Source organism: Ptychodera flava, chromosome 1 (genome assembly GCF_041260155.1).
Source record: "Ptychodera flava strain L36383 chromosome 1, AS_Pfla_20210202, whole genome shotgun sequence".
In the NCBI taxonomy this organism is placed as follows: domain Eukaryota; kingdom Metazoa; phylum Hemichordata; class Enteropneusta; family Ptychoderidae; genus Ptychodera; species Ptychodera flava.
In genome coordinates, this window is record NC_091928.1 from 7660217 (window position 1) to 7732305 (window position 72089).

A 72089-nucleotide genomic window follows, 5' to 3' on the forward strand; every position below is an offset into this window, starting at 1 on the left:
GCGCGCGTGCATGAAAAAAAAATGTAAAAAATTCGTACTTACCAATTGCAAGTTTGGTATTTACATCCTAAATATTTTTATTCGGTCCGTGTCTCAGGCAAGGGGGAATAACGTTGACAAATTACAAATGGGGTTGCAACACCTGACAAGCAGCCAGCTGCCCAGTTTTTACATCCATGCCCAGACCATGTCGAGTCTCGCCGATAGTGTCGGTCATCCGTAACGGCATGCTGCATTGCTTGCAGCCAGATAAACCATCTGCAAGGATACTAAGATCAACAATTCGCCTACCATCTCTCCTCGTGGCACTGTAGATTGTTGGCCGCCAGGATCGTAGACTTCATCATATTCACATATGACTACTTCATATGGGTTCCGGAACCGAGTTGCACGAGTCAACATAGCAATGGTCGTCAGCCGTTGTGGCGCAGTATCAGATTTTAAATTTTCATGACTAGAGGATTGCCATTTATCCTTGGGGGCCTCAGAAACTCTTCTGGCTCTGTTTTGTGTTGCTTTGGTAGTGAATCTACCTGTGACTTTCAGCCGACTGGCACGACCAAACGACAAAGTTTCACTGACAGCGCGACGTAGTTTGACGGCTAATGGCGGTATGATACGCAGGATCTAGTCCATTTACGGTACCTTCTTAAATCGATCACATCGATGCCAATATCATGAAAATTTACAATATTTTATCGTCACATAATTAATTTGATCATTCATAACAAACCTTCATCAAGTTTATACGTTTACCTTCATTTATGCGTGACACAGCCTAAATTTAAGATGTCGCAAATAATCTCGTTTTGCGATATTTAGCTCACTCTGTTACGACATAAATATTGCGCAACACTTGCGCAGACGTCGATTTTCGTACATAGTCCCCGTCCTTAAGGCCTTTGCCTAGTACTATTTTTCGGAGTTTCATAGTTTGAGCGATGATAGGTTGTTGTTGAATTCATGTTGTTGTCGGCTTTTCTTTGGAAATAGCTGATTTATTTCCACGGCCATTTTTTCTGTCACGTTATTTTTATGTGTACGATTTTTGTTATTCCTTTTAAGTGTTTGTGTGTTCTATGTCATTTTAGTGTTTTTTTTTGGTAGTTCTCTTTTTGGAGTGTTTGGTGGCCCTGAAAAGGGCCGCTTGGTATGGGTTTTGTTAGCGCTTGGCGCGTTTGTTTTGGCGATGAGCCTATAGCTTTTTTATGCTTCTTTTCGCCGATTCGATGTGCTTGGTAAGTAGGTGTTTGCCGCCTTCTTGTCACTGTGTGTGCGTACATGGACAGTCTGCATAGCCCTTGAATGTGGTCTCGATTTTGATCAAACCATGGAGGTACCTCCATGATCAAACTTACAATTTAGGAGTATATATCAAAACTGATAAATGATTTATGTTTTCACATGGGTTCACAAAAAGTTTCGCCCCGGTGTTCATTTTTGGCCCAGGAATTCCATCTACCCACCCTTTACAGAGTAGTAAGCTTATGGGGCAAGTAAATATGGATGCGCCGGTGCGATTCAACGATCAACCTGCATATCGCATCGAAAGTCAACAATTTTACGGCACGGACTATGATTTTATAAGTTTATACACAGTCCCTCGTGGATAGAGAGACTGTGGTTTATATAAAAATTATAAGGCGCGGGGTATTATATATTGACTGATTACTGTAGCTATAGATAGGCTACATTCAGGACGGCAGCGACGGGCAGTAATTAGTAGGCAAAACCACGGTCCCTCCACAGAGGGACCGTGGCAAAACAGGTGGTTTTCACCATGGGCAGAACTCGGTGCAATGATACTGAACATTAATAGTAAGCCTGTCACCTTGAAGGTAATGCTGTAGGTGAAACAAGTAAGCTTACTTCAAACCACCGTCCCTCCAACGCACGATGGTACAAACATTCCTACCTCCATGGTACAAACAACACATAAGTGAAACGTACACATAGAAATACACGCGTTCCTACGTTGTGCCCACCCGGGCCACGCGATTAAAATATGACTGATACTGCTGGATAGTGTTAATTGGGTCGGTAAACAGTCAATTAATAGTTTAATTGACTACCTGGGTGATTGGCAGGTCGTGTCCAACGACGCATATGCAAAGCAGGCCAAAAGACAAAAGCCCCCAAAGATATTGACAGCTGGCCAGAGGTCACCATGAATACGTAATGACGCTTCACTACGCAGAAACTGCGTAGTCAAGCCCTTCTTAACCGGTCAAACTCTCTCGGCATTTTCCCTCATGTCAGTCAAAATATCAGTTGATATTTAAGCAGATTTTGCCACGCTGAAAAACTCTGGCGAGCATTTTTCTTTGTTAACAGAACAATCAGCTGAGTGTTTTAGTTATTATTCGAAAAATCATGCAACTTCATATCTTTTTTTAATAATTTGATATTTTGAAATTTTAAGAAAATTCTATTCGGCTAAAAATTTCAGCCGATTTTCAAAACTTTACCATACTTTTTTGTTCATCCAAAAATCACCTGAATTTTTTAATGAATATGAATGTTAAAATAGCATTTTTGGATGTGAAATATCATACCTGAAAAGTTGTGATACAAATATATTCAGTGTTGTAATAACATTAATGTCTGGGGAGAAAATTTAAAACAAAAACGAAATTCCTGAAAGAAATAATAACACCATAAAATGCATGCAAGCCCGACGCTGCCTGCTCCGTTCTTTGCCGGTCTGCAGTCTCGTCAACTCATATATGCAGAATTAATTGTACGAATTTATAATTCCTTCATTCATTTCTCGATTAAATAAGTTTGGCCATAAAGATGCCGCACAGAAAGCGTTAATTAGGAAAGAAAATCACATCAAAGACTGCGAGTCAGTCCGATTTTAATGTAAGCGATAAATTGAACTCAAAATGCATCATCATGAATCGATGAACTCAATTTGCATACTATCCCACTGCCACTCTTTGATTTTAGTCCGTGGGCTAGAGGGGGTCTACGTGCACCCCTCCCACAGGATAACAAACCTGTATTTTTCAGAACCCTTGGGATCCTAGAATACGAAATGGAATTTTAACAGGAAAAATATAGGGACGCAATAGCTGTTATGGTCATGTTTTGAAGGGTACCGCAAAATCACGATTTTCCAAGCCAAATGCATTTTCGTCAAATCTGTCTTCTTGTAAGTCATGTGCTGAGCTCATTTTTTAACATAACCTCACTTGTTTGGTATCATTAGAAAGGGAATTTATTCTTCTTTAAGATGACATATTGTACTATGCAATATCTTCTACAGTTTTTGTCAAATATAACCAAATCTTACCCCTTACCCCAAAATTTAACATTGCAAATTACAGTAAAACTCAAATTCTACCAATTTTTTAGCAAGGCATAATAAAATATGCATTGCTTTGTCTGAAATCTGTTTTATTTGATACAGGGACATGTCAGAAATATGAAATAGACTTTTAACAGAAAAAATATTGGGAATCTACAGCTGTAACAGTCATATTTTGAAGGGTACCGCAAAATAACAGTGTTGCAGATTTGCATGCATTTTTGTTAAAATTGTGTTTTTATAGTCATCTGTTGAGTTTGTTTTGGATATAACCTGGTTTGTTAGGTATCATTAGAAAGATAATTTACTAATCTTTAGAATGACATATTGTAACATGCAATATCTTGTGTAGTTTTCATGATATATAACCAAAACTTACCCCATACCCCAAAGTTTACATTGAAAATTGCAGTCATAGCTAAAACCAAATTCTACCATTTTTTTAGCTTGACACAAAAAATATGGCCGTTTTTGCTATTAAATCTATTTTATTTGGTACAAGAACATATCAGAAATATGAAATAGACTTTTAACAGAAAAAATATTGGGAATCTACAGCTGTAACAGTCATATTTTGAAGGGTACCGCATAATCATAGTGTAGCAGATTTGCATGCATTTTTGTTAAAATTGTCTTTTTATAAGTCATCTGTTGAGTTTGTTTTTGGATATAACCTGGCTTGTTAGGTATCATTAGAAAGATAATTTACTAATCTTTAGAATGACATATTGTAACATGCAATATGTTGTGTAGTTTTCATGATATATAACCAAAACTTACCCCATACCCCAAAGTTTACATTGAAAATTGCAGTCATAGCTAAAACCAAATTCTACCATTTTTTTAGCTTGACACAAAAAATATGGCCGTTTTTGCTATTAAATCTATTTTATTTGGTACAAGGACATGTCAGAAATATGAAATAGACTTTTAACAGAAAAAATATTGGGAATCTACAGCTGTAACAGTCATATTTTGAAGGGTACCGCATAATCATAGTGTAGCAGATTTGCATGCATTTTTGTTAAAATTGTCTTTTTATAAGTCATCTGTTGAGTTTGTTTTTGGATATAACCTGGCTTGTTAGGTATCATTAGAAAGATAATTTACTAATCTTTAGAATGACATATTGTAACATGCAATATGTTGTGTAGTTTTCATGATATATAACCAAAACTTACCCCATACCCCAAAGTTTACATTGAAAATTGCAGTCATAGCTAAAACCAAATTCTACCATTTTTTTACCTAGACATATAATATCTGGCCATTTTTGCTATTAAATCTATTTTATTTGGTACAGAAACATGTCAGAAATATGAAATAGACTTTTAACAGAAAGAATATTGGTATTCTATGGCTGTAACAGGCATATTCTGTGGAGTACTGCAAAAGCACAGCAGTGCAGACTCATATGTGTTTTTGTTAACTTTGTCCCATTGAAGGTCATCTGCTGCGCTTATTTTATTACATAACCATGTTTATTTGGTATTATTAAAAAGCTAATTTACTACTTTTCTAAATGACACATTGTTATATGCCATATCTGATATAGTTTTCATGGAATATGACGAAAACTTACCCCATACCACAAAGTTTATATCGAAAATTACTTTCGTAGCTATCGTCAAATTCTACCAATTTTCTAGCTGGACATAACAAATAAGGCAATGCTTTATATGAAATCTTTTTATTTGGTACTGGGGAATGTCAGAAATATGAAATAAACTTTTAACAGAAAATATATTGGGACTCTACAGCTGTAACAGTCATATTTTGAAGGGTCTCGCAAAATCACAGTATTGCCAACTCGCTTGCTTTTTTGTTAAATCTGTCTTCTTATAAGTCATCTGCTGAGCTTGATTTTTGACATAACCTGGCTTGTTAGGTATCAATATCAAGGTAATTTACTAGTCTTTAAAATGACATATTGTAATATGCAATGTCTTGTTTAGGTTTCATAAAATAGGACCAAAACTTACCCCATACCCCAAGGTTTACACAGCAAATTACTGCAAATCTGAAACTCTACCTTTTTTTACAATTTATTAACTTTATATACCAAAGGCAATGCTTGTCTGCAATCTATGAAATCTGTGTTTTTGTTAAAAAAAGTATGTCACAAATATGAAATTAACTTTTAACAGGAACATAATATGATTTTGTAGCCTTTTGGATCATATTTGGAAGGGTACCCAGGTATCAGGGCAAATTTGCCGAAACACGTACATTTGCAATATATGGGTTCCCCCTCCAAAAATGATCCAAATGGCTACTAAATTGTATCATCTTCCCGTTAAAAGTTAATTTTATACTTGTGACATACTTTTGTAACAAATAAATCAGATTTTAAACAAGAATTACCTTTTGTATTATGTGCAGCAAAAAATGGTAGAATTTAAGATAAGCCGTAATTTGCGATTTGAACTTTTTGGGTATGGGGTAAAGTTTGACCATATTCCAGGAAAACTATGAATGACATTGTATATTACAATATGTCATCCTAAAGAAGAATAAATTGCCCTACTAATGATACCTCACAAGCCAGGTTGTGTCACAAAATAAGTTCAGCAGATGACTTACAAGAAGAAGAATTTAACAAAAAAGGTGCCAGTTTGCGGTACTTCGATTTTGCATTTCCCTTCAAAATATGGCTGTTACAACTATACAGTCCAAATATTTTTTCTGTAAAAAGTCTATTTCACATTTCTGACATGACCCAGTACCATATACAACAGATTTAATACCGAAACAGAGCTATTTTTATCATGTCTAGCTAAAAATTCACGGAATTTGATCACGTTATCTATGACAGTACTTTCAATATAAACCTTGGGGTATGGGGTACGTTTTGGTCATATTCCATGAAAAATATACAAGATATTGCCTGTTACAATATGTCATTGTAAAGACTATTTAATTAACTTTTCAATGATACTAAACAAACCCAGTTATAATCAATAACCAGCTCAGTAGACGACTTACAAGATGACAGATTTAACAAAAACGCATGCGAATCAGGAATACTGAGATTTTGCTGTACCCTTAAAAATACAGCTGTTACAGCTATAGAATCCCAATATTTTTTCTGTTAAAAGTTCATTTCATATTTCTGATATGGCCAAGTACAAAATAAAACAGATTTCATACAAAAAATTGTCTAATTTTTTATGTCTGCGTAAAAAATTGCTTGAATTTGACATTAGCTATGACAGTAGTTTTCGATGTAAATTTTGGGGTATGGGGTAAGTTTTGGTCATATTTCATAAAAATTTGTACAAAATATTGCATGTTACAATATGTCATTTTAAAGACTAGTAAATAATCTTACTAATGATACCTAACAACTTACATTATATTCTATAAGAAGCTCAGCAGATGACTTAAAAGACGATAGATTCAACAAAAATGCACACAAGTCAGGAATACTGAGATTTTCCTGTACCCTTCAAAATCTGACTGTTACAACTACAGAATTCCAATCTTTTTTCTGTTGAAAGTCTATTTCATATTTCTGACATGTCTTGTACTAAATAAAATAGATTTAATAGCAAAAACGGCCAGATTTTTTGTGTCAAGCTAAAAAAATGGTAGAATTTGGTTTTAGCTATGACTGAAATTTTCAATGTAAACTTTGGGGTATGGGGTAAATTTTGGTTATATATCATGTAAACTACACAACATATTGCATGTTACGATATATCATTTCAAAGACTATTAAATTATCTTTCTAATGATACCTAACAAACCAGGGTCTATTCAAAAACAAGCTCAGCAGATAACTTATAAGAAGACAAATTTAACAAAAATGCATGCAAATCTGCTACACTATGATTTTGCGGTACCCTTCAAAATATGACTTTTACAGCTGTAGATTCCCAATATTTTTCTGTTAAAAGTCTATTTCATATTTCTGATATGTTCTTGTACCAAATAAAATAGATTTAATAGCAAAAATGGCCAGATGTTATATGTTTAGGTAAAAAAATGGTAGAATTTGGTTTTAGCTATGACTGAAATTTTCAATGTAAACTTTGGGGTATGGGGTAAATTTTGGTTATATATCATGAAAACTACACAAGATATTGCATGTTACAATATGTCATTTCAAAGACTAGTGAATTATCTTTCCAATGATACCCAACAAGCCAGGTTATATTCAAAAACAAACTCAGCAGATAACTAATAGGAAGACAATTTTAACAAAAATGCATGCAAATCTGCAACACTGTTATTTTGCGGTACCCTTCAAAATATGACTGTTACAGCTGTAGATTCCCAATATTTTTTCTGTTAAAAGTCTATTTCATATTTCTGACATGTCCCTGTACCAAATAAAATAGATTTAATAGCAAAAACGGCCAGATTTTTTGTGTCAAGCTAAAAAAATGGTAGAATTTGGTTTTAGCTATGACTGAAATTTTCAATGTAAACTTTGGGGTATGGGGTAAGTTTTGGTTATATATCATGAAAACTACACAACATATTGCATGTTACAATATGTCATTCTAAAGATTAGTAAATTATCTTTCTAATGATACCCAACAAGCCAGGTTATATTCAAAAACAAGCTCAGCAGATAACTTATAAGAAGACAGTTTTAACAAAAATGCATGCAAATCTGCAACACTGTTATTTTGCGGTACCCTTCAAAATATGACTGTTACAGCTGTAGATTCCCAATATTTTTTCTGTTAAAAGTCTATTTCATATTTCTGACATGTCCCTGTATCAAATAAAACAGATTTCAGACAAAGCAATGCATATTTTATTATGCCTAGCTAAAAAATTGGTAGAATTTGAGTTTTACTGTAATTTGCAATGTTAAATTTTGGGGTAAGGGGTAAGATTTGGTTACATTTGACAAAAACTGTAGAAGATATTGCATAGTACAATATGTCATCTTAAAGAAGAATAAATTCCCTTTCTAATGATACCAAACAAGTGAGGTTATGTTAAAAAATGAGCTCAGCACATGACTTACAAGAAGACAGATTTGACGAAAATGCATTTGGCTTGGAAAATCGTGATTTTGCGGTACCCTTCAAAACATGACCATAACAGCTATTGCGTCCCTATATTTTTCCTGTTAAAATTCCATTTCGTATTCTAGGGATCCCAAGGGTTCTGAAAAATACAGGTTTGTTATCCTGTGGGAGGGGTGCACGTAGACCCCCTCTAGCCCACGGACTATTTGAAGGTGTTGCACTGGTTAGCCGAATAATGTCACAACGATTCAAGTCAAATGTTGGATGACTGAGTATGTATTTTATATCAAATTAAAATTTGCTTCACGAGATTTTAATTGACTATATGTCGTCATTATTTCATAAACAATAGACCCAAAGACAATTTTTGAATAGTTAATGCATGTTGGGAACTGTGATGTGTGTCGACTATTTGGTGTTAGAAATTAGCCATGGAGAGACGAAACCGGATCGGATATATCTGGGACATAACCCAGTGCACAACATGAATTTACTATACAAAAATAATCACAGAATGAGTACATAGTCAGACCATGCCACAAAATATTAAACAATCTTAATAGCCGATGTGTGAAGCCGCGTTCCCTTATTTAACTAATTCTAATATTAATATCACAACGAATGAGACGAAACAATTTACTGCCATCCAAAAACAATAAAGAGACATTAGTGAAGGTACGACTTTACAAACAAACGAACACCTACGACGCAGTGACAGCATGTTCAACACAAGCCTTAACAAGTTGTAACAGAGACATTCTAACAATACTGTTAAAAGAGCTTAGCGATTAAGCATGAACCAAAAGTCATACAAACTCAAGCGAGTTCCGAAACGAAAGCGTTAAAGGATCACAGTGCCCCTGGCATAACTGATCCAGCTTCGTCTCACCAGGGCTAATTTCTACCACCAAATAGCCAACACACAATACAATGCACAATATCACTGTCCTCCAACACACAGGGGCTGTGATGACATGAACACAAAGAAGCCACTGAAGTGTACTGAATCATACAATATCACAAAACATTCATAGCTCCTAATATTATTTGAGAGCCGATGTGTGTAGCAGCCGCGTTCCCTTATTTTACTTTATCATGAGCCTCCACTTTAAAAGGAACTTGATTTAGCGTCTACAACGAAACTTTGTAGTAGTGTAGCTGATGTTTTTTTGTAGTTTAGAACTTATATCTAGGCAACGGATTGAAACATTAATACATGACCAGTACATAGGCCTACTTAGTAAAGGGAAAGCAACTCCACACATCGTTCATATATTGGTGGTTTGCGTTTAATTTATAGTAGTGTGTATTTTTTGTTTCACTGTGTTGTGTGCCGATTAGGTTTGGCGAGATACAGCGGCTGTAATCTGCGTGCCAGTGCAATCTGTGCTCCAGAGTGGAAAAAAAAAATTGTCTTTGATACTAAGATACTTTGACGGTTTTATTCGAAAGTTTACCAGACGTTCTTCATCAGTCGCCTCAAGTTTACCTTCAGTGGATAAATTGTATGGTATATTGGCAGATTAAATGTATTCCTATGCTGTCCCAATGAAGGTTTGTTCTTTCATTCTCGGAGCTAGGATGCCTGATTTTGTTTAAGAAATGGACTATTCTTTACCGTAAGGCCGGGTTACCCGCGCCGCCCAAGCTTCTTGCGTCACAGCTGGGTGAAAATTAAGTTCGAATTTGTCATCAACTTCTTCAATAATTAAAGCTCCAGCATACATGAATATCACAGTTTTTAGTTCTTTTTTGGTGCATCACAGCTGTATCATTTCCTCTCCTGTATCGTATGTGATAAAAGTTCACCTAGGTACGTACATGTCACCATGGATGTAACATCTTAAATGTCACCTCAATGACGTCACCACGCAGCCAAGATACTCGCCATAACATCTATGCTGTCGAGTCACCTTGACTTACGGCAAGCTGTTGGACGCTGCCAGTACCGTCTGTTTTGCCAATACGAAAATTGTGTCTATGTTTTATTCATTCAATTTAGTAACTAAACTATCATCATCCTGTAGAATTAAAAAGCTGTATTCCCACTCGGTGTTCGCACTGACTGGTAGGCAGATGCTGCGGTGGAAGGGATGTATGATTCTCCTAGGTACTGAATATGATCGTGTTCAGCTGCGGAGACAGCGATTTTGACATTCAGATAGAAGGTAAAAATTAAATACTCCAAATTCCCTGTAGTGTGTAACAGACAGACTGTGTTTATCCCCAGTGTTTACCTCCTGATAAATCATTATTTACATGAAAATTCAAAAAGTGTACGAAAATGGTTGCATCATCAGTTATCCTCCCATGGTCCTGTAACTTCCCGTTTAATATACCTTGTTATCTGTTGTTTCCATTGAAGAAGTAAACACCGTCATTCAAAGCAATGGATCCAATTTTATCTATTTGCTGAATCCACATAAGGAATGTAGTATATTTTTCTCTTATTTTGCCATTGGTTGTTAAGCAACTTCTATATGTGCCGGAGGACCACTTCTTCTGTGTTTTCATGAATGTGTAAATATGTGTTCACACTCAACCATGACTAGGACTCTCGCTGCGAAATGACGGATTCGAATGACATGAGCTTGGATAAAAGAACACACACAAATCCAGGTTGGCAAAGTAAATTATATTTTTTACGGACAGACAGAAAGACTGAGAGAAAGTGAGTGATATAATTTTGATCCGTAAAGTAATCTTGAAAAACCAACTGTTTGGAGGAACGGGAAATAATTGGGATTGAAATTTAGCAAAAATTACAATTTACGGTAAATGGCCGATATAAAGTCTAATCGACGTTCGAATATTAATTTATCCCCATTGAGCTATATATCAATGAAAAGGCCATAATCTGGGCTTTCTAAAAATGTAACGTTTATAGTATCGTATTGTTTCTGTTTCTGTCGAGCGGTAAATATGTGACCTCCTACCCCATTGTTGAAATCCAAGATGGCGGCCAAGATGAACCCCAGTGGACAATATTTGATTTTGGGAACATAAAAAATTCTTATACTATAGACCCTAAGGATTACAAAAATATAAGTTAAAAAATATATCTATGGGGTGTATGGGAACCCTACCTTCTGACTAGACTGCTGGGCTCATAGAAATATAAAAGTACTCAACACAGATTCAAAAACAGCCTATCAGTTCAACAATTATAGGTGGGTTAATGTAAACTATTGATGTTTGTGGATGAAACTGCGCTATTGGTTCCATCGATTTCGGGCGTTGCACAGTGCACCTTGTGCCACTTTGGAGACGCTACGGCCTTAGGCATGACATACATCAACCTTAGAAGTCAGAATGAATTTCAATTTGGCTTTACCCTTGATACGTTTACATCAATGTATTTGAGATGTAGATGCTGTACGTGTGCTCGGGGAATTGTCTCATGCTCAATACAAAGAACTGTATATCGTGCTAAAGGAGAAAGATTTTTGTGCTCATATTTTACGTGATCTTATGAAAATTTCCCGTGTTCATTGGCAAGTTTCCCGTGCTAACCGAAAAATAAAACATTTCTTGTGCTCAGCAGAAAGTGTATCTTGCTCACAAAAAGTACCTCGTACTTGCAAGAATATTGTTCTTGCTCAAGAGAACGTTTTCTCTTTTTACTTTTGGGCTGCTGATGTCTACTTATATTTGATACTTAATACGGCTAGTTTTTAATCGGGTTCGAACCCACAACATACGGCATCAGTTGCCTAGCGGAGAGGCCACAGAGAGAACCGCTCGGCTAAATCTCCACTCCCAAAAAAGAGTGGTTCAATAGCCGGCTAAGTTGTTACATTTTTCTGACTGAGACCGCTCCACACGTTGTAGAGTTCGTGAAGCACTCACACACGCATGCTCACTATCACACATCGCACATAAAACTTTATCGACGCGAAGAAACGAATACATCGCTTTAACTGGGCGCACGATAAATCAGATGAAATAATATACGGTAAGGGCAGGTAAAATAAAAAAAAGTATGAAAATCAGATCTTTTGTCCTGTATGCCATCGCGACCTACACAATCCATTGCGCCTGCTTATGTCTTAGTACGAAGTCTGGTTTCCTTATTTCGTTGTGTACTATTGGCTTCCCACCTCCATCATATATTGCTTGTATTACAGTTATGCTCAACGGAAAGTAGACGATGAGATTAAATGATACCTTACTCAATTACTAATTTACATCAGACACTTTATTTCTAAAACTACACTAGTACCTCACAATATTGATTGCGAGCGGCAAGTTCTCAAAGACAAGATTAACAAATTAATTAATTGAGTAAGGTATTATTTAATCTCATCGTCTACTTTCCGTTGAGCATAACTGTAAACAATGAAATGAACCACGATACAGAAATTGACCAACCAAGCTTCTACCATATCATATATTCTATGCAGTGTCATACTCGAGGAAGCCCACCTCTCTAATGCGATGTCATCAACTTGCCTTATATTTTGGAACCTTATCATGTGAGCTATATGTATTACAATATATTAAACGATTCGTTTCTTAGTATACACGCCTTCATCTTGAAAAAAATGTACTCATTTAACAATACAATTTATCATAACGGATAGAGGACTATCAAAGTTCAGCAGTTCTTCGGTATCGGTAGTACTGATAGCACATTACAGTTATTCTGAACAGACATTTGAACAAAACTTCCCCTATAAAAGCCGAATTATCGTAAATCAATGCAAATGTTAAACCAAGCTACTGATCGGACATGCCGACGTATTTGGTTCAATAATATCATTACTTTGTCATGTTTCAGGCGTTAATTGTCATTGGTTCATGAAGTTGATGTCTGTGAATATACAGCGACTAAACTTGAGATCAAAATAGACTGAAAAACTAGGAACGCAAATGTTTCAAAATGTGTTCCCTGTACAACCATTTACCCCTAATTGCATATGTCACGAAAGTGCTCATGGTGATTATTCATATTTATAATACGGTCACAGCAGTGTTTACCCCAGCTGGTCAAAGTAAATATAGCGGACGAAGGTGTGAGCCTAAAAGGTTCAAACCAAGTTACTCTTCTTCCCGTAGGCTCAATTTTGTTTTGAATTTTCAGTCGCAACAACTGCTTCAGGATCAAAGAATGTGGGGAGTGATCCTATCATCGATTGAGTCTTCGGTACCGGCCGAGAATATCCTATACGAAAATCCAATACGAATGTGTCTATGTCAAATTCTTACTGCACTTTTACCAGCCATTTTGTTTGTCTATCTGTCTGAATCACGTTTACTGTCGAGCAGTCATTTGATTCGTGACAAATATTACAAGCGATTACCGATAAGTGGAGTGCAATGCACATTTGCTCCAAATTTTCGTAATCAGATAAGTAAGGTCAAACCAGCACAAACAGACAAGTGTCTTTTGAAAGTATGGACTATTCTTGACCGTGAGGCCCGGGTTACCCGCGCCGCCACATGTTCTTGCGTCAAAAAGGGGTAAAAAACTAAGTTTGAATTTGTCATCAACTTCTCAAATAATTCAAGCTTCAGCACACATGAATATCACAGTTGTTAGTTCTATTTTTGTTGCATAACAGCTGTATCATTTCCTGTAACATCTTAAATGTCACCTCAATAACGTCACCACGCAGCCAAGATACTCGCCATAAAATCTGCCAGTACCGTCTGTTTTGCCAATACGAAAATTGTGTCTATGTTTTATTCATTCAATTGAGCAACTAAACTATCATCATCCTGTAGAATTAAAATGCTGTATTTCCACTCGTTGTTCGCACTGACTGGTAGACAGATGCTGCGGTGGAAGGGATTTATGATTCTCCTAGGTACGGAATATGATCGTGTTCACCCGCGGAGACAGCGATTTTGACATTCAGATAGAAGGTAATAATTTAATACTCCAAATTCCCTGTAGTGTGTAATAGACAGACTGTGTTTATCTCCAGTGTTTACCTCCTGATAAATCAATATTTACATGAAAATTCAAAACGTGTAGTACGTAAATGATTGCATAATCAGTTATCGTCCCACGGTCCTGTAACTTCCCGTTTAATATACCTTGTTATCTGTTGTTTCCACTGATTCGGAATAAGTAAACACCGTCATTCAAAGCAATGGATCCAATTTTATCTATTTGCTGAATCCACATAAGGAATGAAGTATATTTATCTCTTATTTTGCCATTGGTTGTTAAGCAACTTTTGTGTATGCCGGAGGACCACTTTTTCTGTGTTTTCATGAATGTGAAAATATGTGTTCACACTCAACCATGACTTGGACTCTATCTGCGAAATGACGGATTCGAATGACATGCGCTTGGATCAAAAAACACACACAAATCCAGGTTGGCAAAGTAAATTATATTTTTACGGACAGACAGAAAGACTGAGAGAAAGTGAATGATATAATATTGATCCGTAAAGTAATCGTGAAAAACCAACTGATCAAAATACGATGTAATGACATGTTATTGTAAGCAAAAGTTCTACTTCTCCAATGTTTTGTTTGAATTATGACACCATTAATTAACTGAGAAAATGATGTGATCTCTTTGAACTACTTAATAGAATTCATCATTTCGACATTTGATATATTTGAAGCGGGCTTGATCTAAATCTGGCGGCTCGCAAGATCATTCTCTAACACCACCCAGGTGAGTAGGCACCGCCAAAATTTTTAGGTGATGCCTCTTCTTTCGTCCGCAAAACGAACTCAACCGGGTAGGTAGTTTCTTTCAGTTCTTCAAGCCGTGCCAACATTTCTGCAATTTGTCGGGCATTGCCTCGCTCAGGTCGTTGCGTTCCGTCGGATCATCTTTGCGTAGCAGAAGATATTGACGACACAAAAAGAAAGGTATGTAATGTGAATTATTACACAAGGTTAACTTAACAATTAGTACGGGAATATTCATAACGCAGATCGACTGTTCACACAACAATCGGATACAATAGGCAACATATTAGGAAAAAGCGCTAGGGAATGCTAATCGTGCCTAATCAAATTTGTATACGCCTGCGAGGTGGACCAAAACCAGATGTGAACTGAATGTGCTCACATGTTTACAGCAGGTTCATTAATAGTAGTACGCTTCACAGAACAATCAGATATCTGTTATATCATTATATGCAGCGGGTTTCATCAACTTTCGCACAGTACTCTCAGAATAAAATCACTAATTACAACACTGAATTTAATATGCAAATGAGCTGTTTATTAACCTGATACTGCTCAATGCTTCATGGGACAATTAGATATCTGTAAGACCAACATATATAGCACATTTCATCAAATTTAATGCTGTAATTTTGGAGTAATATCACTAATTACATAGTTCATTAAATATGCAAAGAAACTCTTAATTAACTTGACACTGCTCAATGTTTCGTAGCATAATTATATATTTATCAGATCAATATCTGTAGCAGGTTTCACCAAATATGGTGCCGTAATTTTAGAGTTATATACCTAATTACAAAGTTCATTAACTACGTAAATGAACCCTTAATTAACTTCACACAACTTAATGCTTTATAATACAGTCAGATATCTGTCGGATCATTGTCTGCAGCAGCTTTCATCAAATTAGGGTTTTTTCGGAATTATATGACTAATTACAAAACTTCATAAAATATGCAAGTGAGCTATTTGATTATATGGCACTGCTCTATGCTTCGCGGTATTATTAGATATTTATCAGATCAATATCTGTAGAAGTTATCACCGAATTTGGTGCCGTAATTTCAGAGTTATATACCTAATTACAAAGTTCATTAAATATGCCAATGGATCCTTAATTAACTTCAACCTACTAAATGCTTTTTGCCAAAGTTAGATATTTGTCTGATAAGTATCTGCAGTAGATTTCATCAAATTCGGTGCAATTATTTCGGAGTTCTACGACTAACTACAAAACTTCATAAAATATGCAAATTAGCTATTATCAACTTGACACTGCTCAATGCTTTAAAGTACAATTATATATCATATCAACATTTGTTTTATGTATCATCAAATTTGGTGCAAGAATTTCAGAGGTATTTCACTTATTACAAAGTTCATAGAATATTCAAATGAGCAGATAATTGACATGAAACTCACAGTATCATCATAGCTATCTGAGATTGTCATCTGTGAAAAGTTTCATGAAATTTTATGAAATTATTGCATAACTTCTTTAATATGCAAGCCATATTGAGCAAAATCTTATCAAGTCTTGCAAGTAACATATGGTACCTGTTTATCAAATGTGACTTGAATCTGTTCAGGCGTTTTTGAGTTATCGTGTATACAGACAGACAGACAGACACACACACACTCACATACACATACACGCGGACAGATATATATCCCTATGGCATTAGCTCAAGTGTGTGAACACATGAGCAAACATCCGTACTCGGATACGGAAATGGAACTGAAGCTGACGATGGAAAGTGACATGTACGGTATGGTGATCAGCCACAGTGATTGGTGTTTGCAGTCCTATAAGCTCTGCTTACAGCTCCCTGATAGGCTGGTTCCTTTCTCTTATATCTAATTATCGTGTAGTGGTCACCTCACGGCACTGTGATTGGTTACCTTGTATCCTTGTCTTAGCCTCGTCCTGTAGTGTTCGCTGCCTCGTAATGTAGTGTTCCATGTACTTCCTGGATACCAGTCATTTGAAGTGTTTTCATCTGATATGTCGTTAGATCACAACATACAAAGACAAAGACAGAAGGCCGACTTCGCCAGAGAAACAATCTGTCCACCACTTCAAACAATGCGTGTCTATTAGGCTTCGAATATTGGCTAGTAACGATTCAATTTGACCGGTGCTGGTGTGAACTAAAGTCACTTCTACAGTAAATTTGTTCTTAACACAAAAATTTTGAACAGTATAGAAACCATCGACTGTTAACCTATTTGGTGTGTTATCCATGTAACAATTATGCAATACGAGGGACGTTTACAATTTCTGAGCTCGCACAGCTTACACTTATACTATACCAGCTTGCGTGTACAAATACAGCACTCTGATTGGTCCTGATGCGAAAAGACCTGCTGTATTATTCGTGATGTACACTGGTTGGTACATCACAGTTGGCTTACTGCCAGCTGGCCAAGGAACGATTCCTGAAGTGTTGGGCGGTCGGACAGCCTTTTACCATTCGTTCCCTCTTGGTTCGGAGAGCAACAGTTAATGTAATTATTAGCAGCAAGTACTCAAGATATAATGATTCATTTTCTTATTTTATTACAGTATTTCAACCATTTTTTGGAAAAGCACGCGTTGTGTACTTATAACTATCTCTACGCCCTAATCGCCAACTGATTAAAACAGTATGGCCCTGTACAATTCATCTTTTTTCTTATTTTAAATGCTATTGATATTTCTCAAAACTAAATCGCAGTATCAGTAAATCTACCACATCAACATTTCTCCTCCAAAATATTTATATTTACAACATCACTATTGAACGTCCCTACTTTCTTGATGGTTTAATGGTGACATTACTCCTTACGGAGGCGATATTCAAAATTTAAGCGAATGATGATCATTAGAGTCATGATTCAAGTGCACGTACACTTTAACCATTGTCAATGTTATGTAATCGGTTCGCAAAAGACTTCTTTCCACATTTTACAGGATGTCACAACCATGCCAAACGTTTTCCAAATTTTCAAAAAAAACTCGGATATGCATTAAGTATGTAAGCTACCGACCACATTAAATATTTCAATTAAAAGGTGGAATCGCTGAACACCATGACGTGCAGTGTAAAATTAAACAACCAAATTGAATTGTTTTACGTTTCGTGTGGATTTTGCGCCGTTGTCTTTGTCTTCACGTCGTGGCCGAACCAGTTGGTGACACCAGGAATGACTGGTTACTACAACGGTTTCCAGTAAGTCACTGGACACTCTATTACGAGGCAGCGAACTCTCTACAGAACGAGGCTATGACAAGGACACACGGCACCTAATCACATTGCAGTGAGGTGATCACTACATAATGAGACCTGAGAGAAAGGGTCCAGCCAATCAGTGTGCTTTAACCGGACCATATAAGGCCGGAAACACAAATCACTGTGGCCGGGACATATGTCTCGGACCTTACTTTTATGGAACAGGACGTCTAAAACCAATTTGAAATTTTAACATGCCTTTAAATTAGCTACTGTATTAGTGGATTTGTTCGAATCCATCCTTTTCCTTGTTGACCAAAAGTAGCTTGTTGATGTATCCTTTTTTAGCACTGATATATATTTCAACTGTATTACATCCTCTCGTCTAATCAGAAGTACACGCCAGCTTACTTAAATACCGATGTATTACATAACTAATTCAACTTATGACCCCTACAGATTTATAGTCGAACCACAGAGTAATATCATAGACAGAGTGGCAACACTTGCATGCCTTTTGTTCCATGGTCGTCTCGGTAGACTATTGGCTTTTCATATTAAAATGAGCTTAAAAGGTGTTAAACTTTTTGGAGGCTTGGCTTGTGGTTGATAATTACACGAGATTATGCGAAACATACGATGAGATGGCATCGTACTGCCAGTCGCGTAGCAACCATAGTTACTTTGTGAGCTCTCAGGCCAGAAACACTGCCTCACGCCAATCAAAACATAACACGCCAGCAGTTTCATAAACATGTCCTTTCTTGGCGCACGTGTAAAAGACGGTATGACTGACCGTAACCATTGAGTAAAACCAGACAGTATCGATAAAAGACTTTCAAATTTGGTTCAAACACACTCATTATATATTCATAAAAATATGAGAGGAATTTTTAAAACGGTAAAACCACTTTCCTGAAGCTCAAAAACACTCCCGTTTTCGCCAGCACATCAATTCCGATCAGCACCACACGACAACAACAACACAAGCTTTGTCGAACATACTTTCGCTTAACAATTGGTGAAAATCCGAAAATTACCGAAGGGTGTATGGTCGGCACTCTTCGGAAAAGAGAGCCAAGAGCTTCGTGAGGCGAGGCAAACATGGATTGCTTACGTAACCGCTTCACGCCTTAAACAATAGGTGTTGCCACTCTGTCTATGATATTACTCTGTGGTCGAACGTAACAAGATTGTTCGTCAAGATGTAAACCAAAGAAACTATCACATATGGTTTTGAATGTGAAAAACGCTATTCTGTCCTTATACATAAGTATTCGATCATGAAAGACATCATTTTCAGGTATTAAAATGAGAGAGTAAGCCCAAAGTCTTACCTATTATATTAAACAGCCTGGTGAAGGCTTTATAAATGCGGCCATTTTCTATGCCTCCTAGGCTATCGTCTTCGGGAGGAGGTACCCAATCACCTTAAAATAGAAGTATTTTTGTCAATTAAACAGGTCAACAAAACCATGTATTAATTATCGTTATAATGTCATATCGTAAATGTGATAGTTAAATGACCCCATTATTGGATTTTTAGAATATGTCTTGCATTCAGCTTTGTTAATATTTCAAATTGATGACAGCAATTTACATCAAATAAGCTGAGCATAAGTAAACACTATGGCACGTCATCATTTTATCAGTACAGGTATACATTACATTCTGGGTGGGTATGCACAGTCCTGCATAAGGCACTAAGAGTATCCACTTGCTCAAGGAGAAAGTTGCGCCTCTTTTGCATGGTACAGGATTTCATATATTCGGTTTTGATAGGGGAATAGAGATATCTACAGCGAATTCCTTCGGGATTTACTTAACAGATTGTCTGGAACGCTGTTTGTTTCTGGTCATTGTCCATACTGATTCAACTTTTATGAAACCTTTATTATTTCCACAGCCTTATTGTAGATTTGACAAAAATAAATAGTATACCATTGACAAAGACCAGAGAATACGCCATGAATATGTTTATGATGTGTCTATACACGGAAAAACTCTGAAAGGTGTTTACTGTCAGAAACGAAGCATGTTTCAGTAGGTAGATTAAAAAATAATTTACAAAGACAGCCCTCAAAACAAGTCGGTGACATAGTGTTCGCTCGTTCATAATCGTTTTATTTGGGAATATAGGAAGAGATTAGTATCAAAGAAGCCGTTCAAAAGTATTGGTTTTCTCGCCGCCAGATTTGATCACATACAGTTGTAACAACAAACTATACTAAGTTTGGGTACTGGCCGCTCTGTACGGATTTTTTTTAATTGGCTGCCAGACAGATGAAACCCAAAATACCCGGGTTAAATCAACGGGGACTGACATGGAGTGCATTTTACACCTAAGGGCATGATAAGTTAAGTTTAAACTAATGCTTACAACCTGTCATCAAAATGTTGAACAATCAACGTGGCCTTTAAAAGGATGTGTCAGGAGGTTCCGAAGATTGCCTATGCATAGTCCAGACAACGTAAGTACGAATGTAATAAATTTGTCGTTGCAATCTCTACAATGTATGCATTATTCACAATAATAATGTGGAAAACAACATTAATCTTTACGGCCCTGATACGGGTTTTGCGGACCGAGGTTGTACGGCGGAAGGGCCCGAGCGTGCGAGGGCCCGTACGCCGTACGACCGAGGTCCGCAAAACCCGTATCTGGGCCGTAAAGGTTTTATCATATACCTTATTGAACGGTTGTGATATGTTTCAGTATTTATCAATAAAATTTTGATAAAGTTATGGGCGTAAATTAAAAAAAAACATGAGCCTCGCAACTTTGCGGATTAATATGTGCGATGTTGTCATTTGTTCTGTTGTGGAACGCGTCACGAGCTTGTTCTATGCGAACGCCAATGTCATTACAGAATGAGCACAGATGAGTAGTTGATCCTGCTCGTTAAAATACACTTTCTCAGCAAAACTTTGAGAGGAGACTATCAAGCACTTGTTTTAAACTAATTTTGATCGGAATAAGATTCGAACTGTCTACAATTTGCTTGAAAACTACAAGCGAAGCGCATAGAAACGGGTTCGAATCTCGCGCTGACGTGCTTTCGAATGGAATGTACGTGGATAGCAACGCGCGTAGCAACGACAACGAAAAGTTCGAAAAAGCGCGCACACTACCTTATTAGGGCAAAGTGTACCTGGGCGTGATACGGCAACTTATTACACACCTGTAAGAGCGCCTTTTCCCATAGGTTTACACGGGTACGTGAATCTAGGTATATGATAATGATTAATATATTTATTGCCATGTTAAGTTTTCCCTAAGCCTTTCCAATTTATTGTCTTAATTATTTTCTGATTGCAAAATATGAAAATCATAACATAAATAATGTTTCTACGAAGTTTTGTCACAAAGAGGTTGGGGCAGCTAATACTATGAAAAACTCAACTTATATGTAGTTTGTTAGGAAGCCGTTGTTATTGTACGGCCTGGAGGGGTCGGAGAAACTTCGTCGGAAACTCAAAACTTTCGAGTAACTCCCTGCTAAACATAATGAATTTGAGCAACCCCTCTATGACTCAAAGATTTTGACTTAGAAAATTTAAATACCAAAACACGTTTTTGTAAAATTTACAAAAATACAGCGATAGTAAAGACCTTTCAAGTCCTGATGTACTCTGCTAGATTATCATCGGTTATATGATGACGGTTGAAAAAGGTGAAACTAACAACACAAAGTGACACATAATAGGTATGATGTGAATGCTGATTTTGATATGTGGATTTCAATATTCAATCAGATTTGTGATATGAACAGTCCTTACTTGAGCGTCGCGTCAGACGTTTTAGACAACCAGCTTGGTTGACCTGTGACATCCTGGAAGCTATGAAGACGCGTGACTTGTCTCTTCGATACGCCAAGACGTCATCATCACCAGTTTTGTGGAACGATTACAAACTTAACCGTAACTATGTAGTGCACCTCATTACTAAGGCTAAAAAAGTAACACTTTCATGACATGTTGACCAGTAATGAATCTAAACCTGCTACAATATGGCAGGTCTACAATAGTGTGATAAACTCGAATAACTCGAGAAACTCAGCGTTTACCAATGAAAATAGTTGCTATACAAAACATGATGATATGCCAATTTATTTGTACGCCTTTTCACACGTTCTTCTGATTGTTTTTCACCGTCCAGTCGGACTGATAATTATGATTTACTAGGGCAATTTACAGAGAGTCTCTTGGCAGTTTCCCTTTGTTTGACATACCTCCTATAAGGAAAGAATTTGTATACAATTCATTGTTACAAGCAAAATCTACTGGTGCAGATAATGTGAATATTAAACTTTTAAGAATTGGAGCATCTGTAATTTCTTATATTTTGACTTCCTCATTTTATATGTGCATAACTTATGCTGTCTTTCCTACTGCCTTCAAATGTGCCAGGGTTATTCCACTTTACAAAGGTACGGGTAATATTAATGACATGTCTAATTATCGTCCCATTTCAGTGCTACCGGCACTTTCAAAAATACTGGAAAGACATATGCACAATGCTGTATTTAGTTATTTTTCTGGTATGGGCCTGCTTCTTGACAATCAATCTTGTTTATGAAAATACTTTTCTTGTCAGACTGCCTTGATTATTTTGACTGATGAGATCTTATTCAATATTGATAATGGTTATATAAATAGTGCTCTTGTTCTAGATTTGTCGAAAGCGTTTGATCTCATCAATCTGCCGTTATCTGTCAATATTTCAAGTTTACACATGTATGCAGACGATCAAACACTTCTTGCTAAAGGTCAAAATATTACAGAAGTAAATGATGCAATAGATGTTGAAATTCGTCCAATTTCTAATTGGATAGCCTGTAATTCTATGCGTATTAATGTTTCTAACATATTACAACAACTCCACATAAGTTTGGTCGTATCAGAAATGCCAATTTTTTATCTGTAATGATGGGAGGTTGTGAAATATCTAGTGTACGACATAGTTCTGTATTAGGAGTGGTTCTTGATGAACTTTATCTTGGAGCATTCATGTCGATAATCTATGTAAGAAACTAAGTCAACGGATTGGTCTAATTCGCTGACTTCGCCCATTTATCCCACTTAATAATTGAATTGTGTTATATTATGGTTTAATCCAAAGTTCGATTGATTACTGTATCATAGTTTGGGTAACACTACGGAATATAATTTGGATAACGTTTTCATTTTGCAAAAGAGAGCATTGCGTGTCTTGTTTAATACGGTCAGCGTCACAGTTAATTTTCTACGGTCCATGTTGTATTTCAAATGCTGGCAAAAGAACATTCCATTATAGAGCGACAGAAGCGTGGAATTGCCTACCAGTTGACGTAAAACTCGCATGTAATGAAAATAAGTTTAAAAGTTTATTGAAAGACTTTATTATGACTCGCATTTCGTTGTAAAAGATTTGTTTTGCTTTTTTTATTGTTTTGTTTTTTCTTGTATCCTATCAACTTATGTTTGCTGTATTTATTGGCGTTGGCTGAGAAGAATATTACTCATTAGAGTAAATCGGTCGCTCAGAACAAGTGTAAATAAATAAAATAAATAAATAAATAAATAAATAAATAAATAAATAAATAAATAAATAAATAAATAAATACAGATGTAAAAGCTGACGCTATGACAAATATCCAACCATATAATATTATTCAATTTGGATGGGTATCATGATCATGACAGAGTTTTTTTCTAGGATATCTTACTAGGCAGAATTTGAAAGTACAGGGAGAGAACACAAGAGAGGCTCAGTGGAAATTGTCAGAGGGGCAGTTCCCTATCTTGCATTGACAATTTTGAGCAATTGATGTGTTGAATGGTGTATCTGATAGGTTTTTCAATTTATTTTGCACTCAGTAAAACTGTTTGAACATGAAATTAGACACTGATATTTGTATTACATTTTTGCGTAATCTGTGTTTGAGTCACAATACTCAACAACCAAAAAATGACAATACTTTTTGGAAAAAGCATTTCTTAGTTTGCCAGAGATTGAAGATCAAAGAATATGCAGTAATGGAAAATCTACGAACTTGTGTCATTTCTTCAGCTGCCAGCTTCAAATCAAAAACTTGAATATTGTATGCTTAAATGTCAAAATGATTATTGAACTACATGTAGTCAATAAAAATATATGTATCGTGACAATAGAGGATAAATTCACAACAGTTTAGTTTTGTCCTGGATCCTGTAAAACTTTGACAAATAGATGTGTGCAATGGTGCAGTTTAGTGCAATCTGAAAGGTGTTTTATTTCGCATTAAAATTAAGTAGCCCCTTCTTCCTCTCCAGATTTTGAGCAACCCTCATGATGGTTTCAATTTGAGTGACCTCCTCACATTCCTCCGACCCTACGCGTAATTAATAATAGCTCCAAGATTTTACAAAATTGATGGTTCTGTAATGGTATGTGAAAATATGATGAGATCTTAAGATATTGATGGAAGCAATTTTCCATGATTACAACTTAGTTTGGAGGCAAATTTATGTGAAAACACCAAATAGGGTGTAGGCGTGTGTAAATATCCGATAACGCGAGTAATTCACTTACTTGGGTTACCGGCCTTTCCATGTATTAGTTTGTAGTCACCCACCCTGAAATATGACGGAACAATGAATTTAAGATATTGTAATTTGAACGATCTTAAACATTTAGCTACATCTCAGATTATCGTAGACAAGTTTTCAGAGGAGCCAGCGAATGGAATCCTCTTTGTGAGATCTAGATGACTCGGGACTTTAAAGTAGTCATGTGTATTAAAAAGCGAAATTAAATGGTCAGACGAGGGTGCTCTTTCCTTTGCTGTTTGTTGTCCTTGTGTGGCATTCTTCTTTTTGCATTGAGATAAATTGGCGGCGGATGATTCTGTCAGGCTATGGCAATGTATAGAAGTCAAATTCAGCAAAACAACTCGTAATAATACACAGATATGCTTATTTAAAAAGATGTACCATTCATGTTAAGCTAGTCAAAGAAAGTCTTGTATTTTACCAAAAAGAAGGTAATAAAGCTTAAATAGGCCAGGATGTGTGTAAATCAAAATTGGAGCAGTGGACAGAATGTCTCACTATGTTAAAGGTATACAGTCACCTGTACTCTAAATATGCCCATATATGATCAAAGTGCGTTCCTTGGTATTCAAAATCTAAATATGCCCATATATGGTCAAAGCGCATTCCTTGTTATTCAAAATGCCCATGTGAGGGCGCTGTTTTTAGAAAGCGGCCACCCGCTTAAAATCTGTGATTGGTTAGATTTTCTCTTTCCATGGTAAATGTGGCATAATTGGAACAGGTGACAAGATACCTTTAAATGTATCATTTAGTCAGCAGCACATCTATAGGCGAGCGCGTTTTGAACAAAACTTGCTTATGATATATATAATGAGTCCCGCTTTTCCTTTTTTCCGAAAAAAAATTAGGGGACACTAATGGCTGGGTAGAGTATATATCAGGGACTAACTTTTAAAAATGTAAAATGCTTTTTTATGTAAAATGCACTTGAATGAATAATGGAGTTGTATTAACATCGAAAATGTACTTTCAAAAAAGAATGCAACATTACGCTAATGGCCGAGAAGTGTATTGATTCAAAATTTAATTTCCAAATTGTAGACATATGAAGTTACTTAGCTGATCATAATATTATATCATATGACAAGACATTAGTGGCCGATGTTTAAGTTATTGCTCCTTTTCTTAAATCTGTGATTGGTTAGATTTTCTCTTTCCATGGTAACTGTGGCAAAATTGGAACAGGTGACATTACTATTTAAAGAATAGCAAGAAGGAGACTAATATCGCCTTTTAATATTTTCTTTACGTTACTGAAGTAGTTATGCTCGACAAATGTGTGGAAGAACTTTATAAAACAATGTATGAAAATGATAGACTATTTTGCCGTTAAAGTTTTGTTGTTAGCGTCATTACTTTGAGTCGTTTCTACCGTCCTTCCACGTCCTGCCACGTCAAAAGACTTGTCACTAAAATGTTCCCGCCTTTGTTCTCATTAACTGCTTGAAACGTGGTGTTTACTGGACACGTCTAAATAATAAGAGGCTGAATCTTCGAGACATAGAAAGGCCTTCCGTACATGGGATAACGATATAAGTACGATACGGTGTTAATATTGCTTAATCTGATGTATGTACGAATCATGGTACAAATGGTTGCCGTTTCGCTAAATCTTGAGAACACTGACTATTAATATCGACATTTTATACGGGGAGAGGAATCATCACAACTGAAGGATTAGTGTGTTTATTCTGGCTGTGGCATGATAGTGAAATCTGTTTAGTCAAACTGTTCTGTATAGCCTGGTCGAGTAGGCGCTTTAAAAAATTACTTGTATATTCTCTAATTAAAATAAAGACCTGGAAGTGATTGCAGACAGCGTATGGGAAACAATCGATGTATTCAGATACCAAAGATAGCTTTTCGTAAATTTTGACTTTTATAGTGATAAGTAACATGTAGACTTGTCGAGTTCTACAAAGCAAACCGAACACTCAATGAAACTCCATTGTACAATAAAACGCGTCCGAGGTTAACATTGTACGGAGGTGCATACAACAACACACATTAAGAGAAGCGTATCAACTCTTCCTCTTTGTAGCCCCTCTTGTCTTGCACATTCATATCGCAAATATTATAACTAGATAATTCATCAGTATATAACCCAAACTTCAAGGAGCCAAACGATTTGTCGTTAAATGGTGGCGTACAAGGCAAAATGTGTGGCACTGATACATAATAACATAGTGAGTTTCCACAAGTGGAAACCCACTGTTTGACACACCTCCACTTTTCTGTAAGATGATTTCACAGGTAATAATGTAATTTATATAAGTGTGAAAGAAGATTACAAAATGCAAAAAAATGATGAAAGAAGGTAATTACAGATTGAATGAGATAACACTTGTAGGTAGAGATCTTATTAAAAAGAAACAGGACTGAATTTATCGTTTCAAATCTTCGTTCTTACCTGATTGCTTGATATGGGGGATCTTCTTCGACGTCAATGTTGTAAACAAATTCTGTACGAGGAGATGGGTCGCCTTTGGATACTGTATCCCAAACATTGAGACCGTCCATGTCTTGATCTGAAACGAAGTATTGACATCTAAGTTGAGTAGCTCAACAAATAGCCCGAGTATAGATGAGAATTTCAAAGAGTGGTAATCCAAATATATTCCCAAAACAGATAAACCACGAAAAAACTAATGAGCAAACAAGCAAGCAAAGTGAGGAAAATAACAGAAAACAAAACAAACAACAAAAATAGAGGAACTTTACAATTTCCCATCCCATCGCTCTCAATCAGAAATAAACAACCCCTTGAATTGTGCCACATGCCTAAAAGTAATCGCATTGCAAATGACAACTTTGACAGTGATTACCTGATTCGCCGCCTGCCACGTGCACCAAAGTAGGAAACCAGTCAACGATATGTATCATCCTGCAAGAATAGATGATCGAAAATAAACATCACACTTTCAACTTGGATTTGACCCTAACAATGCATGATCAAAAATATACATCATACTTTGCACTTGAATTCGACCCCAACGATGCACTGACAGAATCATGGAAACTGAAGAAGGTTACATTTCACAAGTATAACTCTACTGTTACAATGCCCTCTATCAGTTTATATCTGCCCACATCTTTGTTATATAGTATACTTTCTGTCGGTCTGTCTGTCTGCTTGTGTTTTGTATGTATGTATGTATGTATGTATGTATGTATGTATGTATGTATGTATGTATGTAATGTATTTGCTTGTATATGTATTTACACATTTACCCATCGTTTACATAGCCAGTCTTCTCTAGCATTGTACCATAAACAAAATTAACAACCCGCGTGCCGCCTTCCCATAAGGTCTTTTTCGAACCACGCAATGGCCAGTTGTTTCCATCTTTTCCTTCGTTTGTCGGTCCGCCGTTCTGAAACAAAACGAAAGCATAAACAGATGACAGTTGCAACCACGTTTTTGGTGTGCCCTATTCTAATGCAGACACGCAGAAGTATATTTCTTGGTCACATAATTATGCATGCCGACTTAAATAGATCACAAACCTTTTTTGGAAAAGGTACCATTATATTGTCACGTTGACAGGAAACATTTGTACAAGTCGTCGAAAGGGTGCTTGGCGCCAACTGAGATTTTAGTCTGACGATCGGCAGTTCAAATTATGCAATCTTTGGTGCGCTTTCGTACTTGATTTGTCAAGTTTGTTTATTCAATAATCAATTCGTCTTCTGACACCTTGATACAGTTTTAGTTAATCTTGATACTAGTAGTTTGGCGGTTATTCTCCAATTCCATTCATCTAAACAGCTATATGTTAATCTATCTCAGCACCTCTTTCCTTCTCATATTGTACGTACATCTGATAGGAATATCAACAAAGTGTTATTCCATAACCCATGTTCCTTGAAGGCCTCGACTACAACAGCTACTGTGTCATCCATGGCTGTCGTCATTCCTTGAAATTAATACAAAAGGAGTATATGTGAGACATTTATTAGTGAACACGGAAATTGTTGGCACGATCCTCTGGAAAAGATTAACAAGCGTCTAAGGATCTGGGCAGATTTAAAAGGAGAGTTTAGAGGACTAATGAAACCTTCTTGTAAAGGGATAGGAATTATAATATCACTTGAAAACAGATTCCTTACAATAATGTTTAGAGGAATATTATCGCATTCACACTCTTGCGAATGAATCACAAATGAATCACGTAAAGTTTAATGTAACAGACAAAAAAAGCGTAGAACCCTGTTCCTTGGCTTTTAGGTATCTGCTTTGTCATTGTCCGCCGTACACTGAAAACTTTTTCTGTTTGGAAAAATGGATGAATGAACCTGGAAATGGCATATTTGTGAACAAAATAACAGTTGTAAAAAGTACGTGTCTTTCAGTGCAACCGTTACCACTATCAGAAGCACCATCCCTTTCTATGAAAGCATCATATTGTGTAAGATCATGATCATGATGGTCGTTAACATCATTCTTACACCATGGGCATTATTTTCATCGTCTCTGGCTGCCACCGTACTATTCCATTTAATCCCTAGGTTCATGGAGTCAAGCATTTGCACAAAATGGCTAATGAAAAAACTGTTGCAATTCTTATTCTAGAAGTTCCTCAGATACACTTCAGCAGGATAAAGGTCATCAACGGTCAAAACAACAGTTTTGAACAATTGGTTTCATGTATACTATTATGTACTCTCTGAAGTTTCTGAGATACAAAGAAATACGTCGTGGGTCATGTGATGTCATCTGAATATTTAAGTTATTATTTTTTGTTGCTTCTAAACATTATGAAAGAGAAACGATGCAGTTCATACAGTTCCTGATATTTGTTAACATACAAGGGTAACGAAAAGTTTGGAAAACTTCACGGTTGAATACATAACAATAATCAAAAGACACAAAACATATTCGTTGATCATGAGAAGGGGCGGGTGAGCATTTTTACTAGAAATTGCGGACGAAATCCACTTCCTGAAAAGCATAGTTCATGTTTTATTCTGTCCATGCCCTTACCTAGCTTCATTCTTCGTCCTATATTGCTCACAAAATTGAACCTATCAAGGTACTTGTCCGGCACCTATAATCATGATAGAAAAAAGAATTACAGTAATATATCAACGACCTCAAACAAAAGAAGCACGCACTACGGGTTTGCATTGCAGTTCTGTACTAACCCCATTTACATAATTAAACAATTTAAATCTTTGTTGGTTATACCTGTCTATTTACGGATACAAATCAGATCTCAGACATCACTTGCGCTAAGAGGAACATCTACGAGAAAAGAGTGGTATTGTATGTACATAATTCTAACATCATCTTTTTTGTTCTTGCCTTCAAGGTGGGTTACTCAATACGCTAAATCTGAACATATAGCAAAAGTGAAATATAAACATGGAAAAGGAATTCTGACTCGCATTAGAAAATGTTTATTATAAACAATCTACCTGCAGTGGTCCGTGCACGCTTTGCAGTGACAGATACATAAACATTGGTTCATTCTTGTCGTGATTGGCCACGTAGTTTGCAGCTTTCTCTGCAAAAAGTTCCTATTGGGTCACAGTTAATGAAAAATACATAAAATATAAACTTGTGCATACATTCTGCAAATCAAAAGTGCCTGTACGAATTGTAATGTATAAGTCGAAATTCTAAGAACAGTTGCTTGTGTCGCTCCAAAGAGCTTGTCGAAGCGCTAAGTGATAGATTTATCTATACGAACTGTATCATACTCATGCTCTCTTAAAAGGTAAATTCTTGTCCTTATATGCTCACTGCAACAAGTCGTTTCAAGAGCCATCAAGGTTTCCAAAACTATATTCTAGCCAGCAGAATTTTGATATAAGATCAAGGCACGTATAAGTAGTATTGCATTATGGCTTGCCAATATAAGTGAATTTTGTGATGGCAACTTTAACCCTGCATAAACTTATTGTTAATAATAATGCATACGATTGTCCAGCACGGTGGCCCAACAGCGAGAAAAACAATGTTTTCGTAAGTAAACGAATAAAGGTTTAGGCATTTGAAAAAAATGAGAAGTTACGAGATAAATCATTTAATAAATTAATTAAAAGATAATGTTGATAATGGTGCACTATATCGATGGCAATGGCTTTCTGTAAGATTTTTCTGTAAGATTTGTGTCATCTGCTCTGTGTGTCTCACGCTCAGCAATTCCGTTCAACACTGTGCGATACCGAACGTTGTTTACAACATGGTTTGCATGCCTGTAGGTGAAAGAGATCTATGTACGTTGAAAAATCCCAGAGATGAAAACTATACATAGCCACAAACCGAAAGAGGGGTACAAATATTGAGAGAATAATTTTTCCATTTTTATTGTCGGCAACGAAAGCAAGTGGACAATGCCGTAAGCCACATTATATGTAGCAGGTTTCATCAACTTTCGTACAGTACTCTCACAGTTAAATCACTTATAACAAAACTTTATTTAATAAGCAAATGATCTGTTTATTTCCTTGACACTGCTCCATGAATCATTGGACAATTCGATATCTATCAGATCAACATATGTAACACGTGTGTGAACACGTAAGTTAACAAACTATGTAGCTCAGGGAGGTTATTGTTTCTATCACTGTAGAATGTCTTGATTACAAGCTTTACCCGTTGAATGTTGAACACCTCCAAATCGATCAACTTCGAGAATTCTTTGCATCAACTGGAAAATATGATTAATTATTGTACCGCAAATTCTCCCATCTGGTTTTCGAGCACCGATTCATTACGGCATTACAGGTCAACAATGCCACAGAAAGATTAACGAACACGATTTGAACTAATTTGGGATAATTCAAATTCATATTTTTCAAATTTCTCAAAAATGGTAGGTGCCATATAGCTAAATGTTGCAATATTACAAATTAATCATACCAACAAGTGTCTAACTTGGAAAGAAAAGAAAAGCAGATAAGGTCACATTTTTAGATTGACCAGACATTGCTTCACCTTCCAATCATCCCAAATTAGTTCCAATCGTATTAACGATAGGGAGTTTTAAGTTACAAACTATGTATTTCGTGGAATCGACACGACCACAAAAGCTTAGGCAGCAAAACAACAACAAACAGCACATATCAGTTTTGGTGACAAGCGCTTACTTTCTATGTTTTGCTGTGCTATCAATTGCACATAATGACGGTCAAGAAGGTAAGGTGTTGTTTTACTGATTGTTAAACTTCGGGACAATGAAGATCGAAAACGTTTGACCATATCGATATCTTCGATCGATCGGTGCCGAAAGGGATTCATTGTTCAACGATACATCGAGTATTTGTTAACCAGTAAGTTTAAAACCAAGCTTACGAGGCGCAAATGTAAAAATAATGTGCACTATCATGCTGATTTAAGAGATAGAACAGGTGGATATGTATCAAGAGAAGAATTTTTAATGAATCCATTTGCATACATACATACATACATACATACATACATACATACATACATACATACATACAGACATACAGACATACAGACATACAGACATACATACAGACAACTACGTACACTTGTCACGGCCGGATCTATTGCACTGACAAAGACCGTCTTCCATTGCAATTCTTTTACTGTCTATGACTTGTCTTGGAACTTACTTTGAAAGTTATGGAGTAGCAATGTTAAATTGTTTCCCCGTATAGTAATCACAGGGTAATCGGCAATCTTGATTGCGGAAATAGGTAATTTATTATGATGTATATTTTACAGAGCAACGGCTTTTAATTTTTTTCATGTTTGTTAACGACAACGGTTTTCAGCTGGATAGAATGAAAGTAAATTTAATAAATAATATTTCATGGCGTGTATTATCCAAACGGAGAAAAGCTCTAACTTTTTTCACTTAAATAGTTTGAAGTACAATTTCAACTTTCAATAACATATCAATATAGACAGTACGCAATTTTATTTATCAGCAGGCAAATTCTCTAGATAAAAGTACCATGAGTTTGAGGAGGACAAGAAAATAAGTTGAAAATTTGGGAGCACTGGATCACATTTAAAAATTTAAAGTAGCATACAAGAAAGGAACAAAACGAACATTGTAGTGAATGCTCACCGCAGAATAGACTCCATCTTGGTCAAAGTCAGGCGTAAAATCTTCTCGTAAGTCCAAGAACTTACCTACAAATATAGATATTATCACATATGAGGGGCTGCAATACTACATTGATTAACCAGATAGGAACTGAAAACTCTCACGTGTTTCAGTATACATTGCAGTTTTCTGGCAATTTAAACTTTTGCAACATGTTTGCAACTTTATTGAAAGTGATATGATCGATATCATCAACAATATTCACCACGTATTAAATACAAGCGACCTAACTGCCGATATAACTCGGCTGTGTTATGTAGCGAATAACTATTGCTGACATATGTGTTGATGAAGAATGTAGAAATCTTTGATATGTCATTTCAGTGGCCAGTAAAAAGAAGCAAAAATAGCTGAAAAATACAGAATCGAAAACTTTATCATAATTTGAAAATATTACAATAAAATAATCCATATGAACATGTCAAAAAAAGCTATCTGACCTGTTGTTTTTAGAGCTATCAAATGAGTAGTTTTGTTTTTGGGGAAAGTTTGACCAAAAATGGCAAAAATTGCCCCAAAATGCAAAGTGGTAGATTTCATTATGATTTGAATATATCACATTTTGCTCATCCCTTTAAACCTTTATACCAAATATCAAAGCTGTCAGACAAGCGGTTCTGATGAAATATATTTTTTGACAAAAATTGCCTGAAAAATACAAATATGCAAATTTAACCACGATTTGAACAAACACAACTGAATTCGATGTCCCCTTTAGTAAACTGCACATCACATTTTAAAGCAATCGGACACGATGCTTTAGAAAGGGAGATTTTTTTACCCAAAAAACAGCAAAAATGCCCCTAAAATAAAAATATGCAAATTTCACCATGATTTGAACAAACTTAAGTGAGGTCACCCCGACTGAACTGGATATAAAACTTCAAAGCAATCAGACTTGCGGTTTCAGAGGAGAAGGCAATTGTTGACGGACGACAGACAACGATGGAAAATCAGCCTTTTTGACATTAGGGGACGACTTCATTAACTTGCATGGTACCTGAAACCCGAGTCCTTGCCTGAGCAACTCGGTTGACAAACAGAAGACTTTTAATCCCTAAGGTGTGAATGTTCCATTGTTATGTTTATCTAATCCAGCTGGTGCTATTGTAGTGCCATTGTAGGAAAGGCAGGTATGTGAAATTGATCCTCTAGGGAAGTAGGGTATGCCTAAGTTAATTGAGCCCTCCCGTAATGATAAGCTCCGCATCGCTGACAGCGGAGCTAACAAACGCAATTAAATTTACAAATATGTGATAGGCTGAAATAAAGTACTACATTTCCTTGACTGATGTCATTGTATCACCCCTAAATATTAAGTGGAATAGCATTTGGCCAAGTCCTTCAGGCACTATGTGCCAAAGTGTAAAAGCTCATTGAATATGCACATGATTAATTGGTTGACACGAAATACAAATATCTTTCACTAATACAACACAACTGTCTATACATAGAAGTTTCATAAATGTTTTAAATGTACCACTCTCTGGAAAGCTAGTTAAATATTCATGTTATTTACTTGCCAATGAAAAACAAACTTCAATTAATATCTTATGTCACAGTTTATATCATAGTTTCTTCAATGTACATAGCAAGTACCATCGCCTTTGATCAAGTCAATCATTATATCATTAATTAGAAAAGTTCATCAAATAAGCAATAGTAGTTGGATATTCTAGGTCATCAAAACCGAACCGACCTTTGGTTATATTATATCATAGTGTCATCAATGAACATAGAATGTTTCGTCAACTTTAGTCAAGTCAATCGAGATATAGCCCTACAAGGAAAGTTTGTTTAACATACCAATTAGTAATAGCAAACGAAAAAGAATGCGAATTCGCTCTATAATGTTATATCGTAGTATCTTCAACGTACATAGAACGTTTCATCAACTTTGATCAAGCCAATCCAGATATATTTCTTTAATCAGGATATGTCATTGAATATGAAAATTAGTGTAATGTTCAAAAAATCTAATTTGACTTTTCTTATCATAGTTTCCTCCATTTGCAAAGCAAGTTTCGTCAGTTTTGATCAAGGCAATCCAGATATATATCCCGAATAAGAAAAGTTCGTTATATATGCAAATTAGTAATAGATGAAGTAAATGTGCATAATGAATTTCAATTATGGTTTTTAACTTAGTATCTTTCATGTTCTGAACAAGTATTGTCAACTGTGATCAAGTCACTTTATATCCATATCCTTACTAAGAAATGTTATTTCAACTTAGCAAGAAGTTCATCCAAAAGTATATCGATGTAGCTCAAATATTCATAGCAAGTTTCATCACCTTTATACCAACGCAGATATATGCCCCTAATTTGGAAAGTTCGTTTAGATGCAAACTCTTGTTGTTTAACCTACTGTGATAAAATTACACAGCATATTTCGCCAACATTAATCGAGTTATTCAAGGAAGATATCCCTACGTAACACATTAAAACGAAATAATACAGATAAATTCACGCTAATGAGTTACCTCTATCATTATTTTTTATAGAATAATACACGTGAATTCACATGAGTCAATGTCGATATCAGTACAGGTGCGTTGAATACAAGCAATGAATTCCTGCCTGTATTCATCTGTATATGCACTATTCAGTTAAAATACAGGCAATTATCCTTGTAAGAAATTTCATCGAATATGCAAATTAGGATTTGGCTGAAATACAAATTCTTTATGACTTTCAATAATGTCTTATCATAGTACCTTCAATGCATATATCGCCCAATTAGCAAAGTTCTTAAATATGAAAATTATAAATTAGTTTATAAGTTAAAAACGTTTAATGGATTTTAGTTATGTTGAATTTCGGAATCTTCAATATACATACCGAGTTTCGTCAGTTTCAATCGAGAGAATACAGATACATAATCAGACATGTAGCCCTTCATGTCTTTTATGGCTGATGAATCCTTGTGTGATCAACATCTCCATGTAGCCGTTCTCAATGTATGTGTTTTTTTCTAAAATTATTAATTCTGCCAATGAGCATGAAATATTCAAGCAACACCAACCAAAAACAGGTCAAAAGGTCAAATCTGGCCAATGATTTGATAATGATCCGATAAGCCATTCTTGAGATATTGTGCAGATACACGGACGGGCAGAAAAACAGACAGACAGACACACAGAGACGGACACACAGACATGCACATAGACACACTGACATCGCTGCAACATTGTCTAACATCTGTGAACAGATGAGTTTAGAACGATTGATTATACAATATTCACCTGGCCAGTTTTCTTCTAACAAAAGGCACTGGAAAATTAATTTGGTATGCAATTTTAAGTAGCAATACAGTGAAGCAATTGAAACAAAGACGATAAGATCACCAGTAATGACGGTGATGTATTGCAGCGTGTAATTGTTGTAACGTTTCATTATATGTTCAAACATTTTCAATACAATTTTTGAACGCAGCTTTGTAGATATTATACGCGCTGAAAAGTTGTTTTAAAATTTGAACAGATTGAAGGGGAATGTTAAACTTTTGAACTTCGGACGCGTAATCAACCAAAAATATTTTAATTTTTTAGATATGCATAAAACCTGATTGAAGCTTTTGTGCTTGCTGTAAATACCTTCCCATCTATAAATCTCAGTAGAGTCAAATATCTAATTTATAAAAAAAAATTGAATTTATTAAAGTTTCATTAATTCATTTTATTGTGTATATATGATAGAATCTTTGTCAGAGCAAAACCATAAATGCCAGCATTATCTTGAAAAATGCGTAAGCTGTATTGCGACTGAATCAACTGATTGACAGTGCAGCTATTCTAATGCCAGTTGACAGTAATCATATGATCAGCGGTGCACGTGGAGCTTCATCGATGGCAGGTGTCTTATGGTACATTCAGTATCTTTTCATGTATCCTAGTATTGTTACATTATACAACAGCACGCACATATGTAAGGGGGTTGTGAAATAGCCTTCCTAAAATTCAGTCTCCATCCTAAAGGAGCACGACCGCCTGATGTGTCCGATCCATACGATAAAATAATGGCGTGAGTACGATTCTGATGCAAGACAGGACACATGAGACAAGGCGTCAAACTACAGCAGCATTTTAAGACATAAAACACTATTTTGAACACATTCATTAACATTACACTTTCAGGGTGGTTTCCTAATCGTAAATCCATTTTGTTCCATTTTTCCCTAGACTAAATGAGAACAAATATTTGTGACTTTCAATTATAAGCAATTTAAAATGGTTCTAGCAAACATACACATGATGTATTTTCACTCGAATTTACTGTACATTGCAAAACAGTAAGGTGTTTCAGTTTGACGTACAGGATGCAAGAGGACGGATATGATATAACACAGTTAAGGCAAACACCCGCAATATTGCAAATTCTCCTTTTTAGATTTTTTGTTCTTCGTTTCATACCAATGTGTTTTTTTCTGACTTGCTGAGCTTTTGAACACTTTATGCTAAAATGTTTTTAACGTCGATATGTTTGTACTTAACTTAAAGTTTTAAGTTGAACGCTATTCGTTCAAATTTGAGGACAGGTAACTACATCTTGCCGCCTGTTGTTAGCTGTTGTTCCATTGCGGCTATGATCGTATTTGTAATTATTTTATGAGTTGCACTGCCATCGATACTCTTGGAATCAAATATATTTACAAAGAAGTTAACATAAATGTTAAGTTAACTAAGTTGCTTTTCTTCCAAGATACACTTACTTACCGTTTTTGTGGGTGTAATAGTCTCCACCGGCAGTATAGAAACCGTAGAAGTGGTCAAAGCCTCTTCCATTTGGTGTATACTCATTTTTGCAATAGCCTAAGTCCCATCTAAAATGAAACGTAAAAATACATTCGCTTTGTACTGTTATGATTTTTACACGGCGTGCTCATATTTGTAGATATCAGCTATCCGGAAATCAAGCCTGTCTATCTATCTATCTATCTATCTATCTATCTATCTATCTATCTATCTATCTATCTATCAGTCTATCTATCTGTATGTCTGTCTGTATATTTACCAACTTACCTACATACCTACCTACCTATAGACTAATCATATCATATCATACCATATACCATATATCATACAATACCCTACTATCTATCTATCTATCTATCTATCTATCTATCTATCTATCTATCTATCTATCTATCTATCTATCTATCTGGCTGGCTGGCTGGCTGTCTGTATGTCTCTATCTATCTGTCTATCTATCTGACTGGCTGTCTGTATGTCTCTGTCTGTCTGTCTGTCTGTCTGTCTGTTTGTCTGCTGTCTGCTGACTTTGGCAATATCTTTATTTACTTAGTATGTTATCTTCCGAACCTTAATATGGTATCAACCGTTGCACTTACTTCCCAACCATGTACGTCGAATATCCAAGGTCCTTCAGTTCCTGAGGTAGGATGGTAAAGTCAAGCGATAGTCCATTGGGGGTCCATTTATCCATCACCTCCGTCTGTTGAAATATCAGAAGCTATTGCTATGGCATAAGCCTTGAACCCTTAACATTTTTGAAAACGCACAAACAAAGCAATAAGCTGAATCGAGTGGCTATAATCTCGACAGCTTAGCGAATCTTCATGTAAACATGATGTGAAATAAGGGCTATGAAAGGCTGTTAAGTTTTGGATAAGATGCACCACATTAATTGAGTGTCTGTATGACACGCGCAAAAGCTCCGATACCTTGAGCTCTACAAGGATGTAGTTGACGAATTTCCGTTGTCATGAAAAACGGCTGGTGCATTTTACTATATGTCCCCTGGAATAGCATTCTGCCGGCAACACTTTCAATGAACTGCATCACACACTACAGCCCGTTGCTGCTTACCTTCCCTTTTCGATGTCTGGCATGCACACATTGTGTGTACAGATCGTATGGTGCTTTTATCTTACACAAACTACAGGGTACCGTAAAACAGATGGTGTTTTCATTCACTAGTCTCTTAATTTTAGTATCTTCCGATTACATCAACTGCCTACTCGGTAAACAAACACACCCATCGATTTAGGAGAAATCATCACTCTTTGGAGACCATGTTCTTTACGTACGATAAAAAACACAATGCGCTCTTTGTATACAATGTGTGCATAACAGACATCGAAACGGGAAGGTAAGCAGGTTGTAGTTCTATCAAACTATGATAGGAAACAAAAATATAGCGCGATCATACCTGAAATCCGTTGTGGTAGGCAAAATACCCCGACATCAGACATGCTCGAGACCTCGGTAAACGAAACACGAGTTATTTTGTTATTTTATTATCATTTTACAATGACGCAACATTATCTATTTGTCAATATAAGTCCTTACAATCCACAATCTTCAGACGGCATCTGAATAACTTATCCACAACAAAAAAGCACAAACGAGAGCGTGGATGACTAAAGATAAGAGAAAGTTAAAAAAAGCAAAATCTATTCATAAAAATAAAACATATGTACATGATTAACAAGAGCAAGGTAAAAATAATTCTTCCAGGTAAAACTATCTTCGAAAATTCGCAGCAAACAAAAATATTTTCTTTTTGTTTTCTTTGAAAAAGTGAGATTATTTTTAAATCATTTAAACTAAAGAGAAGCTATATCGAACATTATCAGGTAACTTGTTGTCATTTATTTACGTCAAAGAAGAACATTCTTTGCTGTGAAATTTAATCACATGATTTAACGACGCAAAACGTTATTGTATTTACACGCTGTTACAAAGCAACAAATGTAAGAAATACTTGACGTCATGCCGGCTGATGCTTTGGTATGTTTTGTTTCTTCCTTTGCATTAACATTATACTCACGGAGTACAAGCAGGTTGGGCGTAAGACTGGTTAAAGATGACACCATCTCGTGCCAGTGCATCCAGGGTCGGTGTGAAGACGTAAGGGTTGTTGTAACCGATATCGTTCCACCCTGAAATGAATTCAAGGCATCAATTATGAACAGGCCGTTAACCTGTGATTGCTAGCGAGGTTAGTCGCTCACGTTCACTAATCCCTTACTCTTGTATCACGCATTCGGAAAATCCATACGGGAGAGTTTGTTGCTCGTATGGGATCAGCTCTTCAGATTATAATTTTGCAAAGTACCTTTACTCAAATTAATAATCAATAACAAATCATTATATTAGCGTCAATGAAAATGTTAATACAACGCCCTCTGATATATTTTTTCTTAGCTGTAAGAATTCTTGAAGGACGAAATAAAGTGTTAAAGGAAAAAAGAAAAAAAAATCCTGCGTGTTAGAATTTGAATAATGAAGATATCGTCGATTCACTGATGTCCGAAAGATTGCCTGAGTGTATGCATTCCGCGAAGCATAGCTCCTACCTAGAAGCGCTTCCGGCCGGTTGCTTTTGACGACGGCGTATGTTCAGGTCACGTGATGAATATATCCAAAATAACCCGTATATATTGCCTTATATGCCGTAACATCAACGAATCCACTGGACTCTTGTACTCAAGTTAAATTGACGACACTTTTTTCAGTTTTGATGATACTTTTACGTTTCAGTATGTTTTGTCACACTTATTACTTCTGAGCTCAGAACGACCCGCGAGTATGTAACACAACACTTTATCATATACCTATGCGCTGTATTGTGTCTGTACTGAGTTCAATGACATGATATATCATGTTGATTTGCATATCAATAAAGTGATACGCCCTGTTGATTTGCATATGATACAAATGCTCTGCGCGTCTATCTTTCTTTCAATTGAATATTTGCATATCAGCAAATTATAGGACCTGTTTATTTGCATAAGAAAGCCTGATACGGTCAGTTGAATGCATACCAGACTACTTACAAGGTGGCGCCCTAATACCCACAAACCAGTCGTGACCGTCAATAGATTTTGATTATTTGACTACGATAATAAGTCAGCTCTCCAAAAATTGGAGAGTTTTGAAGCATAGGGAAATACAGGGTCACTAAATAAAACACACGTGTCGATATCTAATTTAGGGAGCATTCAGTTATTACTGCCGGGGTTGGGCCGGCAAACTCCAGGGGTACCATAAATTTGAAAACTGCAAAGGGAGGGTCATGTTTTTTTCATACAGCTTCAATTTCATAAGTATCCGTCCCGTCAAAAAGCAGTTTCAGTGTTCAGAAATATTCAGAGAGATGAAAATGATTCGCTGTATGATTTCATTTTCTGAAGTCATTTAACTGTAAATCCGAACAAAAGTATAATTATCTGTCACATGAACATCTTAACTAGGCAGCTCTGAGGCTTGTCTTATTGTAAATCGAGCTCACTGAGGGCAATGGACAATTCCTATTATTTACATACTAGAGATTTAGCAAGTTTTGTCAGGGAAATTATTTAACAGTTACCTGTAGACTACTAGTCCATAAAAAGTGAAATTATACTTTTAGGTGAAATTCCATTATCATAGTTGTGGTCAACATCTGAACTTTCAAATACCCTATTTGAATTAAGTACATTTGTATCGATTATCAAACACCTACAAAAGCACAAATGAATTTAGCACTGTAAAAAAATATTCATAGTTTCCCCACAGATTACCAATTGTATTGTGATTCAACATTTCGGTGAAATTCAAAATCCAATTTCTTGAACATATATCCATTTATAACCACCCTAGTCTAATCAAGTACATTAATATTAATAATAGAGAGTACATAAATACACAAATTTACCTATTTTTGTATAGTCTCATCATAGACTCCTATGTATAGTGGATGGACATTTTCAGTGAAATTCCAAAATCAGATTTCTTGTACAAGTAATATGCACATTAACCATCATATTCTGTATTAATCAAGTACAATTATGTTAATTATTCCACGTCTGTATATGCACAACCACAGAAAGTTTTTCATTGGAAAATAATTATTCACAATTTTATCATAGACTCCCATGTATAGTGGAGGAACAATTTTGGTGAAATTCGAAAGTCATTTTGTCCACATACCAGTTGTAACAACCATATTCCAATTAAGTACTTTTATGTCAATTATCAGATATCTGTAAATGTATAGATATAGTTTTGTATTGAAAAAGTATAACATAGTTTTCTCATAGACTGCCATGTATAGTGAATCAACATTATCAACAGCTGATTATCAATTAAATCCAAATATCACACGCTTGCGCAAAAATATTGCGATCCACCTGTTATTTCTGTCCAATTCCTTTGAGCGGTAATTATAAAATTATAGCACGTCAAAAAATCTGAGAATCTTTTTCTTGGATTCTGTCGCCCCTCCCCCAAGAGGTGTATGTGTGTGCAGCTTTACTCAAGCAATGTTTTAGGGGGATCATGAAATTGTTGTTATCTTAAAAGGGAGGATCATCAAATTTTTGGTGCAGTTGGTAGGGGATCACTTATTTTGACTGATTCGCAGGAAGAATTTTCCGGCCCAACCCGGCCATAATAACTGAACGCTCCCTAACCTGCTTGTAGTGCTTCCAATTTGAATTCACTCCAAATGAAAGAGCCAAGCATCACACCGTACGGACATTGACAGCAAATGTTGTGTTTGTTCTTATTTTTCGGAACACATTTTCTATAATGCATTTATAGTAAATCTGTTCCGAAAAATAATAACAAACCCAATTTTTTCTCTTTCCCTTATCGATTTGGAAGTAAAATTAACTTCATCCAACATAACTTTCGTCATCTGAAATATTATGTGATTTTCATGAGACACCGGGAAAACAGTCACTATAACAACAACCTTGCCATTCCACCATGTCTGTCAGCGAAAACCTGCAGGAGCTTTTCAGTATGTCAGATTTGTTAGCTGCGGAGGAAGTTTTGAGAATTTACAATCCGAACCCGAACAACAACATCAACGGTGTGTAGAGTACAAATAAACCGGGAGGAGTTCGCCAATCTCCAAAAAAGAAAAATACCGTGCGAATATGTGACATCCCTCCTGCTGAGCTGGACGACTATCTAGCAGCGTGTTTTAGGAACTTGCCAGAAGGATGGCAGGGACTATGATCCTGATACTCTAACCAACCATCAATGAGGTATTGATCGGTTTTTGCAAGACAGCGGCTACGGAATTTCTATCATACGCGATAAGTTGTTCGAGAAGTCGCCAAAATGCCTCGCAGCCAAAAGAAGAGAACTGAAAAAGCACGGAATGGGAAGCAAACCAAACGCCACCGACAGACTGACTGAGGAAAAAGAAACACATTCTCGTTGAAAAGGAAATTATCTTGATGAAAATTATTGAAAAGGAAGTTATAAAAACGCTGCGTTCAGTTTGGTCATTTTGTAGTAGAGAAGGATATAATGCAAGGTAAAAGCAAAGATAGTATGTTAAAAGTCAATGCAACGGAATGATGAGATACGTATACTAAGCTGATATGAAGTTACGACTCGTGGAGAAGTCTATTTTGCATTGTTAATAATGAGAAAAACTAAATCATATTATATCATGCTACTATGCGCCATTCTGATTGGACGAGAGCTCATTCAACCGATGCTAAAATACTGTTTTAGCACTGATAGCAGTGCTAAAACGGGTCCCGAAACCAGCATTTTCGAATTGCCCTGTCGGTGCATTTGAACGTACCTATCTAAACCATAGACCCTCGAGAAAAACCGAAACAGTCCACTTTGTTTCAAAGACCGAAGACCGAATTTTGATACACAGATAAAGTGTGGGTCTGTAACTCACCTCTCGGTGTAAATAAGTTGGGATCGATGATGAAAGACATCTCTGAAGCAGCACGTTTGGGTATGATGCACACAAATATTAGGGCGACAGCACACCGTGCACTTTGCTTGATATTGCGGGAGTCGAGACGCCATATATAATAGTACCGCTCTTTAAAATGAAGATAGTATTCGTTCATACACAAAGAAATTTACACTTCCTTACAGTAAAGCTATGTCAGATATTCTTTACCAAAGTTTGGCTATAACAGATCGGGTGTCCTAATGATGTAGACCAAGAAGTTCAAAATAACAATGGGATGACTCCTTGCGACTGCGACGATATTTGACATCAAATGCAAGGAGCAGTGTCAGCGTCAAGCTCTCCTTGCATCGGGAAACACACTCAGAATCTGCACAACTGTTCATCACAGTTGCAGTCATCGCAAGACAGGATTATTTTAGAACTGCTTGTTTTCTGGTACAATTAACGTCCAAATTATCCATCAAAAATAGATCCTGTAATGCGCCAGTCAATGAAACCCCCATCCCCCTCCCCACCTCGGGCGATACGGGACAAATGTGGGGGATTAGACCGTGTGTGCCATGAAACTGTGCCCGAGGGTGGGGCAATTGCCTCGTTTTGATCCCCCTATTCCTTTGACGGACAGGCCCAGAAGATGTTCGTAATAACTACTCATGCGCACGTATGGAGGGCCTGAAAATTACCCTGATCCGAGGTCCCGGAACAGTGATTTTTTATCCCGAACCAGAACAAATTACCCCTAAAAGTCCGCAGACCAGTACAAACGGGAGCCAATTTATTTTGCAAGGGAATTTCCAGTGTTTTCCCAGATTGTGTTTTAGTGTCTTTCGACGAAAAATTGGAAACAACGTCCCCCCCCCCCCCAAAAAAAAATACCGAAGTTTCTGAAACCATGGAGGTAGCAGAGACGCACTAAAGCCAGTTACACCATGGCTCCATGGTTACACTCAAACCAAGAGCCCATTGAGATACTACGTCTTCAAGCTACAAAATTACAATAATTATTAGGTCTTTAAGTCAATCAAAAATTTAAAATTTAGTCTTTTTCTTACATCACAACGTAAACTCTAAAGAAAAATCAGTTACTCTATTACAGTTTGCAATTCATGATATGAGCAAGGCGATGTGCGTCCACTAGCCACAGCACTGCAAAAATCAAATGACGGGCCACGTACTCATTTAACATTTAAAATTTAATGCGGTAAAAACCAGACCATAGCCTCAGCTAAAAATATCAGCAACCCCAAAATTGTGTGAAAATATTACATCTCTGTCTATCAAAGTAGTATTTTGCGGTAAAATTCTCTGGAAGGAGTTTCATTACAACTTTCCGATCGTCCGTAGCAAGCAAGCTTCTGAATTTAGAAGGTCACCATGCTGAATTCCTTATTACATCATGGCTCCATGGTACACTCAAACCAAGAGCCCATTGAGATACTACGTCTTCAAGCTACAAAATTACAATAATTATTGCGTCTTTAAGTCAATCAAACATTTACAAATTCCATGCTGAATTTGGCATTCCTTTGAAAGAGAAGGACAAAACACTGCCTATGTTGTATTGGATACCTAAACTGCACAAGAACCCTTACAAACATCGGTTTATTGCAGGATCAAGCAAATGCACTACTAAACATCTGTCACAATTATTGACTATAATTTTAACAACCATCAAAAATGGTCTTTTTCGATATTGTGACAAAGTGTATGAAACGAGTGGGTTGAATCAAATGTGGATATTAAAAAATTCCAAGGAATTGTTGCTTGATTTAAAAGTCAAGAAAAACAAGTACAGGTCAATCCGAACATTTGACTTTTCCACACTATACACCACAATTCCCCACGATAAACTTAAAACAAGGCTGTCATCTCTTGTTAAACAAGCTTTCCTGCATAAAAATGGCAGTAGAAGGTACCAATACATTATCATCAAACATGGGTCAGGTTATTTTAGTAACAACATGGATGCCCTGCACAAATACACAGATGAAGAAATTATTAACATGCTTAATTTCTTAATCGACAACATATTTGTTAAGTTTGGTGGTATGACCTTTCAATAATCTATCGGCATACCAATGGGTACAAATTGTGCACCACTTCTTTCTGACTTATTTCTCTATTCATATGAAGCAGAGTTCCTACAATCTCTCTACAAAGCAGGGTCTAAAAAACTTGCAAGGCGTTTAACAACACGCACAGATATATTGATGATCTGATTAGTCTAAACAATCCAGACATATCAAATTACTTACATCATATATACCCTGATGAATTGGAAATCAAAGAAACCACTGAGAGTAGGAACTCAGCTTCATATCTTGATCTGTTCCTGCAAGTGGGTACGAATGGGCTACACACCAAGCTTTATGACAAAGGGATGATTTTGATTTTGAAATCATAAATTATCCCCACTTATCAAGTAATATTCCATCTGCACCTGCTTATGGTGTGTATGTGTCTCAACTTCTCAGATATTGTAGGGCTTGTGATTCCTACGCGGATTTTCAAGTGAGACACAGCTTATTAGTATCAAAACTAGTGAGACAGGATATGCATCCAAAAGACTCGTGAGGACTTTCAAAAAGTTCTACGGTCGATATTATGACATTGTGGCCAAATATGACACCTCGGTCACTCAAATGATTAGCGACAGCATTCCCGGCTTTGACTTATAACAGTGATTCATATACTGTATCACTTCATACAATATTAGACAATTTTGGGACCAATCCTGACGGGTGTAGCATGCTAGCAGGGTACGCTTACCCATTCCGAACACCTGGTACCACCACTATCAGAGATTCAGGATGGTCCTACTTAAATTTGTAAATCTAAAATGTCCCATGGACCTGGTAATGTATTTCCTTGAATGAAAATGATTATTGGACCAGTTTAATGTCATATTATATAGTCAGGACCCCTAGCTCGATTGTAGTTGACCTTAACAAGAACCGCCTAGCTTGTCAAAACAGCGTTATGGCAATTTGCTATTGCAATCAAAGGAAAAAGAAGTTCCTCTCAGATATTTGGTGTTTTCAACCTATTTTGTACAATTTAAATGGAAAAGAATCAACCGCTGGGCAATTATAAAAATGAAGTGGACTTTATAGCAATAGTAAAAAAAAATATGTCGAGTGTGTGTACAAGAACGTGAGAAAACTACCAAGTAAATGTTTATGCAGTGTGTCGATTGTATTACAAAGATTGGCAGTCTATGCTGTATGTAAATGCCAAGCAAATCTGATAGAATTGCATATATAACATGAGTATGAGAAAGGAATCATTCTTGTATTGTTATGCAAATTTTTGAGGACCAGTGGATTTTACCTTGGGACCAGTGAAAAAAAACAGGTCACTGTCCTGGGACCAGTGGGAAAAAACAGAAATTTTCAGGCCCTTGTAATGGTATGTTGTTGTTCAGAGCGGTAGCATGGCGGAAGGTGGCTGTCAAGGCCATGTTGGCCGGTAAGCAGCTTTTCGACAGGCTATTGATGAACGCGATGCAGCAATATTCTGAGGTGTGTATGACAGTATATTTGCGATTGATGGCTGAAATATCGATAACCAAGTAAATGATTTTCATACGCCGTTCATTCTTATTTTTTGGAAAATTGAACAAACCATACACAAAATTTCCCATATTTTCATATGTGAGCGTGACATTTCGGACGTTCACGATCGTCGACATGATCCAGAACTAAAAAGACCTCCGGGTCAACTCTATTTTTGATAAAACTTAAAGGGACAAAGTCAGCCATTTTTCGTGAATTTAGTTTGATGCGAGATACTGCTTATTTTGATTGACATGTTGAAAGATACTGAATGAATGAGTGACCATACATATATTTGACCCGGTTTATACAAATGAAGTAAAACCATCGCGAAAACAAATTAATGGTCATGACCATGAATTCATCTTCGCGACCGTTTGCATGTATCGTGTCTAAAACCGGGGTCGAATATAAGCATGGTCAGCCATTCATTCGGTATCTTTCGACATGTTAAACAATATAAGTAGTATCTCACTTAAAACAAAATTCATGAAAAATGGCAGACTTTGTCCCTTTAAATTGCTCGTGTATTTGGAAAACATGTTCGGTCACGACGGGATTCCCTTTTATGTCCGCTAAATGTATTATCACATTTATGCATGATGACCCACATAGCTAGGGAAGTTCTGTTTCATCAGTGTGATCATTCTGATCATCTCTTCTGTTGAGTTTTACACAGCATCTTTCTGCCGTGTTTTGTGATGAATAAACACGGACCATCGTGAATTTCGATTCTTCTGCTTGTTTTAAATCAGTGCATGACTGATGTAGAATGTGTCATTGTGTTTGTAACATGAGAGTGAGAAGACAAAAAAGCTTCACTTGTGAGATTGGACATCATGCATCTTGTTTATCAGCTTTAATTAGTTTATTGAGGAGACATGTCTTATGTGATACATCTGGTGTTTTGATCTAATTAAATCATTTGTTCTAGCCTGAAATATGTTTATGCCTGACAACATACAAGCAAACTAAACTGAAAAATAGTTGTAAATTCTTGCTCCAAAATAGGTGAATTACGTGACAGTGACACCTCAACACTTTTATCTGGTCACAGTACAAGTGGCTGAAAAACAAATGCGAAAAGTATGTTATTTCCTGGATCTATTTGTGTTGATCGTGATAGACATTTGTGAACAGCGTAAATGTCACAAAACCCTGTTTTAAATGATAAAAATTGATCTAAAGTTGAACATAAACTTTTTATATTGATGCAGGTTGTTACTACATGAAAATTCCAAAGAGTGGTTGTGTGTAGGAATTTACAAATTCCCCCCCCCCCCATATGTGGGGGATTCACTTGGTTTAGGTGGGGATTTTCCAGATTGTCTTGCCCCAAGGGGTGGAGGATTTGGCATTTTTCACAGGACTAATTTCCAAATCCCCCACTATACCCCGAGGTGGGGGGGGGTGTTTACATTGACTGGCGCATAACTTCACTGTGCCACCACTGAATGTCGCGACGGTATGCGGTACAGAATGAGACAAATATATTTTTAGTATGCAAAAAAAGCCAGGACTATTGTTCTTATATAAAATTACGAAAAAAATTGTTACTTTTTTCTTTTGATTAAGTGTGAGTGCAGCAGGTATTTTTTGACAAGTATAGTGTTCGTGTTGCATGCGAATAAAATGCAATGTCGATATGGACGTGATGCGTATTTATCCTAGGATACTGTGTGCCTGTACGGAATCCCAACTTATAAAAATGCTCGGTCTCGGAGGCAGAATTTCCGACGTTCGATCTCTCAGACGTCCGTTTTCTGCAATTTTGGCTTAGAGTGATGAAAATACCCAAGTAAGACAACAAATACACGCAAGTTGATACAATATAATAGCCATAGCCCTCTTAGCAGTCGGGTATACACTCGATTTTGGTATAATTCGTTCCATATAGCACTCGCCTATCGGCTCGTGCTATATGTCGCGCATTGTACCAAAATCTCGTGTATACCCTCCTGCGGCGGGGGTTATTGCTTAATTCTTTACCTGTGATTCGAATGTTAGTAATATGGGAATTGCAATATTACTTTGACGAATCATGACTCATGCTCGCACAACTCAATATTCGCATCAATTCCTACCTATGGTCATATTTCGAGTCGAACGACGAAGGTTCCTCTCGTCTAAATGTTGCCTTTGGAATCAACCTCCTAAAGTATGAAGGTAATATATACTGCGCTGTGCACTGGGACCAAATTATCCCTATCAAAGTTGTTTCACAATAGAGTATGCTATTTTTGCCACACATATGGCGAGTTAGTGCAGGGCGAGAGTCAAAGCTGCCTTCCGCGTCATGTTGACAATTTCATTGAATTTCTTCGCTGCACGTACAGCAACATATTGATTAATCAGTTGCAGATTCCTTTTCCCTATGTGTTTCCCTATGCATTATAATATTTTGATAATATTTTCATATAGGAACGTTGAAAATACATAACCGATAATATTTATATGCAAAATAGTCGAAAACACAGCCAACAACGCAACGATTGCAAACTCGTCATTCAATACAAATGATCAGGAAATTCAGAAAGAAAAATTATGTCGCTGTTGTTAACGCTTATGTATCGTATTTTTTTCAAATATTGAAAAAAAATAACAGCAAAATTAAAGAGTTAGATGAACGCAGTATCTCAGTATCATTTTTACGATGTGTCGATTTCTCAAACTAAACAATGGCGTGCAATTTCCCTTACAGGTTGCACACTTCTCGCTGATTTCAATTACTCATTACTGAAGCAATGACAGTGATTTCTTTTTACATTCCTAATTCGATTATACACACAACGATCATAAAATTAATCTTTTGAATTTCTTTATGAAAACGTGTGTTCGTTGAAATTTATTCATTCTGATTATTGAAATATAATGTTGCCCCAATAAAAAGACGATATGCAGAAGAAGGGGCTCAAATTCATGCACTCTATCCAGTGAGCGTCTCTTTACTTGTACAGCCCAAGTGGTTGTCAAGTTGTAGTCTTTAGTGCCACCTTAAGGCAAATATCAAGGCTGAAAATTGCAGTAAACTGAGGCGAACGGGGGCAGTCTCGATCGATTTCTTTTTATTGAATACAGGTAGAATGTTAGGCGTCACTCACATATCGTTCCGAGGTCACGATGACGCCAAACGAGTACAAAGTGCGCCAAAATATGCCGAAACAAAGAAGCGTCACCAACACCGAAAAAACGAGTGAAAGAAAGTAGCGGATACGTTGGTGATATGATTTTATAGAAATATTATGTCGTTACCTGAATGCATCGATACGTCACTTAAAAAAATGTATACCGTCGTCGCTTGCGACCAATTCAAAACTCTCTCAGGTAGAAAATATACTTCAGGGTATACAAAACACTCAGGCATACACCTGTCCCGCAGTGTATATAACCAAATAATAGATAATAGCCATTAGAACCATGAATAACCATAAATTATAAATAATAAACAGTATTTCACTCTCGACACTTTTCCCATATGGAAGCCATGGACACCTTTCGGACATATTTATGTTACGTATGTAACAAGAGATAGCAGTAAATGTCAACTTACCAAGATCATCTGCCAAAATAAACAAAATGTGTGGACGTTCGTTTGTGTTGCAGTCGACGAGACCGCAGACCACCAAGAAGATGAAGCACGCAGCTAAGGTTGTTTTCATCTCTGCTGATAGATGCACTCTCTGTAAGATTTTATCGAAATTGAGCTCGGTGCAGAACTATTTAATACCAACTCGACCAGTTGCTCACACCGGATTGGCTATCGCCTTATTGACAACCCTGGGCATGTGTTTATTACGGAGAGACTCGTAGCCTGGTCGACGACTCTTTCAATATTGATATTTGTGACTCTCGTTTGTCTTGATGTTACTTCGTGTGCAATGCTATCTTTCCAGGTATTAAACAGATTATACGGTGCAGTAGTAGTGTATTTCAGATTCTTAAAATTGAGTCGGGGATGCAGCTCTCTTTCACCTTCAGCATCGAAATAAAAATACCTTAGAAATAATGTTTTATGTGGACATCCTAGACGTACTGGATTTAGATACGGAGTAAAAATTTATGTTTTGCTTTCCTTAATAGTTATCTTTAGGCATGATCATTGAAATCCCTGTTTCCTGTAAATTGGACAAAGTTTCTAAGATTTCTATCTGTATGATACCATTAACCATAAACGTGACTTTACATATAATGTACAATGCATTGGTGCTGAATGATATTTGTAACATATGTTATCAGACAAAGTGGTTTCTTTAAATTCATGAGCTTGACCGTTGTTTCAAAAAGGGCTTCGATCGGATACACTCTCTTCCAGTGCACAAATGTTGACCCTGTATTACCCCTATTTGTAGCAATCAACCCTATTTGTAACAAAAGTTAATCCCATATAGGGTTAGTATGATTTCTGTCAGAAAACAAGATTTTTGACATTTTTGACAGAAATTGATGAAAATTGCCTCGAAAAAATTTTTGGTATGTATTTGCAAGACTAGACTATATCTTACGAGTATGCACCTTATCCCTAGGAACTGCACAACAAAATTTAATCTGACGAGCAGTTTCAGAAAAAATGAGTTTCGACAAGGAAAAAAAGAAAATTGTTCCCAAAAATACAAATATGCATATTTCATTAATATTTCAACAAATACGGCAAACTTTTTTTGAAAATTAGGTTTTTATTACAAATAGGGTTGATTGTTACAAATACGGGTAAAAATGTCACCCCTATTTGTAACAATCAACCAACTTTGTAACAAAGCAGTTTCAGACAAAATGAGTTTCGACAAGGAACATGAGGGGATTGGCCGGCACAAACCATTTAGGTAGACTAAGGGACTGGTCAGTTTCTTTGGCCTGGGGGGGGGGGGGGCGGGCGGTGGATTATTTTTCGCCGACTTCAAAAAGTGGCTAACCCCCCCCCCCTATTCCAAATTTTGAAAACAAGGTGACCCCATCCCAAATTTCGAAAACAGGGTGACCCCCGGCACGCGACAACTGTAAAACAAAAGGTGGACATAAAATATACATACATACATAATATATATATATATATATATATATATATATATATATATATATATATATATATATATATATATATATATATATATATATATATATATATTTGATATTAATATATTTATAGTTTATATACATTTATATTTTAGTCATTCTGTGTTTTAATGAAATTGTTGACATGTCAGTTGTAAGATAGGAATTTCAAAGTGTCAATCTTGAAGTTTGAATACATGACATTTTGAATGAGTTGTGAATGTATTTCACATCTTCTTTGCTTAACCAGATGTCCTGAACAGAAATGGATGTCAATCATTAACATCAAAGAGGAAAAAGCAGTAAATCAAAAATTTTGATGGGTGTTAAGACTTGCCAGCCATCCAATTAAATATCCTGAGGAGCCATAGAGAGGCATTTTAGCTTAATCTGATGTGTGCAGTGTCTAAGATGACCTTTTCTTGTAACATTTTAACTGTTATTTTGGTCATAAAAAAGCATTCTACAGAAAACCTGAGACACAAAGGAAAACAGTTGCATCAATGACAATGAAAGATATCTTGTCATGTTTTTATCTCTAAAATAAGTCACTTTATCAAATATATATTGTGAAATATTTGTGTATGTTGCTTTCTCATTCTGAATTCTCATACAAAGTCAGAAAAGTATCAGGAATTTGTCATGCTTTTCATATGAAATGCAGATTTCATAACGGTACACTTTCACTTAGCAAACATCAAGATAATTCTGGCATATATCTCTGATTTATTAAGGTATGGCGTCCGAAGGGCGCGGAGAAAAATATGAAACATCCTGATACCTCTGATATTATTATTATTATTATATCTTTATTTCGGACTTGAGCGTCCATATAATAGTCAAATAAGGCTATAGTATGAAAATTCAGTTACAAAATTAAATTATGGTTGAAAAGATAGAAAAATTGATTATATCTACATACATAATCCAATGGGTTTTCTTTTAAACAGACATTTGAACATAGAGTAACTTATTCCAGTGCTTTACCATCTCTGAGTTGAAATACAATGATTTACATACATTTCGTACAATTGCATTGCTACTTTTCAAAAGTCTTTGTCTCAGGCTGTTTATCTGATTTCTCAGAAGAGCATCAAAGTTGCTTATTCTGTTAGATACAAACATTAGACTCGCGCTGCTCCGTTTCTCATAACCCAATAACAGTCGTGCTGCATTATTGTAAGCAACTTTCAATTTCTCAAGACATTTGCATAATAGCTATTCCATATTGGTCCCCCATACAACTGATAACAATACGCTTTAAATAGAATGCATTTAACATGAAAAGTACACATGTGGAATTTTCTCATTAGCATATTCGCTACTACGTAAAAATATCTCGTCTGCCGCTCAATGTCATCATCATCTCTGAAATGGTCAGTTAACATGAACCCTAGATGTTTTTTCTTAACAACAAAGGTTAATTTAACCCCGTTCAGATACACACATGGAATGCGCCGAATCTTACTGTGATTCGCAAACACGCACATACAGTTAGTCTTTTTACTGTTGAAAATGATGTCGTGAATATCACTATAATGAGTACAGAGATCTATTAACTTTTGTGTACCTTTGACAGAAGGACTAATCAAGCAGATATCATCCGCGTACATTAAGTGATTAACAAAAATGCCACCAATATTACAGCCAGTATTCAAGTTTGATAAGAGAACACTCAAATTATCAATATAGATATTAAAGAGCTTTGGTGATAAAATACCACCTTGCTTTACACCGTTAGTGACAGTAAAACCCTCAGATAAACATGTACCCCAACGAATAATAATAATTTGAGTTCGATACCATTTGACAAGAAATCTGACAAGGTAAATGGGAATTTTACGTTGAATTAATTTCTTGAAAAGCGTCCAATGGTTCACTCTGTCAAAAGCCTTAGAGGCGTCCATAAATGTAATAAATACATTACTACCATGTTGTCTATAATAATTGATAATTTCCTTCAAAATAAAGACGCACATATCAGTGGAATGTCCTGACTTAAAACCAAATTGGTTATCAGTCGTTCCCAGATAAGAATCAATGTGACGCAACAAAACAAATTCAATTATTTTAGAAGCAATAGTGGAAAGTGCAACAGGACGATAATTGTTTTTATCTGTAATATCACTATTTTTGTCTTTGATAATTGGAACAAGGATAGTGTTAGAAAGTCGTCTAGGCAAACTACATGGACAAGCATAGCTGTTAAGCACATACTTAGCAAAACAGAAACTTTCTGACTGGCAAATATAAAGTGCTCAGCGGCAAGATAATCTGAACCAGACGTTTTTCCAGTCTGTAGCTTACTAATTGCATCACTTATGTCACCTGGTAATACAGTGAAATTGTCTTGCAGTGAACAACTGTTCATAGCATCTAAAACAAATTCCTGATCCCTATTATTGTTTACAGAATTATAAATATCATGATAATGGTTACGCCACATCTCAACAATATTTGCATCACCTGTACATCCATTAACATTATTTGGCCTACTCAATTTTTAGTATTGTTAACAGACTTCCAAAATTTGTCATAATTGCTAGAAGACAGATTTTTCGCCATAGCATCGGCTTTCATCTGTTCCTCATTACGGCGACACAGACGCAGAGCATACTTAAACTGCGCATGCGTGCGGCGTTTAAGGTCATACAATGGACCTGTCCTGGGTTTACCAGAATCACGCCAGAGCTTAAACGAATCACGTGCAATAGAATGAATCTGTCTCACATTGTCATTCCACCCTGGAATATTAGAATTCGTACTTTTGGTGGGTGGTGTAATTTTAGTGCCAGCAACATATAAACTATCAATAATATTGTCATAAAACTTCAAGATACAATCAACATGATTGGAATTATTACAATGAATATCTTTACAACATAGTGCTTCCGTTGGAATATCAACTTCAGAAAGAAGCCTATCTGAATTCACATAATACTCATTGCGTTGATTAGTACTAACCTTGGACCAGTTTAAGCGTACCTCTGTATCATTCTTAACCGAGTCATTACTTTCACATGAAGGTATGGTACCAATGTCACACTTAATACTAAGTGGAAAATGGTCAGAAACGATTACATCATACAAAATTTCTACAGACTCAATACATTGATGAGCTGCGTATGAAGAAATACAATGATCTAGCCAGGATGTTGTGCCATGCACGTCACTAACATATGTGAAAGAATTTTCTGGCAGTAAGACATTATCTGACACAAAAATACGGTGGCCCAAAACTACCTGTTCTCCGCATTCAAAGTCTGCGTCGCAATCAAATGTTTTTCTCTCACATATGTCTCTGCATTCAAAGTCTGCGTCGCAATCAAATGTTTTTCTCTCACATATGTCTCTGCATTCAAAGTCTGCGTCGCAATCAAATGTTTTTCTCTCACATAAGCTTATGTCTCCGCATTCAAAGTCTGCGTCGCAATCAATTGTTTTTCTCTCACATATGTCTCCGCATTCAAAGTCTGCGTCGCAATCAAATGTTTTCTCTCACATATGTCTCCGCATTTAAAGTCTGCGTCGCAATCAAATGTTTTTCTCTCACATATGTCTCCGCATTCAAAGTCTGCGTCGCAATCAAATGTTTTTCTCTCACATATGTCTCCGCATTCAAAGTCTGCGTCGCAATCAAATGTTTTTCTCTCACATATGTCTCCGCATTCAAAGTCTGCGTCGCAATCAAATGTTTTTCTCTCACCCGTCTCCGCATTCAAAGTCTGCGTCGCAATCAAATGTTTTTCTCTCACATATATCTCCGCATTCAAAGTCTGCGTCGCAATCAAATGTTTTTCTCTCACATATATCTCCGCATTCAAAGTCTGCGTTGCAATCAAATGTTTTTCTCTCACATATGTCTCCGCATTCAAAGTCTGCGTCGCATTCAATTGTTTTTCTCTCACATATATCTCCGCATTCAAAGTCTGCGTCACAATCAAATGTTTTCTCTCACATATGTCTCCGCATTCAAAGTCTGCGTCGCAATCAAATGTTTTTCTCTCACATATGTCTCCGCATTCCAAGTCTGCGTCGCATTCAATTGTTTTTCTCTCACATATGTCTCAGAGGTATGCCTCAGTGTACGTTATTCCGCGAAGCATAATTTCTATCGAACAGCGCTCTCAGACGGTCGCTATTGACAACGACGAACATTGTATCAAGTTATTTTCAATAGATTATCGATCGAAAATTTGTTTGGACGCCGCTTGTGCCGGCCGGGCGCTCATGTGTTGAGGTCACGTCATAAACATTTCCACAATAACCCATATATTGACTTATACACTTAAATATCAACATTGAAGGTATCCGTTGGTTTCCTGTACTGAAATTAAATCGACGACAATTTTTTTTAGTTTTGGTGATACTTTTACGTACGTTTCGGCACATTTTGGCGCACCTCGGCGTAGTTTGGCGCCATTGTGAACGGGGGACTACACGCGAGTGAGCGAGACAACAATGTATCAATTTCGGACAAAAGGATATCGATCGATAACGTTCACTGCACGATTACAGTGGAGACTCTACGCCCGTTCGCCTCTGTTCTGTGTTATTCTTGCAGTTTACTGGGATTTTCATAGTTAATATTCGCCAAAGTTTGGTATAAATTACAACAACCTGACTGGTATTTGGTCTGTATAATTTAAGAGACGCTAACCGATTAAAATGGGTCAATATTAGACCCTGATTCTGCATATGCAAACGCTGTAAGATCGCCATTTTATTGAGGGCAAGAGCAAAAATTCAGCGATCGGAAAAATAAAATGCAACTAAAACAAGTTTCGTCGAGAAATTCAAAAAACTAAAACGACAGCAATTTTGTATATATATCAAGGAAACACCGTGCCACTTTTCACTATAATTGGTTCAGAATTGAGAAATTTGAACGAGCGATAGTTGTACGGTCTGTTCAGTACATTAAATGCAATTGTTTTCTATGGGAAATCGAGCAGAGTAGACACATCATAAAATGAAAAATACATCTGAAAAAAACCGTTGGTTTCATTGAACGAACGTACTGTTATCATGTGACCAATAGATTTACGCCATAAAATGGCAACCCCTCCAAACGGACGACCGATCAAAATATTTTCACCTGTATCAACAGGGGACTCCCCATAGTAGTCAAACTCTTTATGAATACGAGATAAAAACGAAATGTCATCTTTAGTCAGCCAATGCTCTTGTAATAAACAAATGTCATGAGTATCGCACACTTCTCTAACAGTTTCAAGTGAATTCTTGATAGAGCGACAGTTATACGAAACGATCCGAATATTCTCCATCTAGGATTTACGGGGTTGGTAAAATTTCCGAATAAGGACACCTTCCAGCCATACATCGGGGGACATCAAGGACGCAAAATTTTCGGATTTTACGGCGACACAAAACGAAGCATATGTGTCATATTTGGTTGGAAGTTTTTCACAATCACTGATGTCAATACGCATAGTTTCCTTGATATACCGCACAAGGTGTTCAGTGTTCGTCTCTGGCTTCAGTCGACTCACGAAGACGCGTTTACTTTGTGACGTTGCTTGTTGAAGTCCAGTGTGCTTTCTTTTTCCAAGTATAAATTTATTTCGAGTTAACTTTGCGGGTTGAATCAGTCCCTTGTTCGATGAGGCGGGAGCTCTAGTATCACGGTCATTGGACGACACCGGATTCTTGAACTGCCCATTGGCAACCACATCGGCATAGCTTTTATGTCTCCGCCTGTATGTAACTGTGGTAAAACCATTTTCTGTTGTATCTGGCATATCGTTCTTGTCAGCCGTAGCATTCTGACTACATACAACTGGCTGTCCGCATTCTCTTCCACTTCAGCATCTTCATTATCACCTTGATTCACCGAAGCACTGTTAACAGGTGTCTGGTCAATGTCAAGCACTTTGACTGAATCAACAATGGGCGATTTCGCTTCAACGTGCGTATGGTCGATGTCGGATATTTGCAGACGTGCTCCTACCTTGGATTTCTGAGGAACATCCAATATTCGATCTTTGATTTGTCGAATATCATCAGAGGTGGTCAAATAAAGATTTGACATATTGTCAACACCGAGTTTGAGAGTATCAATGTCATATTTCATCTGATTCATTTGTGACAATTAAGACGACACATCGATGTGATTGAAATTGACTGGCAGCAACTTCGTTAGATCCTTCGCTACAAAACACGGGATCTCATCTACTTCCATCTCATGTAAGAGAGTTAAAATGTCTTGAAGATTCGACTGTGATTTATTTGGCCCCTTTCGACGCTTAAACAGTTGGGAACCGCACTGTCCACAAATGTCAAACAACAGATTTTTAGCATATTCGATGTCTTGGTCGCTGAACGCGTCTACACATATTTTGACAACCACATCGAAAGGCAATGTGTCCATTTTGTTAACTATAAAGCACAACAATTCGTTTATGATCACATTACCAACATAGTAAGACTTCTCATGGGAGCCATGCTGAAAACTTGAACTCCGTAGTACTCTTTGCCTGTCCACCCCGGGCCGGGTTGAAGACAATGGATCACTGCACACGCCATCGCGGCCATTGTTGGATGACTCATCTGCTATCAGACGTCGATCAACATGAAACCGTTTTTCGTTGCAAGAAGCACACAAATCCAGGTCACCTTGACATATAGTTACGCCCGGGTTGCACCACAATCTTCGCATGGTCTCATCGTGGATAAAACTTAACGAAACTTAACGAAATCAAAATTGTCAGCAAACGAATCAATGACTGCAGAGACACGCATGAAAACACGTCCTGCGTGTTTCCTGTTTATTAAAGTCATGCACAGGAAGGGCGTGCTGAAAAATGTCAGATATATTAAAGTAATGTGCTCGAAGAGCACGCCGAAAAATATTGAACATACAGATATCTCTGATATATGTATGCCTGATATGTTAAAGATGGGCGTGCTGAAAATATGTCTGATTATTAAAGATACGCGCCCGAAGGGCGTGCCGAAAAATGCAATTGAATGATGAAATTTGTGGGTGACACGATGCATTTTAGGCAATGATGAGCCTGTGTCGAAATTCAAAAACACACTGACCCCCCTATTGGGCATTTCAAAAACATGGTGACCCCCCTATCACCAAAGTCAAAAACAGGATACCCCCCCCCATGAATCCACCGCCGCCCCCCCCCCCAGGCCGAAGAAACTGACCAGTCCCTAATCCCCTGAGAGCGGAAAAATTCCGCATTACCGAATTAACTGATTATGGCTCCCCAGACAGTAAATAAACTACCGACCAAGTAGAACAAATGATCACAATGTTTATGAATATGACATCACCCATGATATTTGTAGAGCAATCACCGATTGACAGTCAGTTCACACCTCAAGTAAGGTATCTTTTCGTATGGAAATGATTTCGAACCTACAGCATTTGTGCCTGGAAATCTTGGCATGGAAAACAAAAGAAATTGCCCCCAAACATACAAATATGCATATTTCATTAATATTTCAAAAATATAAACAAATAGGGTTGATTGTAACAAATATGGGTAATACAGACCCTGCTCTTTATGTTTTTGTAGTGTATGTTGTGCTAATGATTTTCGTACTTCTTACGTTGACCTACCCGAAACTCCCCTTAGTCCCTTTGTCATTAATAACGAATTTACAAATATACTAATGCACTGGGGGTATGATAATAGGTAGGGAAACGACCACATTCCCCAATTACCGCTTCCTTTGCTGTGGAGTTGGGTAATCCCAGTAATTTCCTACACAAAGAACTTTTTCCAGGGCATCATAATATTGAAATCCCAAGATTGCAGCACCATAACAGTAAAACTGGTAAAATTTTTGCATCAAAGATCTTAAAGTGTACATTAACATCAAAATGAGAAAGCCTCCATCTTGCAACTGACAGTACATTTAAAGCCCTACGGGCTTGCTGAGATAGAGTATAAACTGCTTTGGATCGTGTGTTTCGTGACGAAAGAAGAAGTCTGAGATATTTGTAATAAGACACCACTTCAATGACATTGCCATTAAAAAAGCCAGTTTTTCCATCGAGAGCGGTGACCATCTTTACGTAAAATCATAACTTTTGTCTTATATAGGCTGATTTGCATACGTCATTTTACACAGAAACGTGACAGTATATTAATGAGACATAGTAAATTTCTGATTTAATCTGCGAAAATAACAATATCATCAGCGTAAAGTAAACAGAAAATGTCGTACATTTCTTGTGTGAGCTGGATGCCTATACGACCTCATGTCAAGTACATAGTATTGAGTTCTTCGATAAAGAAACTGAAGAGAATAGGGATTAGAATGCAGCCCTGTCTGACACCTGCTGGACTTTCAAAATACTGTGAAGGGACATTGCCAGCTCTGACACATGACTTAATACTTGAATACATAGAATATAATACATGAAACACAAAGCGACAAAAGTTTGTACAAAAGAAGAGAATGATTGACCAAGTCAAATGCATTGGAAAAATCAATAAAAAGGCAGCATAGTTCACCTCGTCTTATACTTAAGTATTTTTTGGATGATGGCGTGTAAGACAAAAATTTTGTCAGTAGTGATGTGATTTTTCCTGAAACCTGACTGATAGTCTGAGAGTATATTTGTGCTGTCAGACCATTTTGTTAAACGTACATTTAATACTTTAGTGAATATTTTTCCAAGAGCGTTTAATAATGAGATGCCTCGGTAATTATTAACATCACTCCTATCACCTTGCTTGAAAAGCGAAATTACAGTGGCAACTGTGAACTCAGGAGAAAAGTTACCAGATTCAAAGATGGAATTTGGTGAACTAACAGTGGTAACATTACATCTGCAGCATGGCTATAAATCTCGTCAGGCAAACCGTCTGGACCTGGAGCTTTCCCAGGTTTTAATTTCTACCTACAGTGTGATGTCATACTATAGGGATAACTGGGTCTATGTATGTGATAAACAACAATATATGCATATATACTGATTCTGTACATGTGTCAAATACATTAAGTTTACAAATAGGTATACTTATAAAGTGTAAAATTACAGTGTACACTTGGTGTGCAAAGATTTGCGTCTCGTATACTCATGGTCTGCAAAGATATACCCTACGCATATCAACGTATTGGAATATTCATATACAAAGATATACGTTACGCATGCAATTAATATTGTATTCCATCTACGTCAATGTACGTAAATATACATGTACTGAATGTATATTAAGCATTTTGTCCAGTGACAATCGCACAAAAATTTAAGCAGAGTCCTGCTACAGCATTTCGAAGTGAACACTGAGAAGCATTTTATTTGAATCTTGTAACCCTATTAGCATTTTTCAACCAAGCAGAATGCGGATCAATTCATCCTTTCAAAAAGGTAATTTATTGCAATATAAATAGTAAGCTTAACAAAGTAAATAGCCCCGATACTTGCATTCCTATGGACAGTTAGTGATCCCTTTTCAATCAAATAACATGCGGCAAGCTTGTATTCGTTATTTTCAGAAACAGCGACACGAGAACGTCAGATATTTATGTTTGGCAATGTGTTACATGAATGTGGTGAACTTAAGTTTCACATTTCACTTTGAAATTCAAGTATAAATTGATCCAACAAATGTTGGGGCTGAAATATTCCGTCCAAATTATGGCATTCTAACGACGAATTTTCTGTTGTCTTGAATCTAGTTGAAAATGTTAACTAGTCACACTGTTGCAATTGTCAGCATATTAACTGTTTTCGGCTGTCACCATTCACTTTAATGCTTGTATTCATTGCCACACCTTGATACAAGCGATGCAGAGAGGTACACAAAATAGTAAAAATATATTGATGCAGTATCGTAAAGTCCATTTCCAAAGTTTAGATGGTAAGCAACTGTAAAAAAACGATATTTTTGATGATAAAGCTGAGTGAAATGTGTGGAAGGGCGGAGGGTTCTCAGGCTCTTCAATCAAAACGGCGACCTTCTGGCTACATTGTTGTCATTGACCAAAATTAGAATCATCTTAAGCTGGCCTGGAAAATTTTGTAATCGGTTCGCTTTTTGTTCAGCAAACGCACAGTGCGTTTATTTAAGGAAAGATTACCAGCAACATTTACGTGAATTTAGTTTTTAGATAAAGCTTAGTCATCCTAGTCTGCTGACCTGCAGTTTGCAAATATGTCTTGAAATAGTGTACTGGTAAGTAAGGACGTCCTGAAACATTAAGTTGAAACACTCGCAGGAGGATAAAACTCTAAAATAGTCTCTAATAAACATCGTCTGTTAATGTGACTTGGTGAGTTCACATACATATAAGATCAATAAGACAATTTTAGCTCTATATTTGTTAGAAACTCTGATTTTCAACAAATATTTCACAGTTAGCAGGACCGTTTGACGGTGATGTCTTCACTAGGTGCCGAAAGTTTTGAGTTCGAACTAGACCAACTAACACTTTCTTGGAAGTAGGCTAACTCCGCAAGAGAATGTTTATTTTCAACGCTTGGTAAGTCAACGATACTCTTTTACCACCAGAGTTGAAATGACAGTGATAAACATAACTGTCTGAGATATACAAGTTCGCGCTTTATTTTTTAAGTATATTCTCAATATATATATATTTTCAAGAGAAACTAATGATTTATCATTCGGCATACAACGTTTAAGTAATCGTACAAATCTCGACTAAATAGAAGATTCCATATACCTTAAAAATATATTTCTTCAAAAGTATCATTGTGACGTTTTGTCAAAATATCAGCGAAACCCCGAATGGTAATATACCTTGAAACCTGCACACCAAATATGAATTTCAACTCTTGAGTCAGAAACTGTTCCAGAGTGCTTACTACAAAATGACGGAGTTACATAAGTTTGGATGTCGGAGGTTGTTACATGTAGTGTTGAATGGTAAGAAAATATTAAATGCATACAAGTACTCGTGTTAAATATGATTTAATTGATTTATTCAAAAGGGGTAAACAATGACCAGTGTAATTCTCGCTTTCAATAACCGAAGAACTGTAACCTCCACAAATGTAATAATCTCCACAAATGTAATATCAACCACAATTGTAATAAAATCAACCACAAATGTAATAAAATAGTCAACCATTAATGTAACAACCCGCAACCACAAATGTAATAAACAAATTAACCATAAATGTAATAAAACTCAACCATAAATGTAATAAACTTGAACTTGCATATGTGATCATTTGTTTATCAATGCCCTGAGTAAATAATAACTTTAATAAGACTAGTGTAATGTTATTGCATACTTTCCTGAAACTAGGTTACCTTTTCGAAACACAGAATAGAATACTTTGAGAACGCTATTAGAAAACGGCGAGGTACTGATCAAACCGTTAGATAATGGAATTGGAACAGCAGTTCTAGACCCTGATAATTACATAATAAGGAAGCGTCAACATAACTCGTCAACCAGTGATACCACACAAAGTTTATGACAGATGACTCCGAACAAATCACAGAGAAATATAAAACCTTATAACAGAAACTTACGACACAAAACATGTTGACGAGAACATATATTTCAATCTAGTAAAAAAACAATACGAACACTACCTTGAACAGAGTAGAACAAAATTAGACATCCTGGCATCCCTGGTGAAGGAACAAACTTCAAGTGGGACAACATAGGAAAACATACAATCTATCGATTATTCCACACAATTTATCCACTGAAGACGAATTTGAGGCGATCGATTAAGAAAGTACGGCAATTTTCGAAAAAAAACGGCGTTAAAGGATTGTAGTGTTATACAGTCTTCCCCACTCTGGAGTAGAGACTGCACTGTCGTTCATATTACAGCTGTGTCTAGCCATGGCCAATCAGTTCTGTACACAATACAGGGAAACGTAAGATACACTTTCAAATATACAAAACACACTAAACGCAAACAATTAAGAAATGAATAATATGTGGAGTTGCTTTCCTTATTACATGGATCAATATTTAAGAGCTAATTACTCAATTGCAACGACAAAATAGATTTATTACATTTACGGTTGATAAGTATTACATTTATGGGTGTTTTTTTATTACATTTATGGTTACCATTTATTACATTTGTGGTTGGTGTTTTTATTACATTTATGGTTGATTTGTGTTACATTTATGGGCAATATTACATTTATGGGTGCATTTATTACAATTGTGGTTGATATTACATTTGTGGAGATTATTACATTTGTGGAGGTTACAAGAACTACCGAATTAATCTACATATCATGAGATGCCCCATAGTACCATAACGAGAATTAACGCTGTATGATACGTACGTGAGTTAACAGAGGATGATGAGTGCAACTCGGAAATTAAATCGGAAATGAAAAGGGAAATTATAAAATATACAGCTGGCAAAACACTAACTATCAGAGTCTCTATCTAACCTGTCACATTATGACTGAAATGTATTTCCTGAGGGACCATAGATCGTAAAATCTAAAGTACAAACAAATCCCTAGTTTAGGGAGGGGTCGTTAGACTACCATAGTTTTCCCAGTTAAAGCGATGAATTTCGTTTTTTCGCTTCGATAAAGTTTGTATGTGCGATGTGTGATAGTACGCATGCGTGCGTTAGTGCTTCACGAACTCTACAACGTGTGGAGCGGTCTCAGTCAGAAAAATGTAACAACTTAGCCGGCTATTTAACCACTCTATTTTGGGAGTGGAGATTTATTGCCGAGCGGTTCTCTCTGTGGCCTCTCCGCTAGGCGACTGATGCCGTATGTTATGGGTTCGAACCCGCTTGAAAACTAGCCGTATTTTCTGCCCTGGTTTGGTAACTCTGCTGGTGGATAGAATTGTCCCCGAGGTTATCGTTCCCCCAGTTAAAGCGATGAAATTCGTTTATCCGCTTCGATAAAGTGTGTATGTGCGATGTATGATAGTGAGCACGCCTGCGTTAGTGCTTCATAAACTCTACAACGTGTGGAGCGGTCTCAGTCAGCAAAATGTAACAACTTAGCCGCATATTGAACCACTCTTTTTCGGGAATGGAGATTTATTGCCGAGCGGTTCTCTCTGTGGCCTCTCCGCTAGGCGACTGATGCCGTATGTTGTGGGTTCGAACCCTATTAAAAACTAGTCGTATTTCCTTACACAAAATCAAAATTAGGGCTCTGTTATAACAAAATACGACTAGAACTAAGTAGCTAAAATCTGGGACCTCACAAGAAGTGAAGAAATCATAATACAAACACGAGACATTTTGCTATACTTTCGCACAATAGTTAATTACCTCTAACGTTTACATATCTGAAACGCCCCTTTGTTATTAATGACGAATTTACAAATATCACTGATGACCTGGAACGTTCAGCAATATCGATGAAGAGAGAGCGAATGTATTTTTGAGGGTAAAACGCTCTGAAAAACACACACAAATAGCATTTTTTGAGACTTTATTTATTGGTCGAATAGAGCTTCTACCTCTTTGGCGACCTAAAGGTCGTAACCTTTAGTTTAAAATTTTAAGAGTAGCCATACCAATGCATCATTGCTCATTTAAAGAGTTACTTGTAAACCAACAGAAAATGATCAACTGTCACTCGATGGACTCTCACAGGTGTATATGGTGTATGTTTAGTTATATAATGTGAGACTGTCGTAAGTGTGAAATCATCAAGAAAAAAAGGTTTTTAACTTTGTACTTAAAGGCCTGTTTTGGTGTCTTTTACACACTAGTGACGGAATACTAATAATACTCGATTAAACTAGTGTTTATAAACTTACAACAAAATTATCGTACGACATATATCAAAGAAAGAGCATATACGAATGATTGCCAGAGATTTAATCTGTAACTTGCTATGGAGGATGTTGTTCTCTACATGACTGTCTAATATTGTACAAATAGACCAGGGCATGTGATTTCAAAGTGGCTACCGAGCTGAATATTCCTGAAATTATCAGCGCGAGTGGTTGGAGCCTGACTGAACAGCTCCCCTGAAAACAGTAAGGGGAGTTAATGAATAAAATATACATCAATCACTATCTTTCTATTGTAGTGTATAGACCAGCGAATACAATAACGGATACGCATAATATGTTTTTTGATATTGTGATGTATTGAAGAGGATGAACTTTTTTCGTCAATAAAAAAACATAGCATATTTGCTAATTTTGAACATTTTCAGTCAATAAATATCCCTAAATGTGGCCTCTGTTACATTCATGAAAGGACGAGTGTCTTTATTCATTACATAAAAGTAATGGTATACTTTTATCTTTTGCAGTAAGGCACTTTGAAGAAATATGTAAAATGTGAACTTTATTAAGTGCAAAGGACTCGTTGCTCCCATTTAATTAGATGCATTGGTCATGAATTAGCAACATAAAATGTAAATGGGCATTGAGTAGTTGGATCACTTATGTGTCATAATCCTCTTACAGACTAAAACAAAGTCGATCCCTTAGATCGATTCCCCTACCCTTAACACTGTGTGTAAAATTAAATAACTTCAAAATCTTACTCCATGTTACAATTCCAATCTCCTGCTCAAAGCATATGACATGTTTTTTAATACTGGGTTTTATTTAATAACCTTTTTATCTGTAAATATGTTTTTGCCTGCGAACATGTGACCAACACGATATAATGCTGTTTTCGTCATCCAGATGTTTGTCTTGCGCGTCGCTCGCTATCACCAAAGTGTGGTAATTCGAAAATGAAATAAAAGTCCATAGGTGTATATGATGGCGTTTTCACACTATAGGGAAAATGCGAGAGTGGCGCGAGAAAGTGACGCTTTCTCGCAATCTGTGAGAATCTCTTGTTATGCTCCAAGTGATATTTTATTTCATTCTCACTTGTGAGCAATAGAGCTGCACTCTTTGGCGAGAATCAAATATGATAACTGATTCTCACCGTGAGACTGGAAATTCTCACCAAGCACAATGAGCATGGTTAATTTCACGATGAGAACGTATTATTTACTGGTGAGAATCAATTAGACTCGCCGTTCTTTGGTGAGAATCAGCCAGACTTGTTGTACACTGTTGAGAATTAATCTGGCCAATACTTTGATGGCTACGACCAATTTTACATTGCTGAAGATGATACGACATGTTATGAAGCAAATTTAATTCTAAGAGCCAAACAATCTCACAAAAATTAAAGCAGAGTCCTGCTAAGGTATTTCCAAGTGAAGACTGAAAAGCATTTCATTTGAATGTTGTAACGCTTAAAGCTGTTATTCAACCAAGAAGAATGCGACTGAACTCACGCTTTCGACAAGGTTATTTACTGCATTGGAAATAGGATGCTCAGCTATGTAAACAGCCCCAATCCATGCATCCCTATGAACAGTTAGTGATCCCCCTTCAAATCAAATGACATCCGGCAAGCTTGTCCTCATTATTTTCGGAAACAGCGACACGAGAACGTCAGATATTTACGTTTAGCAAAGTGTTATTTGAATGTGGTGAACTAATGTCAAACATTTCACTATGGAAATTTGATCGTAAATTGATCCAACAAATGCTCCTGCTTAAATATTTCGTCGAAATTCTGGCATTCTAACGACGGATATTCTGTTGTTTAGAATGTAGTTGGAAATGATACCTTAGCATATTTTTGCAATTGTCAGCATACTTAACTGTTTTCGGCTGTCACCATTCAATTTAATGCTTGATTCACTGCCACACCTTGATACACGTGATGCAAAGAGGTACAAAATGTAGTTAAAATATTGATGCAGTATGGTAAAGTCCATTTACCAAGTTTCGCTGTTAAGTATCAATATTTTGTTGATGATGAAAACTGAGTAAAATGTGTCGTATTGTTGAAGGTTCTCAGGCTCCTCAATCAGAACGACGACGTTCGTGAAATGCCTGTGTTTTTGTCAGTGACTAAATAAGATAATTTTTTGCTGCCCTGGAACATTTTGTGATTGGTATGCTTTGTGTTCAGCAAATGCACAGTGCCTTTCTTTCAGGAAAGATTACCAGCAAAAATTACGTAAAATGAATTTTTAGACAAAGCTTAGTCATCCTAGTCTGCTGACCTGCAGTTTGCAGATATGTTTTAAAAGTGTACTTGTAAGTTAGGACGTCCAGATATATCAATTTGAGACACTCACAGGAAAATAAAACTTTATCAATAGTCTCTAGTAAACACCGTCTGTTAAAGGGACAAAGTCGGCCATTTTTCATGAATTTGGTTTGATACGAGATACTACTTATATTGTTTGACATGTTGAAAAAGACTGAATGAATTGGTGACCATGCATATATTCCACCCTGGTTTTAGACAAATTAAATGAAACAATCGCGAAAATGAATTAATGTGCATGACCAATAATTCGTGATGGTTTCATTTATTGTGTCTAAAATCGGGTTTGAATATATGCATTGTAATCCATTCATTCAGTATCTTTTAACATGTCAAACAATATAGGAAGTATCTCGTATCAAACAAAATTTATGAAAAATGGCCGACTTTGTCCCTTTAATGTGACTGAGTGAGTTCACATACATGTAAAATCAGTAAAACAATTTTAGAGCTGTATTTGTTAGAAACTCTGAGTTTCCAACAAATATTTTACAGTTAGCAGGGCCGTTTGACGGTGATGTTTTCACTGGATGTTCGAATCCGAGAATTTAGGCCTTAAAACAAAAAGATTCTTTTAAATGCATCATTTTGATGTTTTGTCAAAATGTTAGCTAAAAAACCAGAATGGCGATATACCTTGAAACCTGCACGCCAAATATTCAACTCTTGGGTCAGGAACAGTTCCAGAGTATTTACTACAAAATGACGGAGTTACATTAGTTTTGATTTTGGCGGTTGTTATATGAAGTGTTCCATGGTGAGAAAACAACACAAGATAGAAATACTCATGTTAAATATAATTAAATTGATTTATTCAAAACGGGAAAAAATAACCAGTAAAATTGTTGCTTTGAATGACCAAAGAACTACCAAATGAATCAAAATATCTGTGATGCCGCGTAGTACTATAATGTCAATGAACGCTGTATGATATTTACGTGGCTTAACAGAGGATAATGTTTATGACTCGGAAATTGAATAGGAAATAAAAAGGAAAATTATAAAACACTACAGGATTTTCGGGCCTCTTTTTAATAGATGAAATAAATTATGTGTATTCTATCCAAATTATCCTGACATGGCAAGCGATTATGTGCTAATCACGTACAGCAGCACTGCTAATTAAGCCCCGAAACCAGTTTGTAGAAGAAAAGTAGAGCGTAATTTTAAAATCGAAAACAATACGTTTTATTTTATGATGAACATCTGAGTGACTGTCTCTTTTCTTCCATTTCGAGCGAAAATGAAAGAAGATTGAAAAGAACCGGCGAGTTTGCTTCTGGTATTGCAAGTATGGATCAATGATACGAAAAAAACTCAAGGGGGTACCTTGTTGATCATGAGCTTCTTTTTTTACTGTTTCATTCATAAAAAACAAAAGTCACACTTGATATCTTGAGATGTCGTACTACAATCGTATCCTTTTCGATTTTTAAATATTTGATTGGATTTTTGTAATTTTACATTTCTACCGCTGTCTTTGGTTCGACAAAGAACACATTACTTGCGCCTCGTAGAAAAACAATGGCATCAACCAGCTGTAAATTCTTCGCCGCTATCGTGCCGACCGCTTGCTTTAAGATATTTATTTCATCTGCTTTGAATATAGAAATCTAAATCTGTAATGTTTAGACACTGTACTACAAGGATGTTATTTTCGATATTTGGATGTTGCGTTAGTTTTATTCAAATTTACATTTTACTGTCGTGATTCGGCGACGTAGTACCTTGTCACTCTGGCACGCCATAGAAAACAATGGCATTTTTACTGACCGTAAATTCTTCGCCGCTATCGCGCCGATCGCCTGCCTCAAGATAGTGATTTCTTCAGCTATGAATATAAAAATCTAAATCTATAATCTTGAGATGCTGTACTACAAGGGTGTTATTGTCGATGTTTAGATGTTGCGTTAGATTTATTCAAATTTACATTTTGCTGTCGTGATACGGCGACGTAATTTACCACGCCAAGGCCAACACAAAACAATATGCCATTTTACCGGCTGTGATTATTCACCGGTACCAAGTCGATGGCTGGCTTGGAGATTATTATTCCTTTAGCTATTGATTTAAAACAATTATACCATCAATGTTGACGCAATGCAGTACAATCTTATGCTTTAAGATTTTTGAAGATTTGCTTTATTTTTTTAAAGTTTGTATATTTACTGACGCAAGTAATTCAGAGACATACAATCACATACGTTATCGTTAATAACGGCTTTTTCACCGGCTGCAATGCTTTACCGACCCCATTCACATCGCTCGCCTTAGTATGCTTATAGTTGCCACTATGTATATAAAAATTACACATATTATCTATAGATAGCATGCTTCAATTGCGAAGATTTCGATTTTTGAATGCTTACATAATTTGCTCATTTTTTTTGCATTTGTATTGCTGGAATTCGGCGACATCAACATGCCTTACGCGATATTGTGAACATTGGCTGTATAATCAGTCTGCTGACGTATTTCAATATCTGACAAATTTGAGGAAGTATATCTAGTAAAGATAAATACAACAGTATCATGTTCTACATTTTCCCTCCTATATTAACAGCGGTTTTGGGATATATAAGTATTATAACTCACTATAGCGGCTTTTCTTTCTGGACGCCGCCATCTTGAAAAATCTCTTGTTATTGACAATGGCTAAAGCAGAGCTTAAACGACGGCGGCGCTGCACTGAACAATTAGAAGGTCATTTGCTTCGCAGCGAACATATAGCTGGCAAAACACTAAATATCAGAGTTTCTAACCTATCACGTCATAGCTGAAACATATTTCCTGAGGGACCATCGATCGTAAAATCTAACGTACTAACACTTCCTTAGTTTGGGGAGGGGTCGTTAGACCCCAATCGTTTTTCTTACACAAAATTGCAATTAGGGTTCTGCTATAACAAAATAAAGTTAAAACTAAGTAGCTCAAACTCTGGGACAACACAACAAGTAAATAAATTATAATACAGTCACTGGACACGTATTCGTGTACGGTTATGTATGTGACAGAACAGTCACCTTAACGTGATTATGCGGCGTAGTACTATCTTTGCGATCGCCCAGTAAATTGATGGGTCAGAAATGACGACAAAAAAGCAGCGAAAAGGCGTAATTTCAAGTCTGTGGAATAATATAGTATTACTTTGTAAATTAAAAAATGTAAACAAGAAGCCTGTATATCCTTATAAATGCTGTTTAAATTTTGCAAATGTGTTCGTGAAGACAGTTTTAATATTTTATACATAATACTGTTAAACAAGACAGTTTTTCCTAATACCAATTTCGCATGAAGGAGTTTCGATAGGGAGATGACACCGAAATCAAGAATTCCGTACTTTTTATTCCGTCAACTTTTATGATCGGCGACCCCTTTGACTTTTTTTTGACGTTGAACTACTGCCCGTTTCCCCAGCATAGGACAAATTAAAACTAGACTACAAATAATTCGTTGAAACATTGTGTGAATTCAAAGAGCGTCCCCTAGCGGTCTTGTACAAAACAACGCATACGCATGTCTAATAAAGTGGTTCTATCAGTCTAACAGTCTTTATTGAAATTGCTACTTTATCCTAAGGGATTAGTTGCTTTTTGAAGTAAAGTTTTGTTACCTACAATGGCAAATCAATGACCATTATCTCAAAAACAAAGTTTAATTGATCTTTAACTGTTTGTCTTCATCTTAATATCGCTATTTAATATTTACATTTAACAACCTCAGTTACACGGCTATCATATTTGCGATGTCTGTTGGTTTCACTAAAGACAGTCGAGAAACGTTGCTTTAGAAATATCAAAGCTGTAATACTTAGAGGGCGGTGGCCTTTTGAATCTGATTAAATATTGTAACATAAAAATATCAAAACTGTAAAACAGTTTGGAATGTAACAAAAAATGAATTCTCTGTGAGATTCGTGT

At 36.4% G+C, this 72089-nt stretch overlaps 1 protein-coding gene across 1 annotated transcript; it reads right to left on the reverse strand.

Moving 5' to 3' along the window:
- Positions 1 to 14624: 14624 nt before the first annotated feature.
- LOC139129273 (arylsulfatase B-like) lies at positions 14625 to 50796 on the reverse strand. Its single transcript, XM_070694918.1, has 15 exons — positions 50623 to 50796; positions 39631 to 39742; positions 39010 to 39061; positions 38189 to 38292; positions 37554 to 37660; positions 32798 to 32862; positions 30168 to 30269; positions 29734 to 29797; positions 28569 to 28666; positions 27981 to 28123; positions 27575 to 27633; positions 27160 to 27277; positions 24727 to 24770; positions 19511 to 19603; positions 14625 to 15099 (listed from the first exon to the last, which is right to left on the reverse strand). The coding sequence occupies exons 1-15, from the start codon at positions 50729 to 50731 to the stop codon at positions 15020 to 15022; spliced, it is 1350 nt and encodes a 449-aa protein (XP_070551019.1). The 5' UTR covers positions 50732 to 50796; the 3' UTR covers positions 14625 to 15019.
- Between the last annotated feature and the right edge of the window lie 21293 nt (positions 50797 to 72089).

What these genes read in the sequence shown, in the direction of transcription:
- LOC139129273 (XM_070694918.1), bottom strand. Translation starts at nt 50,731, where the DNA reads ATGAAAACAACCTTAGCTGCGTGCTTCATCTTCTTGGTGGTCTGCGGT. An exon ending in TATTTTGGCAGATGATCTTG is followed by an intron (nt 39,743 to 50,622) that starts GTAAGTTGACAT and finishes AATTCATTTCAG; the next exon opens with GGTGGAACGATATCGGTTAC. An exon ending in CGTGGCAGGCGGCGAATCAG is followed by an intron (nt 27,278 to 27,574) that starts GTAATCACTGTC and finishes ACTTCGTTTCAG; the next exon opens with ATCAAGACATGGACGGTCTC.